Source organism: Apium graveolens, chromosome 11, assembly GCF_009905375.1.
Source record: "Apium graveolens cultivar Ventura chromosome 11, ASM990537v1, whole genome shotgun sequence".
NCBI classification, from domain to species: Eukaryota; Viridiplantae; Streptophyta; class Magnoliopsida; order Apiales; family Apiaceae; genus Apium; species Apium graveolens.
The window spans coordinates 189,013,845-189,085,933 of record NC_133657.1 but is presented as its reverse complement, the minus strand read 5'-3'; the positions used below and the strand labels follow the sequence as shown (position 1 = coordinate 189,085,933).

At 35.5% G+C, this 72,089-nt stretch overlaps 3 protein-coding genes across 4 annotated transcripts; all 3 read right to left on the bottom strand.

Annotated features, from left to right (window-relative positions):
• Nucleotides 1-39,959: 39,959 nt before the first annotated feature.
• On the bottom strand, nucleotides 39,960-45,469 carry LOC141697051 (double-stranded RNA-binding protein 2-like). 2 transcript variants are annotated; one of them, XM_074501240.1, is made up of 4 exons: nucleotides 44,816-45,469; nucleotides 43,021-43,240; nucleotides 40,501-41,579; nucleotides 39,960-40,417 (listed from the first exon to the last, which is right to left on the bottom strand). In XM_074501240.1, exons 1-3 carry the CDS (start codon nucleotides 45,059-45,061, stop codon nucleotides 40,522-40,524), a joined length of 1,524 nt encoding a protein of 507 aa, XP_074357341.1. In that variant the 5' UTR covers nucleotides 45,062-45,469; the 3' UTR covers nucleotides 39,960-40,417; nucleotides 40,501-40,521. The 2 variants fall into 2 exon arrangements, with proteins under 2 accessions (XP_074357341.1, XP_074357340.1); XM_074501239.1 differs by having other exon boundaries at nucleotides 39,960-41,579.
• Nucleotides 45,470-51,778: 6,309 nt separating this feature from the next.
• Nucleotides 51,779-52,372, bottom strand: LOC141696285 (uncharacterized). Its single transcript, XM_074500444.1, has one exon. It carries the CDS (start codon nucleotides 52,370-52,372, stop codon nucleotides 51,779-51,781), a length of 594 nt encoding a protein of 197 aa, XP_074356545.1.
• An 84-nt stretch (nucleotides 52,373-52,456) lies between these two features.
• LOC141696284 (uncharacterized) lies at nucleotides 52,457-54,916 on the bottom strand. Its single transcript, XM_074500443.1, has 5 exons — nucleotides 54,592-54,916; nucleotides 53,946-54,486; nucleotides 53,681-53,806; nucleotides 52,921-53,573; nucleotides 52,457-52,878 (listed from the first exon to the last, which is right to left on the bottom strand). Exons 1-5 carry the CDS (start codon nucleotides 54,914-54,916, stop codon nucleotides 52,457-52,459), a joined length of 2,067 nt encoding a protein of 688 aa, XP_074356544.1.
• Nucleotides 54,917-72,089: the final 17,173 nt, after the last annotated feature.

Genomic DNA, 72,089 nt, shown 5'->3' with positions numbered 1-72,089 from the left:
TGCTTATTTGTATAAGCTATATTCGTATGCTCGAGTTAAAGATATAATCGAGTTATCGTATAGAGAGATCGTTCCGGGAACGAGAGTTGGGAATCTAATTAAGATTTTTGGTTTTTATTGTAGATTCGGAACGTGAGGGCATTCGGGCTAGGAAAGGGAAAAGTATACTAGGTGGCAGTAGTTCAACCCTCAGGAAAGCAATTTCAGGCAAGTAACTCTGATTACTTGTGTAAATGATTATAAAGGAAATATTGTTCATACCATGTAGAGTATGGAACTGTTAAAGTATAAAACCCTTGCTTTATGAAACCATGATATTGATTTGAAGTACCCTTTGTTCTTGATAACATGTTATTGATAATCCTATTGATTTCACCCGTTGATAATCTGCCTTTCTGTTTAAGATTCCTATAATGCCATGGATCATATTGAACCTTTAAATTATCTTGGATAACTCTGTTAATGATACCCTGTTTCTCTTGATCGCCCTAATGATCCCTAAGTTATTTCTGATCCTTCAAATTTAGTGCCTTGTTATCCTTGATACAGAATTCTTGAGAATTGTTCTTTGCGTATCTTTGATTCACTCCCTGAACTTTGTTTCTTTAAAATCTGAATTAAGAATGAGTTTCGACTTGAAAGAGTCTGAATGATTTCAAAGGCTTGGTAATGATAAAATGAATTTTAGAAAACCTATTGTTTTCCAACTCAAGGTTTTCCAAATAAATTCCTGATGGATTGGATTGAGACGTAAGAGGCTAGTGGGACTAGTCCAGTCATGGTAAGAGGCTAGTGGGACTAGTCCAATTTAAGGCTGAAATTATGTCGAATGGTACCTTAAAGACCGGAATGGAGGTCGATACGGGATGATCACCCGTATATAATGAAATGGAAAGATAAGTGATCCAATCAAGGGTTCTAAATGATTATTTAAGAAAGGGAACTGAAACTTTTATTCAGTAAATTAATTTTTTGGAAATGAAAATGGTTTATACTGTTTTGAAAAGAGTTGATTATGTTATTGTGGAGTTTAAAGCTCAGAACCCTATCCCTGAAATTGTTGATCATATGAATGATTCTATATCTTCCATACTGTTGCTTTCCTCTATCGAAAGATCTATTTTGATCCTATAATAAATTATGATGAATGTCGGCTTTTGTCCTGTTTCGAGCTTCGTTTCCTTGAAAGCCCAACTATTCTTCGGATACCCTTTCCTTATCTCAAAGAAAACAAAAAAAATAAATATATGGAAATCTGCCACCTAGATTAGCTAAAATAGAATGCCCTAGTTTGTTCAAAGTATATTGAGAATTGATAATGTAGAACTGCTATATAGTTACTTGCTGAGTTTTCTACTCACTTGTTTTGTCTTAATCTAACCATGGCAGTTAAGCAAGAAGATGACCAGGCTTAGGCGCACTGCTCGTAAGAGCGTACCTGATGGTCCCTACCGTATTGAGGGCTTTCAGTTGCCAGAGCAGGTAGTACAGGTTATGAGTGAGCTCGCGCCTAGAAAGTGGTGTTTAAAGATACAATGGGTTATCTGTCGGTTCCCAGCCGGAATCGATATTGATTATTCAATAATATTTTGGGTTTGTAAGTTATATTCTGTGATTGGTAGTTTTAATCTTGTCTCATACTTTATCCTGTTGATCCTGTTAGTAGTTAATCGGGGTTTATGCATATTTAATTAGTAGATTAGAGGTGTGTGAGTCCTCATTTCCTAACCCCGAGATTGAGGTCGTCACAGTGTCCGGGAAAGACTACGCCTATATGCATATATTGTACATTGACAAATTAAAATGAGTCCTAAATAATGTCACATTATTTAATAAAAAAAAATCCTAAGGAACTTATAGCCGCTACCCTTCGGATACGCACTGGGTAAACCCCGTGTTTGTAATTAGCATTGCTCAAAACAATTATATATTCTAGCCCGCAAGAGTTGACTCAGTTGGTTAAAGAGGGGAAAACTATACTCTTGGTCATGGGTTCGAATCCCACGGGAGTAGAAATTATGATTATGCTTCCCGAGTCAGAGCCTATCGCTTAAATGCGGTTTACCTTGGTTCACGTGGTTTGCAGGCTATTACGTGAGCCCGTAGGGTTTACCCAGTGCGTACTTAAGGGTAGCGGCTGCGGGTTACCTACGATAAAAAAACAAATTATATATTCTAATTCTCTCTCTCTATCTCTCTATATATATGTGTGTGTGCGTGGATGAGCAGAATCAAACCATAAACCGAAACTAAAACCGAAACCGAACAAAACCGCAAACAAAAACTGTACCAATTAATAACCAAACCGAATAAAAATTGAACTGATAATATGGTTTCGGTTTGGTTTTAATATTTTTTAAACTGAATACAAATCGAACTGAACTGAATAAAATTAAATATATATATTTTAATATATATAGGGGGTTACTCTAATAAAAACCAATTTTAAAATGAAAACTAGAAACAAATTTTTATAAAATTACTTCGGAATATATCATATATGGTATGCAAATCGATCAAAGAGAGATGGAGAAAAATGCAGTGAAATCGGATTTAAAAAAAAAACTTACCGTTTAACGGGAAAAATCAAATTAAAAACGGAGGGGAAAAGGTGAAATTGGGTGTGAGAGAGTGCACAGTAGTTGGGTGAGGTGCTTTTACATGACCATTAGATTAGATTGATCCGATGGCTTAGATTAATTTATAGTTTCAATTTTAATTTTAGTTTATATTTGATCATGTGCCTATATATATATATATAAGAATAATAATGTCTTAATTTAGATTTATTGATTTCCTTGCAGAGTCAAGATATTATTGCAAATCTATTGTATTGAGCATGCATACATTAATTGGCTAATAACAAATGTAAGTTTTGACATGGATCGTATAACCATTATGACAGCGTATTTTGATAACCATTCTTGTAAATTGAGTTCCAGCTTCATACAGTGCCTATTTTGGTTTAAATTCATTGACCCCAGTGAGCAGTAGTGAGCTGCTTATAGAAGGGTTCTGGGACCGGCTTTATTGTCACACCTCTCCCATATCTAGCAAGAGCATAAAACTTCATATATCACTAAAAGAAACAACATCTTTGAAAATTTGCTGTTTTATGTTTAAGGGCATGGTATCTGGCAAGAGCATAACAATTTATGTTTAGTTTGGTTTTAAAATTGAAACCACACCACCTCAAACCGAAACCGCAACTAAAAACCGAAACCGCACCAAAAGTGTTTGGTTTGGTTTTGGAATAATATGGTTACGGTTTGGTTTTCGGTCGAAACCGAACCACGCTCATCCCTATATATATAGGGAGTTGCTCAAATGAGAACCTCAATTATTGTGAGAAATGAGATTTAATCTCAGCCACTCATTTTTATCCCTAAATCTAATCACAACCACACATTTTAATTTTTATTTTACATTTCATCTCTTTCATCCACCTCTCTCCCCACCACACCCATCAACCAGTCACCACCATCACCACCAGCTGCCATCACCCCCAACCTCCACTGCCGAAACTGAAAATCAGATCTCTCTCTCTCTCTCTCTCTCTCTCTCTCTCTCTCTCTCTCTCTATCTCTCTCCCCCCCCTCCCTCCCACTCTCCATCTTCTATTCATCATTATCCCCGCCGCAGCTTTTCCGATTGAATCATTTATCTACGTCTAAAGCGATCGCCGACCGGAGCCCCGTTGTTTTTCTGACGATTGAGACGTATTTTATTCCTTCCCCGATGGATAGTTTTGATTTCAAATCATGTAGCAGGTTATTCAGTTCATTTTCAGTAATTTTACTGTGTAATTGGTGATTATTTTCGGATCTGGTGGGTTTGTAAATGGTGTTGGTGGTATGTAGACGGTGGTGATGGTGGTGGTGATGTGGGGGTTGTTAATAATGATTATTGTTATGATTTAGATTTAAATTTGGTGATTTTTATTTTTGATTTTGGCGGACACTGTTAATAAAGGAAATGGTTGAATGTGGTGATTTTCATTTTCCGTTGGTGATTTTTTGTTTTGGTGATATTCTTCGGAGTTGATAAATAGAGCAGGTGGCCGGATTTGGTGGACAAAAATCGGCTGTATGTGGTGATTTCCTTTTCCGCTGGTGATCTTTCATTTTCAGGTGGTGATTTTTTGTATTCTGATGGTAATTTTTGATTTGACGGTGGTAATTTCATGTTTGCCGGTGGTGATTTTCTAGTGATCGCCGGAGGTAGTGGTGGTCATCGGTGGTGGTGGCCGCAAATGGTGGTTGCCGGTGGTTGGAGGTAATGGTGGGTGGTAAGTAGAAAGAAGAAGGAAAAATAGATAATGGTTGGAGAAGATGATGAAATTTAAAATGAATGGTCTAGATTAAAAATATATTTAAATTTTTATGGTTGATATTAGATCTCATATCTCACCAAAAAAAGGTTCTCAATAGAGTAAGACCCTATATATATATATTGTTAGGAATATGTTGTGAACTTGATGATAAGTTAAACAAAATACCTTAGTATATTTAACTTAGTGAATTTGTAGCTCTCGATGGATGATCTATTATAGTCCCGAACGATGATCTTTATAGTCCCGACGGATGATAACTTAACATCCATCGAGAGTGTAGCTTATGTAACAAATAAGTATTGTAGCACATTTATGCAAACAACAAAGTTTTAGTCTAGTAGATTCTGTAAGATTCTCTAAGTCATGTTGACTACTAGATTGATATACTGAATAGGTTGACTAATTATAAATATGAGATGTCTTGTAATTATGTATAAGTGAAATAAAGTCAAGTGACCGATAGACTCCCGACGGATAATCTACAAGGCTCCCGACGGATGATCAACATAATCCCGATGGATGTTCAACATAATCCCGATGGATGATCATATTTTAAAATAGCTGTTGATAGTGACAACACAGTCACATGCATCGGGTGTTTGCAAAAGGAATGTGGTAGTCTGTTATGCAGGATTTTGAGAACAAATAAGCATTCCATTTCCATGCAAATGTGAAGATATTCAAAGATGCTGGATAAAGTATGATATTAGACTAGATTCATTTTATTTTATTGTCTTGTCTTAATATCATTTAACTTGGTGATATATAAACCAAGAGTAGGAAGTAGAAAAAATAACTAAGCAATCACATTTTTCAGAGAGATAAATAAAGCTGTACTTGTTAAGAATTTCTCTGTAGTTTGTTTGTTCACTTGTAAAGCAGCTGTATGCTATTCAAAGCATCACAGAGTTCTCAATATGATATATATATATATATATATATATATATATATATATATATATATATCTGGTGGATACATTCAAATCCACCATAAAGTTTTAAAGCTTTGTGTTTTATTACCTAGTATTTTGATTTCTATTATTCTTCCATTTCGCATTACTGCAAATCAAACACTGTTATATATATTAAGTTAGACCAATTTTAAAATCTAAAAAAAGAAGCCAACATTACATTTAACCCCCTTTTGTAATTCTTGTTATATTGTTTGGGAATAACAATTGGTATCAGAGCAAGCTCTTGAAGCACAAAGAGTGTAAAGATCACAACAAATCAACAAGATGAACAAGAAGGATGTTGGAGTAAAGATTCCATTTCTGGACAAAGACAACTATCACCACTAGAAGGTGAAGATGCACCTACATCTTCTCTCTCAATATGAAGCTTATGTATTCTGCATTGAAAGAGGTCCTCATGTCCCTATGAGAGCTGCTACAGGGAATGAACCATCAGTTCCAAAGCCTAGGCATGAATGGTCTGGTCTAGACATTGAGCAAGTCAGGAAAGATAAAAAGGCCACGAATATATCGTTTAATGGTGTTGACGGTGATATATTTGACAACATAATTAACTGTAAAACAGCCAAAGAGGTTTGGGACACAATACAGATTATCTGTGATGGTACTGAGCAAGTAAGGGAGAACAAGATGTAATTCTTGATTCATCAATATGAGCACTTTCACTGTGAAGAAAGTGAGTCACTCACTAATATTTTCAGTAGGTTTCAAAAACTGTTGAATGCTCTAAAACTGCATGGAAGGGTCTATCAAATAAAAGACTTTAACCTCAAGTTCCTTAGATCTCTTCCAAAGGAGTGGAAGCCAATGACAGTTTCATTGAGAAATTCACAAGATTACAAGGAGTTCACCTTGAAGAGACTTTATGGCATCCTGAAAACCTATGAGCTTGAAATAGAGCAAGATGAAAGGATGGAGAAAGGAAGGAAGAATGGAGGATCTATTGCACTAGTTGCTGAGATAGAGAAGGAGAAAGAGGTGAATGTGGAAGTTGTTGAATCTACATCAAAGGTTTGTGAAAGCAAGGGTAAAGGGCTGGTAGCTGAAAATGAAGAACAGTTGAGCCAAGATGACATGGATGATATTGATGAGCATCTAGCATTCTTATTCAGGAGATTTGCCGAGCTCAAATTCAAGAAAAATTTTGGAGCAGCCAAGCCAAACAGAAACATGGTTGATAGGTCAAAATTCAAGTGTTTCAAATGTGGCTTGGCAGGTCATTTTTCTAGTGAGTGTAGAAAGTTTGATTCTGGCAAAAAGAAGTTTGAGCCTGTTGATTATAAGCAGAAATACTTTGAGTTGCTCAAGCAAAAGGAAAGGGCTTTCATCATACATGAGAATGACTAGGTTGCAGATGGATTGGATAAAGATGAAGAAACAAGCATGTCAACCTAGCCCTAATGGCCAAATCAGATGAAACAGAGACCAGTTCATCAAGCAGTCAGGTAATCACAACTAAACTAGCACATCTATCTAAAGTTGAGTGTAATGATGCAATAAATGACATGTCTACTAAATTTTATCATCTGCGTGTTACCTTAAGTCCCTCACTAAGGAAAATGCTAAAATTAAAGAAAAAAATTGTTTTTAAGTGAGAGAAATAATGTGCTAGAGTCTCAATTTATAGAATTTGAAAAATTGAAATTAGAATACAAGGTTGCTAAGGATGAACTTATAGAATCCTTAAAGAAAGAGGAGATTTTAAGAAAGCAACTTGAACGAGAACATGAAGTGATTAAGGCATGGAAATCATCCAGAGATGTCCATGCTCAAATCACTAAAGTTCAAGGAATAGAGTCCTTTTGTGATGCAACCTGGAAAAAGAATAAAGAGAATCTTGATTCCAACTTGGTTGAAGGACTTTTAACAGATGTGGACTCGACAGATGATGAAAATTATCCGTCGAATAATCAAAAGAATTATTCGTCGAAAGACAATGAGCCACATTCGTCGAATGTCAGTAATCCAGTTAGCAAGGCTAAGCTAGCTAAGTTGAATGATAAGTATGGATCAGTTTCTAAAAACTTTGTTCCAGGAGAATCAAGTCAAGTGAGAAAATAAAAGAGAGTTAATGTTGGCATCTGTCTATCAAGCAATTTAATGACATATTAGAATAGATTGAGGTTAAGACAGAATCACAACTGAGTGAGAGGCTGAGTTGCACTCAGGCAAAAGGAGAGAAAAAGAGTGAACAAATGCAGGCTATTTCTTCCATCCTGGCAAAAGTAAGTGAGGGGAGTTCCACCTTAGTAGGTGAAAGTGAGGGTGTGAGGGTGGTGAGCCAAGGGGAGCCCTTGATGCAAGAACAGAGAGAAAATAAGAGAAAAGCAGGTACAACTGAATGGGAAGAGCCCATTGTAAGTGAGTTAATGGATGTCAATGAGGCTGATAAGAGACAGCTAATTCAACAAGAATATCAAGCTGTTATAGACTCTGTTTCTTTTGAAGCTGAGACATTTACTCACCATGTGTCAGCATATCAAGTTCTAGCTGAACAGGACAATGTGGCTACTGAAAAGATGCTTAACTTGGTGCATACAACTGCTTCAATGCAAAGAGCAAAGGATGCCATCACAGCCATGCCACCTAAAGCTGATGATGATGTTGACTATGGAACTGGTGATGATGTTGATCGAACATTCCACCTTGGGTATTTTCTAAAGAGTGTGATGAGCTGAAAGGAATATGTCCTAAGTCCAATCATGTATGAGGATTTAGGAATAACTTTTATGTAATCTGTTTTGATTTCATTGATATTAATAAAGACTTGTTTTGTTTTTATTACGGGCTTTATCTATTTAAGTGTTGAAATAAGATATACCATAGTTTAGAGTAAAGCTTTTTATGGATTATGATGAGATCATAATAGTGAGACCTAAAAAGATGATAACTCTAAACTTAAATAGTTCCTGGTCGTAGGATTACTAACTGGTAATTAATAATCCGCAAAGATCGGTACATACTATGCTTGCTTCATTATGAAGGATGTCTGTTCTCATAGACATTTGTGTGGTGACACTATAGCTAGTATGTAGGTGCTTATTATAGAATAAGTTCACTGAACATGACTCGCCCAGCTGAACAACTGATGGAGTTCACTCACGTGTCAGCAGTTGTTCGCTTAGTGATAGTTGTACAAGTATCCTTTGACTTGAGGTCATCATAGTCATCTTGTGTACACTGAACTATGCTTTGGTTTAGTTCTTAGTCTCCAGGGACAATTATTAGGGCTCTACTGGGTATAGGAATTTGTACACGAAGATAGTGTATGATCAATAAAGGATCTACCCCTTCCAGTGAAGGAAGCGAATGTTCAAGGCTGATCCAATTATGCTAGTTCAGGAATCTCTGGCCAGAGTGAATGAAATTAGAAAGGAGTTTCTAATTTGTATAGAACTACGCATAGTAAATGGTAAGCAAAGTGATTGAATTAGATAGGCTTGACACGAGATCCATGCCTTGTATTTAATCGGGACATTGTAGGGTAGAAGGAGTTTATTGTACGGTAACTATTCACTGACAGGTTCTTGGTATTCTAAGCAGTGAATTCATATTATCCGGATAGTCACGATATGTTGAGAAGCATCACTCACGATGTAGAATAAATGTGATTAATTAATTAATCATATTTAATAAATTAGAGAATTTATATAAATAATGATAAAATAGTTTTATTATTATTTATTTCTACTACCGGCTTAATATTGAACCTACAGGGTCACACCATAAAAAGAGAATGATTTATTGGTGGAGGAATTAATTAATAATGGCTAATAATTATTTATTTGTGAAATACATAATTAATTGGCAAATTTAATAATTGATTAAATGAGATTTAATTGATTATAAATTAATTAAGAAAAGTTCTTAATATTATTAATTAAGAATTTAATTTTTGGAAATTAAATCAAGAGAGAGAATTATTTCTAAAGTGTTTAGAAAAACGATTAATGATTAAAAGGTGTTTTAATTATTAATGAGAATAATAAATGGGATAATAATAATAATATTTATGGGAAAATTTCAGCTGAAAATTTTGCCTATAAATACACTATTATAGACCCTATTTTTATTCTAACCCCAGAAACCCAAAAGTTTCAGAAAACCAAATTCTCTCCACCTCCTCCTCCTCCTCCTCCTCCTAAAAGTCGTTTTCTTGGTAGATACCGGTGGAGTGCTTCACACTTGAGGAGCAACTGCTAAGGATCTCTGATCGTTGTCTCCGAATTATTTTTAAAGGTTAGATTCGATCCCTCGAATTTTTATTCACGATTTATATGCTTTTATTTGGATTTTGTGTGTGTAAAAGTGTTTTTCCACGCCCCGCTGCGTTTAAAAAATTAACAATGGTATCAGAGCATAGGTTGTATGCATATAGATCTGTGGTAAAAATTTCAGAATTTTATGTGCTTGTATGAATTAATTATGATTTTTACAAGTTATATCATGGATTAATTTTGTCTGATGAGAAATCGTTTCTCAGAATAATTTTGAATGTTGATCTGGGTTCTACAAGTGTTGTAGATCGTCTGGGTATTTTTTTCATAATTTTAGGATGTATAGATTTTTTATTATGAATTTTTGAAGTTCTAGCAATTAAATTCGTAAATAAATAAATTATATATATATATTATTTGTAAGTATATATATATGTACATCTGTAAGTCTCCTGTTCTGCAGTTGTGTTGTCTGTAAATCTGCTGCACGGGGAAGAGACAGAAGTACAGGTACGGCGGCTCGGGAATCGAGGAAGAAAAGAGCGGCTGCAGAAAAAAAAAATAGGGGTGTAACGCATTCCGGGAATGCGTTACACACCTGTGGCGCATTCACGGAATGCGTTACACCCTTTAATGGCTGAAAAGGGGTGTAACGCATCACCGGAATGCGTTACAGCCCTTCTGTTGATTTTAAAATTGATTTTCTGGGAGTTTCGTAATTCCGTTTTAGGCGTGCAATATACCGTTGGATTCGTTTTTCCGAGACGGATCTAATGGAGTGATCAATTTTAGTTTATATAAAAGTTTTGAACTGTTTATATTTCCATGAAGTGTTTTAAAGCTGTTTTTGACTGTTTTTAATTGCTTTTAAATGCTTCATGTGATACATAGAGATGTATAATGCTTAGTTCTAATGTGCTAGATGATGTAACATGCCTACCTTGATGTTTATTCATGTTGATATATGTGATATATGCTTAGTTTATCATGCGATGATAGATTTAGGTGAACTTAAATAAACATAAGGCGTTTGTTAGACAACCTAGTATAGTGAAATTGTTTCATAACCTTAAGAACAATATTATGAATACAATCATGAGATTCTTGTATTTGTGAAACACGTAATTGAATATGAATTTTCGATATGAGAGAAAGGATGATTCTGTCAACAACAGATTTCTATCTGTAAGAAAGGGTTATTAAGTGACGCCTCTTGACAATGCTCCACCCGATCTGGGAATCATCTGATTATTGATTATTGATTTGAAATATTTAATTTAAAAGGAAGAATCTCTTTATAATATGATTATGATTGTAACGTAATATAATCCCTCTAAAATTAAATAATATCAAGTAGTAATTGGCCAATGACACAACGGGCTTGTGTCGGTCATAACCTTCCAACGTGGTAGAAAGTAGTTCTTATTTTTGAATCATTGTCGTTTCGTGCCACAGCCGAGGGCTTTGATTTCGAAATAAGAAATACTTGTCTATTACATAGAGATGTGTACATTGAATAAGAATCTAAAGGTCGTTACGTGCCACAGCCGTGGGCCTTTGGGGACTGATTCAATTGTACGGAATGTTGGGTTTGACTTGACTTAGAATATTGAGTTTGTCGTGCCACAGCCGTGACTCAATTATTCAAGAGGCTAAAGTTTGATTAGGGAATAATATTAGATGTAATTGACAAGAGTTGTCTGCCTATTGAACATTACATGGTGTTTCGTGCCACAGCCGGGGTTGTGTAATGGAATGTAGGATCCCTATTCCCACTAGCATTATGAATGCTTAATTTTTCACGTAGGGGGTTGAATAAATTAGGAAAACTAGTGGGAGACACTTATGTATAAAGACCCGATTCATATAGTGTTTTGAAATGAAATCGAATATTTGCTAAGTGTTGTTATGTGTTTATCATTTACAGATTTACTTTGTGCGTTATGTCTTCTGCACTATCACTCAGGAGCATACTAGATGTTCACAAATTGACTGGTCCTAATTATGCTGACTGGCTTCGAAACTTGAGAATTGTTCTCAGGATTGAGAAGCTGGAATACGTGATTGACTCACATAAGCCTACTGAACCTTCTAGCGATGCGCATAATGATGAACATGTTGTGTATCGTAAGTGGATAGATGATGTAAATATTGCTCAATGCATCATGCTAGCTTCCATGAACATTGAGCTACAGAAGCAACATGAGCATATGGATGCTCACACTATCCTCATGCATCTACAAGATTTGTATGATGTGGCGGGGAGGACAGCTCGATATGAGATATCGAAGGAGCTGTTCGGTTGTAGGATGTCTGAGGGATCATCTGTGAATGACCATGTACTTAAGATGATCAATTTGATTGAACGTCTTGGATAACTTGGTTTTGCCATGGATGGGGAGCTGAGCCAAGACTTGGTCTTGCAATCGCTTCTGAGTTCGTTCTCGCAGTTTGTTGTGAACTTTCACATGAATAAGTTGGATGTCAGCCTGCCTGAACTCCACAACATGTTGAAGACTGCGGAATCGAATTTTCCCCCTAAGAAGAGTTCTGTTCTTCTAATTGGTGAAGGTTCCAATCCTAAGAAAAGGAAGAGGAACTCTTCCAAGAAGAAGAAAGTAGGTGAAAAAACGCCGGTTCCACCAAAAGCTGAAGACCCCAAGAGCAAAGTTGTTTGCTTTCACTGTAACAAGGTGGGGCACTGGAAGAGGAACTGCAAGGTTTACCTTGCAGAATTGAAGAAGAAGGGTAGTGAGACTACCGCTTCTGATTCAGGTATGTTCATGATAGAAGTGAATATGTCATTTCTACTTGGGTATTAGATACCGCCTTTGGTTCTCAAATCTGCAATTTGTTGCAGGGACCAAGGAGAAGTAGGACTCTTGAGGAAGAAAAGGTGATTCTACTGATGGAAATGGAGCAAGAGTTGCTGCTGAAGATGTAGAATCATTTCATTTACATAAGCCTACGGGCAAGACTATTGTTTTAAATAATTGTTATTTTGTTCCCTCGATTGTGAGGAATATTATTCCCAAGTTAGACTTGGCTGGATTTTCATTTATTATTGAGAATAATGAATGTTCTATTCTTAGAGATAATATTCTTTATGGACGTGGTGCTTTAAATAATGGTCTGTATATATGTGACATAATTTACTTCAGATTGAACAAACTAATAAAAGAAAAGGGATGATGAAAATCTCACTTCATAGTGGCATTGCAGTCTCCATTTAGTAGACATGGAGAGAGGACTGCAAATTTGCTAGGAATGGTACACACAGATGTATGTGGACCAATGTCTATGCAAGCCATGGGTGGATTTTTATACTTCATTACTTTCATAGATGATAGATCTGGATTCAGATATGTGTTTGATAAAACACAAGTCTGAGGCCTTTGAAAAGTTCAAAGAATATAAGTATGAAGTGGAGAAACAAACCAAACATGGTATCATAATTCTTCGATTAGATCGAGGTGGTGAATACTTGAATGGAGAGTTTCTGGATTATCTCAAAGTAAATGGTATAGTCTCCCGGTGGACTCCTCCAGATTAGTATCTGAAAGGAGAAATCGAACTTTGTTAGACATAGTTCGGTCCATGATGAGCTATGCAAATCTTCCAGTATTCCTATGGTGTTATGCATTGGAAACCTCAGCATATTTACTGAATAAGGTGCCTTCCAAATCTGTTCCTCAAACTTCATATGAGATATGGAAAGTAAGGAAACCGAGTCTTAAACACGTTAAGATTTGGGGATGTCCAGCTTGTGTCAAGTAAGTTGACCCAGATAAGCTGGAATATCGATCCGTAAAATGTAGTTTTGTGGGATATCCTAAAGAGACTTTAGGGTATTACTTTTGCACCGATCATCGGGTGTTAGTCTCCAGACATGCTACCTTCTTGGAAAAGGAGTTTATCCTTGAAGGAAACAGTGGGAGCAAAATTGAACTTAATGAAGTTCAAGAAGCACAAACTACTACAGATCGAGTGGAAACACCTGTTCTGACTGAACAACCTTTTGTGGAACAGCCCATTCATAGGTCAGGGAGAGTGTCTCGCCAACCTGAGAGGTAATATGGCCTTGTCATTGAGAATGACAATGAGTTGTCGATCATTGTTGATGACGACCCTGTGACCTATAATGAGGCTATGAGTAGTGTTGACTCAGAGAAATGGCATGGTGCCATGAAATCCAGAATGGAATCTATGTATACGGTATACAAAAGATAGATTATAGCAGATGGCCAGGTGGAGACCTCTAAGGCCAGGCTTTTGGGAAAAGGATTCAAACAAAGGCAATGGATTGACTTTGATGAAACCTTTTACCTGTAGCCCTGTTAAAATCAGTTCGGATTTTGCTTGCGATTAATGTGGTTTAAAGCAAGCTTCTCAAAAGATGGAACATTCGTTTTGATGAGACAATCAAAGAGTTTAATTTTATCAAAAACGTAGATAAACCATGTGTCTACAAAAGGGTTAGTGGGAGCGCAGTAACATTTCTTATATTGTATTGAATTAGAGTTGACACACATAACAACATAGCAGACCCACTCACAAAGCTACTTTATGAAAGTCACTTTGATCGTCATAAAGACAAGATGGGTATTAGATACCAGAGTGATTGGCTTTAGTACAAGTGGGAGATTGAAAGGAATATGTCCTAAGTCCAATCATGTATGAGGATTTAGGAATAACTTTTATGTAATCTGTTTTGATTTCATTGATATTAATAAAGACTTGTTTTGTTTTTATTACGGGCTTTATCTATTTAAGTGTTTAAATAAGATATACCATAGTTTAGAGTAAAGCTTTTTATGGATTATGATGAGATCATAATAGTGAGACCTAAAAAGATGATAACTCTAAACTTAAATAGTTCCTGGTCGTAGAATTACTAACTGGTAATTAATAATCCGCAAAGATCGGTACATACTATGCTTGCTTCATTATGAAGGATGTCTGTTCTCATAGACATTTGTGTGGTGATACTATAGCTAGTATGTAGGTGCTTATTATAGAATAAGTTCACTGAACATGACTCGCCCAGCTGAACAACTGATGGAGTTCACTCACGTGTCAGCAGTTGTTCGCTTAGTGATAGTTGTACAAGTATCCTTTGACTTGAGGTCATCATAGTCATCTTGTGTACACTGAACTATGCTTTGGTTTAGTTCTTAGTCTCCAGGGACAATTATTAGGGCTCTACTGGGTATAGGAATTTGTACACGAAGATAGTGTATGATCAATAAAGGATCTACCCCTTCCAGTGAAGGAAGCGAATGTTCAAGGCTGATCCAATTATGCTAGTTCAGGAATCTCTGGCCAGAGTGAATGAAATTAGAAAGGAGTTTCTAATTTGCATAGAACTACGTATAGTAAATGGTAAGCAAAGTGATTGAATTAGATATGCTTGACACGAGATCCATGCCTTGTATTTAATCGGGACATTGTAGGGTAGAAGGAGTTTATTGTACGGTAACTATTCACTGACAGGTTCTTGGTATTCTAAGCAGTGAATTCATATTATCCGGATAGTCGCGATATGTTGAGAAGCATCACTCACGATGTAGAATAAATGTGATTAATTAATTAATCATATTTAATAAATTAGAGAATTTATATAAATAATGATAAAATAGTTTTATTATTATTTATTTCTACTACTGGCTTAATATTGAACCTACAGGGTCACACCATAAAAAGAGAATGATTTATTGGTGGAGGAATTAATTAATAATGGCTAATAATTATTTATTTGTGAAATAAATAATTAATTGGCAAATTTAATAATTGATTAAATGAGATTTAATTGATTATAAATTAATTAAGAAAAGTTCTTAATATTATTAATTAAGGATTTAATTTTTGGAAATTAAATCAAGAGAGAGAATTATTTCTAAAGTGTTTAGAAAAAGGATTAATGATTAAAAGGTGTTTTAATTATTAATGAGAATAATAAATGGGATAATAATAATAATATTTATGGGAAAATTTCAGCTGAAAATTTTGCCTATAAATACACTATTATAGACCCTATTTTTATTCTAACCGCAGAAACCCAAAAGTTTCAGAAAACCAAATTCTCTCCACCTCCTCCTCCTCCTCCTAAAAGTCGTTTTCTTGGTGGATACCAGTGCAGTGCTTCACACTTGAGGAGCAACTGCTAAGGATCTCTAATCGTTGTCTCCGAATTATTTTTAAAGGTTAGATTCGATCCCTCGAATTTTTATTCACGATTTATATGCTTTTATTTGGATTTTGTGTGTGTAAAAGTGTTTTTCCACGCCCCGCTGCGTTTAAAAATCCAACATGAGCAACATTTCAAGACAACTCTTGTTCACATCATTCAATAGACACACACTGCTCTTCAAGCCACCACTAATGCTAGCACCAAGAAGCTTCTACAAGCACACTTCAACTCTCTACAACTATATCAAATACAAGCTCTTCAACACAATTAATATGTTACTTCAATCAAAACAAAGATTGACCAAATCAAGAAGGATGTCTCTGAAAGATTGGATGCTAAATTCCCAGATACAACAGTACTTGACATCAACAGATAGCTGAGGAATAGTTTTACTCTTACAACTAAAGTGGATTCCCTGGACACAAGACTGAAAGCAGTAGAAGCCTCTCTCACAGCTATTCATCTACATCAAGCACAACAAACTCATTTACTTCAAAAGCTGGTGGCTGCACAAACTTCTACATCCACTCTACTTGATGATAACAAAAAGGGGGGGAAAGATTCAACCATCCCAGTTAGTCAAGGAGGGCAAACCAGTGAGGGGGAACATGTGTTAAATGTTCAAATCAGCCAAGTAATAGTTCCAGAAATTACATTACCAAAGCCACCAGTATTGGACATCATTGATCTGATCCAAATAGCAGCTGCTAAGCTAGATTCTAAGTCAAATCTCAAGGAGCTTGATGTTTTAGCTGTTGAAAAGGAATTGGATGACAAGTGGAGGAAAATAGATGAAGAAATTTAGAAGAAATTTGGTCAGATACAGAAACCAGACAAGATCTTTCATCACCACTCATAAGTCAAGCAAAAATCTGTGAATGAAATGAGTCTAGGTAGCTTGAAAAAGGGCCAACCTTCATGCATAAAGTCTCTAAAGGCCAATCTGGTTTTGAAGCTTAAAAAGAATTATCCAAAGTTCTCAGAAAATAATCATGTGGATCTTATGTTTGAGACACCAAGGCCAGATGAAAAGAAGATGTTGGCAAGATCAATTGCATTCTTCAAAGATCCAACTGATTTAGTGCTGAAAAGAAGAATTGCCAAGATCTACAGGAATGGTAAGGAAATATGTGTGGTGGCTGGACACCCTCAGTTTGTAGAAGCCAAGAAGGAAGAAAAGGAAAGAATTAAGCAAGAAAAGAAGCAGGCTGCTTTAGATGCTAAAAAGCTCAAACAAAAGAAGAAGCAAGCTGCTATCTTGGCCAAACTTCAAGCTGTCAAAACAATAACTGAGATTTCTGAGAAACCACCCGTGATTACTGAAGCTCAAGATCAGAAAATGCTAAATTGAACCTCAACAGACAAAGAAACCAAGATACAAGCAAAGAATCAAGAGAAAATTGGACTTCAGTGATGAGGAATTGGAAGATTACATTCTCAATCAGTCTACTTCTACAACTCAAACATCCAAACCCTTAGTGGTGAATGAGGAATTCAAGGTGGATCCAATAAAGAACTTTCATGGTGAGACTATAATTCCCAAGGATGAGCCAATAGACTGAGAAAGTTTGCCGATTCCTGAACTCAGTTTACCTATCTTCAACAAGTCAAAGAGAACAAAGTCTAGAGCAATCAAGAAGGTTAAGCCTATGAGTCTCAGAACCAAAGCCCTAACCAAAGCTCAATCAACTGTCAACAAGGGAGATCTTCTATACATCTGTGATATCAAAGAATTTTCAGAGATTCATCTCTACATGGATGAACTAGAAGAAGTGAGAGCAATTGATGCTCACATAAATCTCCCTGAGAGACTGGTGTTCAAGTACAAGGGAGGGAGAGAAATCACATGGCCTCTTCACAAGATTCTTCAAGAAAGCTGCTCTGTACTGATAAAGGTCTTCTCATCTTTCAAGAAAAACTTTGGATTCAATGTAACTGCAACGAAATTGGTCCTAAAGAAGATAGAAGATCTAAGGAGTAATAAAGCCAATGATGCACTCCCAAAGACTCTATCAATTCCTTTCACAGGAAATAGAGTGCATTTGAGGCCTTATTGGCTGATGGAATTCATGGATGACAAGGGTGTTAGAAGATTCTTCAGACTGGATGACCAACTGAGTATCTCTAGAAATAAAAATCTATTGGAAATGAAAGAAAAGCTGGATCTATCAGATGCTGAAGAACTTGAATTCCACAGACAACTCCAAAATCAAATAGAAGAAAATAACAGGAAGCTTGGGAAGAAATCTAGACAATCAAGGAAATAGGAATCATCTGCTCAGAATAGAGAAGCACCTTGATAATGATTGTGAAAACTCTTGTACACTTTGCTTTGTTCAATTTTCAATAAACTGTAGCCTTATTAGTTTTATCTACTATATTTTAATATGTACATTTAGGGTGTTTTGTAATCATCAAGTTTCTCTTAATTTATGGCTATAATTCCAGTAGACATAAATTGGGGGAGATTGTTAGGAATATGTTGTGAACTTGATGATAAGTTAAACAAAATACCTTAGTATATTTAACTTATTGAATTTGTAGCTATCGACGGATGATTTATTATAGTCCCGACGGATGATCTTTATAGTCCCGACGGATGATAACTTAACATCCATCGAGAGTGTAGTTTGTGTAACAAATAAGTATTGTAGCACATTTCTGCAAACAACAAAGTTTTAGTCTAGTAGATTTTGCAGGATTATCTAAGTCATGTTGACTACTAGATTGATATACATAATAGGTTGGCTAATTGTAAATATGAGATGTCTTGTAATTTTGTATAAGTGAAATGGAGTCAAGTGACAGATAGACTCCCGACGGATAATCTACAAGGCTCCCGACGGATGATCAACATAATCCCGACGGATGTTCAACATAATCCTGAAGGATGATCATATTCAAAATAGCTGTTGATAGTGACAACACAGTCACATGCGTCGGTGTTTGCAAAAGGAATGTGGCAGCCTGTTAAGCAGAATTTTGAGAACAAAGAAGCATTACCATTTTCATGCAAATGTGAAGATATTCAAAGATGCTGGATAGAGTAATGTTGCAGCATGATATTATACTAGATTCATTTTGTTTTATTGTCTTGTCTTATTATCATATAACTTGGTGATATATAAACCAAGAGTATCAAGTAGAAAAAATAACTAAGCAAGCACATTTTTTCAGAGAGAGAGATAAAGTTGTACTTGTTAAGAATTTCTCTGTAGTTTATTTGTTCACTTGTAAAGCAGTTGTGTGCTATTCAAAGCATCACAGAGTTCTCAATCTTTTATATATATATATATGGTGGATATATTTAAATCCACCAGAAAGTTTTAAAGTTTCGTGTTTTATTACTTAGTATTTTGATTTCTATTATTCTTCCATTCCGCATTACTGCAAATCAAACACTGTTATATATATTAGGTTAGAACATTTTTAAAATCTAAAAAAAAAGTAGCCAGAATTATCTTCAATCCCCCTTCTGTAATTCTTGTTGTATTGTTTGGGAATAACATATATCAAATGACACCCTCCCTTAAAATTAAAATTTAGAAACAATCTCAGTCCCATATATTTTAAACTGATACTGCATCCTTTTCACAAATAATTAATCTTATCCATTTCTTTACTTCATCTCTCTCCCCCGACCCCATTTTTATCTCTTTTCCTTGATTTATGAATACTTATTCCTGGACCCTTATTCTTCCTTCCACACACCTCGTCATCGTGAATACGTTGTCTCTATCATCTCTATATCATTTTCGATCTTTATTTTTCATAACTTCAATCGTTCTTGCCATGACAACGATGTTTTGATCTGTCGATGTTGTTTTTTATACAATCATCGTTATTGTCCGATCAAATTGTTTATAAAGCAACATATATCTTTTTTGACTTGTTTTAATTTCATAATTTATCGTATTTGACTATTCGTAAAGGGGTGATAATGGCAATTATGGTGGTGGTGAAGTGTGGAGATGGAGGATGTGGGATATATGATGGCGGGGGAAGGGCGTAGCCAGTAATTCCGGTAACTGGGGTCAAAATTAAATACACTACTACAATTATTATTTTCAAGTGGGGTCAAAAATAAAATTTACACTATATTTTTATAAAAAAATTATAAGTTCAGTGGGGTCAGCCGCCCCGCTGACTATATATTGGCTACGCCCCTAGTGGGGGGTTAGTAGAGACAACTTTGGCTATTTGTATTGAAAATTGATGATTTGTGTTGATTTTGTTGAAGATTTTTACAAAAAATTGGTGATTTGTGTTGATTTTGTTGGTGAATTGCAATGAAATTCAGTGTTCTGTTAGTCTTGTGGGTGATTTAGACTAAAATTTGATGATTTTTTGATGATAGAAGTGGTAATAGTTGATACCGATGATAAATGATGTGGTTGTGATTGAGGTGTTGAGAAGATGTTGGTTGCGGTGGTTTCAAGGTAGAGCGGGTACTGCGGCAATAAAGTCAATAATATGTTCGCATACCATGTGATATCTATTTTTGTTGCGATTGTGTGATGGCGGTGATCTGTGGATGTGGGTTGATGTATAATTATATATAAAGTGTATATAAATACATACACAATAAATTTTGATAATGATCTCAAATCTAATTATAAGAATTATAAGGAAGGCCTCATTAAAGTTTATATATGGGGCTAATCTAATAGAAACTTCATTATAATGAAAACTAGAATAAAGCCCGCAAGAATTGGCTCAACTGGTTAAAGAGGGGATAATTATCCTCTTGGTCACAGGTTCGAATCCCACGGGAGGAGAATTTATGATTATGTCTCCTTGTTATTCCCTAACAATACAACAAGAATTATAGAAGGGGGGTTGAATGTAATTCTGGCTACTTTTTCAAATTTAAAGAATGTTCTAACTTGATAAATATAACAGTGTTTTATTAGCAATGGTACTTTCTGGTGGATTTGAAAGCATCCACCAGATATATATATATATATATATATCAAATGAGAACCCTGTGAAGCTTTGAATAGCTCACAGCTGCTTACAAGTTTAAACAACTAAACTACAGAAAAATGCTTACAGAATACAACTTGATATGTTTCTCTGAAAATAGACTTGCTTAGTTAATTGTTCTACTTGCTACACTTGGTTTATATATCACCAAGTTTACATGATAATGAGACAAGATAATAATACAAAACATATCTAGTCTAACTCTATGCTACTATACTACTCTATTCCAGCATCTTTAAATATCTTTACAATTGCATGGAAATGGTAATACTTCTTTGTTCTCAAATTCCTGCTTAACAGGATGCCACATTCCTTTTGCAAACACCCAACGCATGTGACTGTGTTGTCACTGTCAACAGCTATTTGAATTTGATCATCCGCCGGGACTATGCTTGTCATCCGTTGGGAGTCTTTGTGAACCATCCGTCGGGAGCCTTTTATGTCACTTGACTCCATTTCATTTATATAGAATTACAAGACATCTTATATTTACAATTAGTCACATATTCTGCATATCCACTAGTAGTCAACATGACTCATATACTCATACATAATCTACACAATTTTGCTTGCAGAAATGTGCTACAATTATTATTTATTACATAAACTACTCACTCGATGGATGTTCGTTTCTCATCCATCGAGACTATAAAGTTCATCCGTCGGGACTATATTTGATCATCCGCCGAGTGCTACAAAATTCACTAAGTTGAATCTATTAAGGTGTTTTGTTAACTTATCATCAAGTTCACAACTTATTCCTAACAATCTCCCCTAATTTATGTCTACTGGAATTGTAGCAATAAATTAAGAGAAACTTGATGATAACAAAATACCCTAAAAATACAGATTAAAAAAATAGTAGATAAAAACTGATAAGTGCTACAAAATTTATTAAAAATTGAACAAAGAAAAGTGTACAAAGAGTTCTCACAGTTATTATCAAGGTGCTCCTTTAGTCTGAGCAGATATTTCTATTTCCTTAATTGTCTGAATTTCTTCCCAAGCTTCATGTTATTTTCCTCTATTTGATTATGGAGTTGTCTGTGGAATTCAAGTTCATCAGCTTTAGATAGATCCAAATTTCTTGCATTTCCAATAGAGTCTCATTGCTAGAGATACTCAATTGGTCATCTAGTCTGAAGAATCTTCTAACTCCCTTATCATCCATGAATTCCATCAGCCAATAAGGCCTCAAATGCACTCTTTTCCCAGTGAAAGGAATTGATAGAGTTTTTGAAAGTGCATCTTTGGCTTTATTACTCCTTAGCTCTTCAATTTTCTTCAGAACCAATCTCCTCACAATCACATTGAACCCAAAGTTCTTTTTGAAAGATGAGTAGATCTTTATTAGTACAGATTGGCTTTCTTCTAGAATCATGTGAAGAGGCCATGTGATTTCTTTCCATGCCTTGTACTTAAACACCAATCTTTCAGGTAGATGTCTGTGAGCATCAATTCCTCTTACTTCTACCAGTTCATCCAAGTGGAGGTTTAAATCTAAAAACTCCTTGATGTCACAGTTGTATAAAAGATCTTCCTTGCTGACTGCAAATTTAGATTTGGTTAGGGTCTTGGTTCTGAGAGGTGCAGGCTTGCTTTTCTTGGTAGTTCTTATCTTTGTCTTCTTTGGCTTGTTGAAGATAGGTAAGTTGAACCCAGGAATTGGTAGACTTTTCCAGTCTAATGGCTCGTCCTTTGGAAGTATAGGCTCACCATGAAAATTCTCAGTTGGATCCACTTTGAATTCTTCATGTACCACTGATGATTTGGATGTCTGAGTTGAAGTTGTAGACTTTTTGGGAATGTAGTCTTCCATTTCCTCATCACTAAAGTCCAATTTTCTCTTTGAATGAAGCTTGTATCTGAATCTTCTTTTCTATTGTGGTTTATGTTGCATTTTCTAATCTTGAGGTTCAGCAATCACAGATGGTTGTGCAGAAATCTCAATTGTAGTCTTCACAGCTTGAAGTTTGGCCAAGATAACAGCTTGCTCCTTCTTTTGTTTGAGCTTCTTAGCATCTAAGGCAACTTGCTTCTTTTCTTGCCTGATTCTTTCCTTCTCTTCCTTTTTAGCTTCTACAAACCGAGGGTGTCCAACCACCACACAAATTTCCTTACCATTTCTGTAAATCTTGGCAATCCTTCTTTTAAGTGCTGAATCAGTTGGATCTTTGAAAAATGCAATTGACCTAGCCAACAGCTTTTTCTCATCTGGCCTAGGTGTCTCATACACAATATCCATATGATTTTTTTTTCTGAGAACTTTGAGTAGTTTCTTTTAGGCTTCAGGACCAGATTTGCCTTTGGAGATTTTATGCAAGAAGTTTGGCCTTTTTCTAGATAACTCAAACTCATCTCATCTACAGAAATCTACTTGACTTGAGAGTGATGATTAAAAAAAAATTCTGTTTTCTGAATTGGTCCAAATTTCTGTTGAATTTCTTCATCTATTTTCCTCCATTTATCATCTAATTCCTTCTCCACCGCTGCAACATCAAGCATTTTGGGATTTAACTTTGACTCAAGTTTAGCAGCTGCTATTTGGATCAGATCAATATTGTCCAATACTGGTGGCTTTGACAGAGTAATTTCTGGAACAATTACTTGGTTAATTTGAACATTTACCACATGTTCCCCCTCACTAGTTGGCTCTGCTTGACTGACTTGAATTGTTAATTCTTTCTCCCCCTTTTTGTTATCATCAAGTAGAGTGGAGGTGGAGGTTTGTGCAGCCACCAGCTTTTGCAGCAACTGAGTTTGTTGTGCTTGATGAAGATGAATAGCTGTTAGAGAGGCTTCCATTGCAGTCAGCCTTATATCCAGGGAGGCCACTTTAGTAGCAAGATTAAAATTCTTCCTTAGCTGTCTTTTAATGTCGAGCATTGTTGCATCTGGAAGTTTAGCATCTAATCTTTCAGAGATATCCTTCTTTACTTGATCAATCTCAATTTTGATAGAAGTGACATCCTGGTTGTGTTGGAAAGCTTGAATCTGATGTAAGTGTAGAGAGTTGAGATGTTCCTATAAGAGCTTCCTGGTACTAGCATTTGTAGTAGATTGAAGAGCATTATGTGTCTCTTGTCAACATCATCACCAGCTTTAGGTGGCATGGTTGTGATGACATCTTTAACTCTTTGCATTGATTGAGTGGTATGCACCAAGTTCAGCATCTTCTCTGCATTTTCATTACCCAGTCCAACCAAAAGTTGATATGCTGGATCAGGATGAGTAAATGCCTCAGCATCCAAAGCGATAGAATCTATGTCAGCTTGATCATGCTGAGATAGTCTCTCTTTGTCTGCATAATTGGCATTCATTGACTCACTAACAATGATGCCCACCCTTATTTCTCCTGTACCTGCATTTCTCTCATGATCTCTCTGTTCTTGCGTCAAGGGCTCCCCTTGGCTTCCCACCCTCACACCCTCACCTTAACCATCTAAGGTGGGACTCCTCTCACTCATTTTTTCCAGACTTGAAAAAATGGTCTGCATTGGTTCACTCATTTCCTCTTTTTTTTTCTGGGAACAACTCAGTCTCTCACTCAATTCACTCCCTACCCTCAGTCCTAAGAGTGATTGTACTACTACTAGGTCATCTGCACTTGTGACAATTGTTGGGATTTGAAGTTGTGCAGAGAGAACCGAGGGATGAGGAACATCCATTGGATAGTAGTTTGGCTAGCCGACGGATGACTGTTGTTAGGCACATCCTTCGGGATACAATCACTACTCGACGGATGAATAATATCCACCGGGATAGAAGAAATGAATGAGTTTGGAGTGGAGACTATTGTAGACTCTGTGCAGATTGATGAAAATTTGGGCACAGATGTCTCAATAGACTCAGAAAGAATTGGCAAGTGAGCCAACAAATTATCTAAAAGATGATGCTCACTTGCTTGGTTTTTTGGCTTCTCCAAGAGAGTTAAAGATGGAGAATTTGGAAGTGATGTATGAATCATGTCTACATCCAGTGAGTGTGTGGGTGAATTGGTATTTTAGGTGCTTCAATGATTAATGATTTTGGTTGTGACTCTATATTTATTGGAGCCACATCAAGCTGACTTTGAGATGGTGCAGTGACTGAGTCTTTAGCTGCAGTTTGCACTGTGTGTATTTCCCTGTGCATCCCCAAGGGTTATAGATCTTTTCTTTCTGGCATAAGTTTGTGGTGAACTTGTGTCCCTAACCCTCTTGGCCTGTGCTCCTGGTTGGGAGCTTGTTTCAATAGTAACATCCTTTTGGGAGGATGAAACTACAATTGAGCTGATTTCCTTATTAACAACCACAATTTGTTGGGATACTGTGGTGTAGCTAGGCTTGGGTACATTAATCTCACCAGCCTTATCCTTAGGGTTTCTCTGATTTTCACCCTGTCCCTCACCTATCTCACTCTCCTTCACATTCCCCTCTTTGTGTTTGGTATATTTTGCAACTGGTTTCTTTTGGAAGAAACCAGAGGGGGCTTTCTTAGCTTTGGATTTTGAAATTGTTGATTTGGTAGCTTGGGTAGGCATCTGTTGGGTCATTGACACAGATGTCATAGCTACACTTGAAGGCAAAGAAATTTGTGAGGTTGGAAGAGTGGAGACAGTGGTGCTTACCTCACTTACCTGAGGGCCCTCCATGATTGGAAAGTAGTAGAGGGGAACCTCTTTATGGTGACTTACTCTGTTGAGATCTGCAATGATCCTCCTTTCTTGAACCCAACAATTCAGTTTGTTAGTTGGGTTCTCAACAACAATATTCTCAATAAGATGGTTAGCAAGCATAAAAAAGAATCTAGCATAGTAGACACTTTTACCTCTCTTATTAAGTTCCCCTAACTTATAACATAGCTGAAACATGATCAAGCCACTGAAGTTAAAGTACTTATCAGTAACTATCATATAAAGCATGTTAAGCATGAAAATGTTAACAGAATCAAAATTACTCACTTTACCAGAAAATATCTTAGTTACTACATCACACAAATAGCTCTATTCATTTCTAAGACCTAACCTCCTAATCTCACTTAGCTTAGAGGTAGAAAGTGCATAGCCTATATAATTTAACATGGTAACTAAATTATCATCAGTGTGTGGAATAGTAGTAGCATTATCTGAAATTTTAAAGCATGCTTTGATAATGTCACTATTGATGCAGAACTACTTACCTTTAAGAGAGAAAGTTATAGTCTTGTCAGAAGATTGGTACACAGCAGTTGTCCATATCTCCTCCACAACTTCACAGTAGATTGTGGGTGATTCCAGCATAGCATAACTGAGTTTACAGCTCTTCACAAAGTCCATCATCTTGTGAAAGTCTCCAGATTGTGGAATCTCCTTATTTACAAGAGTTATGAAGTTGTTCTTTTCATAGATGAATCCAGACTGGGATATGATTTTGACTACCGGTGCCATTGTTAGAATATGGAAATTTGCAGAGAGAGTATTTGCTTTTGAGAAGAAAGAAGTTAGAGCAATTGATTTGAGAATGATAAAAGAATAGAATAAAAATAAATTCTGCTTTTATACTATCTCAGAACTAAACTGTCAAAAATAATAAAGTGAAATAAAGTAACCAATCAAAATAGCCCAAAATAGCCGTTTAAAAATAAATAAACTGTCAGTCAATAATCCGTCGTGTTATACTTACAAAATGTAAGTATACCCGATGGATAATGTTCAGAGTTTTAATGGCTAAGATTGGGGCAATTCGACAGATGAGAGTAAAACAATTATCCATCGTGTTATAAAATAATCCAGAACAATAATTGATTTTATTAACAAATAGTATTCCGACGGATGATCAAACTCGATGGATAATGAGCATCCGTCGGGATGCAAATTTTGACTTAGCCAAAATTTCATCCATAGTAGAAAAAACAATTAAGTTTATGGCTGCATTATAATTTGCAAAAATATCTGAAATGATTCAAGAATAATTAAGCATACCTAACTCACTTACCAACCTTGAAAAGGTGGATTCATCAAGTGGCTTGGTAAAGATATCTGTAAGCTGCTTTTCACTTGGAACAAAATGAAGTTCCACAGTACCATTCATCACATGTTCCCTAATGAAGTGGTATTTGACGTCTATGTGCTTTGTTCTTGAATGCTGTAATGGATTTTCAGTGATGGCAATTGCACTTGTGTTATCACAGAAAATGGGAATTATGTCCACTTGTAGACCATAGTCCAACAATTGGTTTTTCATCCACAAAATCTGTGCACAACAAATACCAGCAACAATATATTCAGCTTCAACTGTAGAAGTGGAAACTGAGTTTTGCTTTTTACTGAACCAGGACATAAGCTTGTTCCATAGGAAATGACAGGTTTATGTTGTACTTTTTCTGTCTATTTTACTACCTGCATAATCTGCATCTGAATAACCAGTTAGATCAAAACCAGAATCTCTAGGGTACCAAATACTAAGATTTGGAGTTCCCTTGAGATATTTGAAAATTCTCTTTATAGCTAATAAGTAAGATTCTTTAGAATCGGTCTGAAATCTAGCACAAAGACAAGTAGCAAACATTATATCTGGCCTACTAGCTGTTAAATACAGAAGTGAGCCAACCATGCCCCTACAGCTTGAAATATCCACAGACATTTCAGTAGTGTTTAACTCAAGTTTAGTTGCAGTGGCCATGGGAGTTTTTGCAGATGTGCAATCCATTATATCAAACTTCTTTAAAAGATCATGAGTATATTTAGTATGACTAATGAATATTCCATCACTAACTTGCTTAACTTGTAAACCAATAAAGTAAGTTAGTTCTCTCATCATGCTCATTCCATACTTACTTTGCATCAGTTTGGCAAACTTTTTGCAAAGTTTTTCATCTGTAGAGCCAAATATAATATCATCTACATAAATTTGAACAAGTATACTAGAGCCATTAACATTTCTAAAGAATAAAGTTTTATCAACAGTACCTCCTGTGAAGTGATTTTCCAAAAGAAACTTTGATAAAGTGTCATGCCAGGCTCTAAGTGCTTGCTTCATTCCATAAAGTGCTTTCAAGAGATAGTAGACATATTCAGTAAAATTTGGCTCTTCAAAACCATGAGGTTGATTGACATAGACTTCCTCCTCCAAATCTCCATTCAGAAAGGCACTTTTGACATCCATTTGATAGACCTTGAAATTGGCCTGGGCTGCATAGGCTAAGAAAATTCTGATGGATTTAAGTCTTGCAACAGGAGCAAAAGTTTCATCAAAATATATTCCTTCTTGTTGACAATAACCCTTAGCAACCAATCTAGCTTTGTTCCTGACCACTATGCCATTTTCATCCATCTTGTTTCTGAATACCCACTTGGTGTCAATTGGATTATTTCCTTTAGGTTTGGGTACCAGCTTCCATACCTTGTTCCTTTCAAATTGGTTTAGCTCCTCCTGCATAGCTAAAATACAATCAGGATCCAACCAAACTTCTTCTACCTTCTTTGGTTCTTCCTTAGATAGGAAGCTGCTATATAGACATTCTTCTTGAGTTGCTCTCCTTGTTTGAACTCTAGAAGATGCATCACCAATGATGAGCTCAAAAGGGTGATATTTAGTCCATTTTTTTGTTGAGGTAGATTAGCTCTAGATGAAGAGGCCTCATTGTTGTCTTGATGTGTGATTGAGTTTTGATTATTAGAAACTCCCCATGAGTTTATGAATCTTTGATTTGAGAAATGGGTACTTTCTGTAGGTGATCTGTTTTGACACTCAACTTCTCTCATTGTTCTGACAGATGATGCGCTTTGTATCTCGATGGATGAAGCTGATTGTCTCCCGACGGATAAGGCAGATTGTCTCCCGACGGATAAAGCATTTTATAACTCGATAGATGTTGAATTATGTGCTTCATTAGTTGTAGATTTTTCTGCATTATTCTTAGTTACTGTTTCTTGATAACTTTCATCATCACTGTCATCACTAACCATCTCCACATTATCAAACTTGAGGCTTTCATGGAAATCTCTATCTTGCAGTCCTTCAATCTTTTTATCATCAAACACAACATATACTGATTCCATAACAATGTTGGTTCTTAGATTGTAGACTCTATATGCCTTTCCCATAGCATATCCAACAAAAATTCCTTCATCTGCTTTGGCATCAAACTTTCCATGTTGATCAGTTTGATTCCTTAAGATGTAACATTTGCAGCGAAAGACATGAAGAAAATTTAGAGTTGGCTTCCTATTCTTGAACAATTGGTAGGGTGTCATGCACTTTGCTTGATTTACCAAAGAGATATTTTGAGTGTAGCAGGCAGTATTCACAGCTTCAGCCCAAAAGTATGTTGGTAACTTTGATTCTTCAAGCATTGTCCTTGCAGCTTCAATAAGAGATCTGTTATTTCTTTCCACTACTCCATTTTGTTGTGGAGTTCTTGTTGCAGAAAACTCATGCATAATCCCATTCTCTTCACAAAATGATCTCATCACAGAATTCTTGAACTCAGTTCTATTGCCACTCCTGATTCTTCTTACTTTAAAATTAGGATGATTGTTGACTTGCCTTATGTGATTGATGATGATTTCACTAGCTTCATCCTTGGACTTTAGGAAATATGTCCAAGAGAATTTTGAGAAATCATCCATAATTACTAGGAAAAATCTTTTTCTTGAGATAGACAACACATTGACTGGTCCAAACAAATCCATGTGTAACAATTGCAAAGGTTCTTCAATTGTTGAATCAAGCTTCTTTCTGAATGATGTTTTGATCTGCTTTCCTTTCTGGCAGGCATCACACAATCTATCCTTAGTAAACTCCACTTGAGGAATACCTCTAACCAGTTCTTTCTTGACAAGTTCATTCATGGTCTTGAAGTTTAGATGGGACAACTTCTTCTGCCAAAGCCAACTTTCATCTTGACTTGCTTTACTGAGAAGACAAGTGACTGATTCTGCATTAGATGAGTTCAAATCAGCTAAGTACACATTCCCTTTTCTCACTCCAGTGAGAACCACTTTGTTGCTCTTTTTGTTAGTCACAACACAGGCTTCTAAATTGAAAGTAACTGAGTTGCCCTTATCACAAAGTTGGTTGATACTCAACAAATTATGCTTGAGACCATCCATTAGGGCAACTTCTTCAATGATGACATTGTTTTTTGAAATCGAGCCATATCCCACAGTATAACCTTTGTTGTCATCTCCAAAAGTAATACTTGGGCAAGCTCTTTCCTTGAACTCAGTGAGCAGGGTAGAATCTCCATTCATGTGCCTTGAGCAACCACTATCTGGATACCAAAGATTCTTTCTATTTCCCTGCACACATCAAAATCAAATCAAGTTGATTTTGGTACCCAAGTTTCCTTGGGTCCTGTCTTGTTAGCCTTCTTCTTTGATTTCTTAGGTTTGATCTCATTTGACTTGGGAAATTCTGATTCATCCTTAGTTATCTGAGTTGGACCTTTGAAACTAGTCATTAAAACAGAATTATCATGCACATTTTGATTAACAGGAAAAGGCATGCTATTTGCAAACATGTTATTCCAGCAAGGCATGCTAAATGGCATTTGAGGCATACTAAATGCAGCATAATAAGGATTAGGTACAAATGGCATATTAGCAAATTATGCATTCATATTCTGAGTAGACATAGCATTCATATGCATGGTAGGTATGGCAGTCATGTTGGGAAAAGAAGAGAGTGCAGACATAGGAGTAGGCATGGCAAATTTGTAATTAACAGATAAATGATTGACACTACCATACTTAACACATATTTTTCTTGGTGCATATTTATCAGGTGTGTAGTTGTTATGTTTGTTAATTCCTACTTTCCCATTTCTATTGTTTTTCTTTTTAGCTTTTGTTTTAACTTCAATCTTTTCTAATCTGTCATTCAATTGCTTGATAGACAGATGACCAACATTAACTTTCTTTTCCTTCCTGACTTGACTTGATTCTCCTGAAATGAAGTTCTTAGAAACTGATCCATATTTCTTATTCAACTTAGCTAGCTTAGCTTTGCTGACTGGTTTACTCACAGCCGACGGATGTGGCTCCTTGTCACTCGACAAATAATCTTTTTGATTATCCGTCAGATAATTTTCATCATCCGTCGAGTCCACATCTGTAAGCAATCCTTCAACCAAATTGGACTCAAACTTCTCTTTACTCTTCTTCCAGGATGCATCATAAAAGGACTCAATACCTTTAACTTTAGTGATTTGAGCATGAACATCTCTGGATGATTTCCATGCCTTAATCACTTCCTGTTCTCGTTCAAGCTGCTTCTTTAAAATCTCTTCCTTCTTCAAGGACTCAGTTAATTCATCCTTAGAAATCTTACACTCAATTCTCAATTTCTCAAATTTAATAAACTGTGACTCTAGCACATTATTCTTCTCACTTAAAAACAAATTATTTTCTTTAATTTTAGCATTTTCCTTAATGAGGGACTTAAGTGTAACACGCAGGTGATATAATTTTGTGGACATGTCATTTATTGCATCATTACACTCAGCTTTAGATAAATGTGCTATGTTAGTGGTGATTAACTGATTGCTTGAAGAACTTATTTCTGTTTCATCAGATTTGGCCATTAGGGCTAGATTGACATAGCTTGTTTCTTCATCTTTATCCAATCCATCTACAGCCCAATCATTCTCATGTGTGATGAAAGCCCTTTCCTTTTGTTTGAGAAACTCAAAGTATTTCTGTTTATAATCAACATGATCAAACTTCTTTTTACTGAAATCAGACTTTCTACATTCACTGGCAAAATGACCAGCCAAGCCACACTTGAAATACTTGAATTTTGACTTATCAACCATGTTTCTGTTTGACTTAGCTGCTCCAAAATTCATCTTGAATTTGAGTTTGGAAAATCTTCTGGATAAGAATGCTAGATGTTCATCAATATCATCCATATCATCTTGGATCAAGTGATCTTCATTTTCAGCTACCAGCCCTTTACCCTTGCTTTCACAGACCTTTGATGTAGACTCAATAGCTTCTACATTCATCTCCTTTTCCTTTTTTAACTCAACAACCAGTGATATGGACCCTCCTTTCTTCCTATATTTATCCATCCTCTCATCTTGCTCTATTTCAAGCTCTTAGGTTTTCAAGATGCCATACAGTCTCTCCAAGGTGAATTCCTTGTAATCTTGTGAGTTTCTCAATGAGACGGTCATTGGCTTCCACTCTTTTGGAAGAGATCTAAGGAACTTGAGGTTAGAGTCTTTTGTTTGATAGACTCTTCCATACAACTTTAGAGCATTTAGTAGTTTTTGATATCTACTAAAAATATCAGTGAGAGACTCATTTTCTTCACAGTGGAAATGCTTATATTGCTGAATCAGTAGATGCATCTTATTTTCCCTTACTTGCTCAGTACCATCACAGATAATCTGAATTGTGTCACAAACCTCTTTGGCTGTTTTACAGTTAATGATGTTATCAAACATATCACCATCAACTCCATTAAATAATATATTCATGGCCTATTATCTTTCCTGACTTGCTCAATATCAGGGTCTGACCATTCATGCCTAGGTTTTTGAACATATGGTTCATTTCCAGTTGCAGCTCTCATTGGTACATGAGGACCTCTCTCTATGCAATCCACATAGGCTTCATCTTGGGAGAGAAAATGTAGGTGCATCTTCACCTTCCAGTGGTGATAGTTGTCTTTGTCCAGAAATGAAATCTTTACTCCAACATCCTTTTTGTTCATCTTGTTGTTTGTTGTGATCTTTATACTCTTTGTTCTTCAAGAGCTTGCTCTGATACCAATTATTATTCCCTAACAATACAATAAGAATTACAGAAGGGGGGTTGAATGTAATTTTGGCTATTTTTTCAAATTTAAAGAATGTTCTAACATGATAAATATAACAGTGTTTGATTAGCAATTGTTCGGAATAAAAAGATATAGGAATCAAAACACTAAGTAATAAAACACAAGTTTTTAAAATTTTATAGTGGATTTGAAAGCATCCACCACACACACACACATATATATATATATCAAATGAGAACCCTGTGAAGCTTTGAATAGCTCACAGCTGCTTACAAGTTTGAACAACTAAACTGCAGAGAAAAGCTTACAGAATACAGCTTGATATGTTTCTATGAAAATAGGCTTGCTTAGTTAATTTTTATACTTGCTACACCTGGTTTATATATCACCAAGTTTACATGATAATGAGACAAGATAATAAAACAAAACATATCTAGTCTAACTCCATGCTACTTCACTACTCTATTCCAACATCTTTGAATATATTTACAATTGCATGGAAATGACAATGCTTCTTTGTTCTCAAATTCCTGCTTAACAGGCTGCCACATTCCTTTTGCAAACACCCAACGTATGTGACTGTGTTGTCACTGTCAACAGCTATTTGAATTTGATCATCCGTCGGGACTATGCTTGTCATATGTCGGGAGCTTTGTTGATCATCCGTCGGGAGTCTTTGTGATCCATCCGTCGGGAGCCTTTTATGTCACTTGACTCCATTTCATTTAGACAGAATTACAAGATATCTTATATTTACAATTAGTCACCTTATTCTGTATATCCACTAGTAGTCAACATGACTCATATACTCCTACAGAATCTACACAATGTTGCTTGCAGAAATGTGCTACAATTTTTATTTGTTTCATAAGCTACTCACTCGATGGATGTCAGTTTGTCATCCGTCGGGACTATAAAGTTCATATATTGGGACTATATTTGATCATCCGTCGAGTGCTATAAAATTCACTAAGTTGAATCTCCTAAGGTCTTTTGTTAACTTATCATCAAATTCACAACTTATTCCTAACACTCCTGAGTCAGATCCTGTCGTTTAAATGCGGTTTACCTTGGTTTACGTGGTTTGCAGGCTATTACGTGAGCCCGTAGGGTTTACCCAGTGCGCACCCAAATGATAGCGGCTGCGGGTTACCTACGATAAGAAAAACTTAAATAAACAAATTTCTAAATCACGTTGAAATATATATCACATATGTTATGCAAATTGATCGTTGGGAGATGGAGAAAAATATAGTGAAGTCGGATTTTAGAAAAAAACTTATCGTTTGACAAAAAAAATGGAAGGGAAAAACTGAGATTTTGTGTGGGAGGGTGCAGTTTAAGTGTGTGTGATGCATGTAGCGGGACCATTAGATTAGATTAATTCCGTTGTTTATATTAGTTTCTAGTTTTAATTTTAAAAATCATTTCTATTTGATTATTTCCCTAGCTATCTATACTATTATATTAAATACGAAACAATGAAAGTTTGATTGATAGTCGGTCTGGTTACCGTAATTACAGAAATATTTAAAATAAAACACTATCATGAATGCATTACTATTCACATGATAATTATATAAATACAAATATAATTGTTATATGTCTAATGGTTTTGATTTAAGCAAAATAATATATAATATTCACTTGGCCCGGATGAAACAAAATTATACCATTGATCCAATCTTAAAATTAAAAAATAAAAATAAACTACATACGGCTAGTTGGATTTGTAGCCTCAGACTAAAACAAAACAACGGAGACTAATAAAACTTTGAATGAAAATTCGTTTGATCAATATAATGACATTATGCTAAAATAAAATAAAATTTTAAGGAAATTCGTTTGGCCGATTTTATGTCATCAGCTAAAATAATTATATATATTATCCATTATGTCTAAAATAAAATAATATTCAACCCGGACTAAAATAAATTTAAACAAAAAACTAAGGGGGCGTTTGGTTCATCTCGCGGAAACGGAATGGAATCGAGAAAGGGAAAGGAGGAGAAAGGAAAGTAAAGACCCAGAATTATTTTAAGTGTTTGGTTCAGATCCGGAAACGGAATGAAAATTTACATGATTACATTTATTTTTTATTTTTTAATATTAAACAATCTCAATATAGTCAAATATATTTATATTATAACAGTATAATATATTAACATTATAATAAATAGACATTTTTAATTATTTAATAGCACTATTAACTTTTTTAATAAATTAACATATAAATTTATATCAAAATAATTTTTAATTTATAAAAACTAAATTATAAATATTTTTAATTTTTAAAATTAATTTTGCATACTGATGTATATTTTTGGTTCAAGATTTAAATTATAATTGAAATAAGAAAATAAAAGTGGGAAAGGGTGTTCAAATACCTAGTGAGAGGTGGGGAATGGAGTTTGAGGAATAAAGGGTAAACCTACAACTAAAAAAGGGAAAAGGGAATGATTGTTTTCACTAAACAAACATCAACAAAAGGAATGACCCAAATTCTTTCCCTTTCCCTTTGTTGAATACCTTGTACCAAACGCCCCCTAAATGTAATTAGTTGGATTTGTTTGATAAAACGGGCTTTAGGCTAAAATCAAGATTTGTTATCTCATGTTATGTTAAAAATAATAGTAAATACTACCGACCAGCCTACAAAATTATTTTATTGAACCGGACTAAAAAAATTGAAACATAATACGTTGGTCGACACAATATCATCAGGTTAAAACAACATATATTATCTATTCATTTTAAAACAAAATAATGTTCACCCAAGGCTAAAATAATATTAAAAACAAACTAAATATAATTTGATGGTTGATATAACATACTTGATGCTAAAATAAAATAATGTACTAAAACTAAAATCAAATTCAAACATAAAATAATTCTTAATATTATTGACCCGTGTTAAAATAAAATTAAAGTCTACACAAATCATTGGTAGGAATAATGTAGGCTTAGAAATGTGTGATAGTCGGATCCGACCGTAATAGCTAGCTGAAATATTCAAAGTTTGATAGTAGATATGTGTATACAATAATTGGGTTATATAATTACATGTTTTCTTTAATTTCTACAATATTCATACTATTTAATAAAATGAAAATATAAATGATTTCTTGGTGAGTATAATTAGGTTGGACTAAAATAAATTAAGATATGTAATTGATCCGGGTTAAAAAAATTATACAATTTATTTATGATAAATCTAAATTAAAATAAGAAATTAATTAGACCAACTAAAATAAATAATATGTACTTTTATTCGGGTTAACATAAATTTTTATCATTGATGCATAAATTTGCTACCATTGATCTGAGTTTGAATAAATTAAACTAAAATAAATCTGAATATAATTAAATGGATTTGGTCGGCTTACCAAACTAAAGATTATTCGCATAGTATTGATGTGAGCTAAAATTTACCTTTTAATTATGACATAATTGTCTTTTGTAAATACACTTATAAATATCAATAAAACTATACCTTAATTATTGATATTTTGTTTTAGAATTAAAATATCATTAACTAATAAATGCGTATATTTAAAATTTTAAATTAAATTAAAAAAATATATAATATTTAAAACAATCCGTGTATCACGAGTTTTAGGCTAGTGTGTGTGTATATATACGCACACATACATACCCCGTCCCGTTCAATTGTATACGTTTTGTTTGGCACAGAGTTTAAGAAAAAGTAGAAAGTTGTAAGAAAAAGTAAGGATAATGAGTAAAGTTGTGGGGTCAATCAATATTAAATGTATAAAGTCTGTGTAGTGGAATAAAGTAATGGATGTAGGTGGGTGTAGTTAATTTTTATATTATAAATTTTTACTAGTTTTGGTAAGTTTTGAAATGTATAGAATTAAATGGGACATCCAAAAAGCAAAATGTATAGAAATGAATGGGACAAATGTATAGAAATGAATGGGACAGAGAAAGTATAGCATTGATGGTGTTTATTAGTGTGTGTGTGATTTTGGATTATATATATGATCTAATAAATTTTGTTTATTTTTTATAAGGGGGTTGTCCGGAAACTTGTTAAAGCGAAGATCGAAACTTCAAAAAAAGCCGCGGAAGGTAAAGATCGACACTCGTCTATTTTTCGAAAAGATGGTAAAAGCTGAGATCATTGTGGAGGATCTCGAAGAATAGTTGTAGGTGACACGTGGCACTTACATGTTAGGTGGTGACCCGCAACATGTTGGATCGGCAACACGTCAGATAGGCCTGAACACGTATCATGCTGACGTGACAGTAGTTATAGTCAAAAACGTAAAATTTGACTAAAAAAATAAACACCGACCATGGTTAATCTGACCGTTCTTGAGTTCGTCGTTATTTTCTAAAAACGACCAAATTTGGCATTGTAATGACCGTTTTGGCGGTCAGTAAATTCCCTGTTTTTGTAATATTTATTTTTAAGATTACTACATTTAAAATTATTATCCAAATCCAAATATCAATAAAATATACATAGTTTTAGCTAAAGATATTTCAGGAGTTACTGAAGGGTTTTAGATGGATTCAGGGTGACGGGAAATATATTAAGGCTACCTATGATCCTTGACTAAGGAAGAAAAGTGATTTCAGGGTTAAAACTTAAAAGAAGTCACGTTTATGAGGTCAGGAATGAAAAGGTGTCCTCTTTATTTCTTCGTAACTCGAAACAACGGAATGTCAGTTATATATTCTAACATGTAGATGCTGAAGCAATTTTGGCAGTCCCAATCCCTCAGTGTGATATCCCTGATAGAGTGGCTTGGGCGGGATCTAAAAACGGTGTGTTTCCTGCAAAGGATGGTTATCGATTTTGATATAAAAAAACAGAGGTATATTTGATGTTCTGCAGAATCGAGGATGGGGTAAAGTTTGGAGTTTGGCAATTCATCACAAAATGAAGATATTCACTTGGCATTTTTGTCGTAACAATGTTCCGGTGCGTAACAGGCTTAAGACAAAAGGAGTAGCTCTTCATATAGTATGCCCCATGTCTAATAATGATGTTGATTGTTGAGCATCTGCCACATCTCTTTTTTGAATGTAATTTTGCTGTTCAGTGCTGGAGTTATGTGCATCTTTCTTAAGATTTGAAGGGGTGGAGTATGTTCCTGATTAGTTATTGGGTAAATTTGGAGAATCTCCAACAGAAAAATTAATCAAGATCTGCACTGTTCTATGGGGCATTTGGTTTTGGAGGAACAAGAGAGTATTGGAGGGTAAAATTGTTAGTCATGTTATTGTTATGGTGGTGAGTTTCAAATACGTCGCAGAGTGGAAGAAAGCAAGACAAGGTGAAGACCAATGATAACCACAGTACTAGATAGTGTGACAATAATCAAGAAAGTCTCTCGAGGAAGGTGGTCTTAAGGTAAAGGTTGACGCTTTTTTCAGGGGCGGAACTATAGTCAGACCATGGGTGGTCATGCCCCCCCCAACTTTTTACTACCTCACCATCATTATTATTTATTCTATCTTCAAGTAGCTTGTTAAAGAGTAAAATGGCCCCTCCCATATGTGGTTAACCCAAACATAAAAGAGTAAATTCTAACACTAGCCCATACAAGAGTCCATGGACAAGATGAAAAAGAGATTAAGAAACTTAACCGTACTTGAAATGTACAAAACAAAAAAGAAACTAAAACTTAACAGTTAAGCATAGTTACTTCACGTTTCTATCTTTTTTTTTGAATAGTCTAATGTGATTTTTTTGGTCCCCTCACATTTTAAGTCTGCGTCCGCCCCTGGCTTTTGTATGCCCAGGCAGGGGCGGAGCTACAGTCAGACCATGGGTGGTCATGCCCCCCCCAACTTTTTATTACCTCATCATCATTATTATTTATTCTATTTTCAAGCAGCTTGTTAAAGAGTAAAATGGCCCCTCCCATATATGGTTAGCCCATACATAGAAGAGTAAATTCTAACACTAGCCCATACAAGAGTCTAATGGACAAGATGGAAAAGAGATTAAGAAACTTAACCGTACTTGAAAGGTACAAAACAGAAAAGAAACTAAAATTTAACAGTTAAGCATAACTACTTCACGTTCCTATCTTTTTTTTGAACAGTCTAGTGTGATTTTTTTGACCCCCTCACATTTTAAGTCTGCGTCCGCCCCTGGCTTTTGTATGCCCAGGCAGGGGCGAAACTACAGTCAACCCATGGGTGGTCATGCCCCCCAACTTTTTACTACCTCACCATCATTATTATTTATTCTATCTTCAAGCAGTTTGTTAAATAGTAAAATGGCCCATCCCATATGTGGTTAGCCCATACATAGAAGAGTAAATTCTAACACTAGCCCATACAAGAGTCTAATGGACAAGATGAAAAAGAGATTAAGAAACTTAACCGTACTTGAAAGGTACAAAACAGAAAAAAAACTAAAACTGAACAGTTAAGCATAACTACTTCACGATTCTATCCTTTTTTTTTAACAATCTAATGCGATTTTTTTGGCCCCCTCACATTTTAAGTCTACGTCCGCCCCGGGCTTTTGTATGCCCAGGTAAGGGCGGAACTACAGTCAGACCATGGGTGGTCATGCCCCCCAACTTTTTACTACCTCACCATCATTATTATTTATTCTATCTTCAAGCTCCCATATGTCGTTAGCCCATACATAGAAGAGTAAATTCTAACACTAGCTCATACAAGAGTCTAATGGACAAGATGAAAAAGAGATTAAGAAACTTAACCGTACTTGAAAGGTACAAAACAGAAAAGAAACTAAAACTGAACAGTTAAGCATAGCTACTTCACGTTTCTATCTTTTTTTTGAACAGTCTAATGTGATTTTTTTAGCCCCTCACATTTTAAGTCTGCGTCCGCCCCTGTTCCCAGGAAAGACTACTTTCTCCATTGGTTTGGCTCTTAGGGATCACCATGTACCTTCATTGCAGGCAAAAACCTCTGCCTTCCTGGACTCAGTTTTGGAAGCAGAGACAATTGGTGTTTATCAGGCGCTTTCTTGGATCAAGCATCAACAATTCCATGATGCAATTGGTGTTTATCAGGCGCTTTCTTAGATCAAGCATCAACAATTCCATGATGCAGATGTGGTGGAAAGGGATTCCCTTCTCATAGTTAGTGGCATTATCAAAAGGTCTACAAACTGGTCGGAAGTAGGCGATGTTCTTGAAAGTTGCAGACCGTAGTTAAAGCACATGGAAAGGGTCTCTGTTCAGTTAATTCAGAATCAAGCTAACACGGTAGCTTATGAGATTGATAGACTGTTGTTTAGTTGATTTCCACAACTATTTCATGTCTCCTCTTTGTTTGGTGGAGACTAATTTGCGTGATACTTTGTTTTAATGAAACTCTTCTTTGGTTTCAAAAAAAAAAAGCGGTGCTAGGTTTTTTTTGACAACGAAACTAGACTACTTAGGTAAACATAATTTTAGCAAGTTTCTGTTAATATACAGATACTAATTTAGCAGGTATGCATTATTTCTAGGAAAGTATTACCACAGGGAAACGACTGGATGAAGGCAAGTTAGAAGCGACAATATATTGCCACTTAAATAAACCAAATGCAACCTTTGGAACATACAGTACTCGCACCACATTAACTACCCCAGGACCAAAATGTACAAGTAGATGCAGAGGAAGATATAATTTTACAAACGAAACTAGGCTTTGGACCAAAACTCATTACTTAGTCAAACTATTTAAATTTAGCCAAAGGTCTAACGAGAGTCATTTCAGTGCTGGTGTCTAGGCCACCATAAACAGATCACAGCATCAAGTAAATTTCATTTTTGATCCCCTCCTAGATCTCTTTCTTAAAGTCTTCCACTCTTCTTTTCTGCAACTCTCTTCTGCCTTACAAATTTGATGTTCGCAAGTTGGCAAGCATTTGCCATGATATATGATCTAAAGGTGCTACAACTTGCTCCGAAATTGAAGACAGCTCAAGCCTACTATTATACCAAACCCTCCGGCTCGTCCTAAAGAAACTTTAACAAGAAATGAAAACCTACATTAACCTCATTAAAGAATAAAGTACAAAATCCTAGTAAAGGTTCTTGCAATCCATTACCTTCTTCCTCATCCCCCCATATTAGACCTTCAGCTCATTCAACTCCTCAATCATCAAAGACTCTGGCAACTTGGTCTCAACTGCTACCCCTGTCTCCACTGTCCTAGATGAGACAAGGGGTGCACTGACTGGAGTTTCAGAGGCTTGTTGAATCTCAACATTAACTGTTGATATCTTGTTAGGGAACTTCAAATTTGATGCATTCTCCACTCCAATAGAAACTAGATTGCAAGGGGCCTTTGCAGTTGGTGGATTCTCTAAATGAATATGTAAAGGAACAGCATGAGACTTGATAGTCAGTGAAGCCTCCTCCTGACTTGATGGAGTGACTGGAGTTGGGGAAGAATCCTCCAATCGAGCTGACGATGCGGTAGTTGGGGCCTTAAAAGCTGGTAAATCGTCTACACGAGCTGCCACTTGGGTGATCGGAGCCTTAAAAGCTAGTGAATCCCCTGGTCGAACTGGGGCAGCAAAAGCTGGGACAACCTGTCTTACAGAAACAGGAGGCGCCATACCTAGGTGAGGACTCCTCATGGCATTAACTGGTTGAATAGGAGGGAATGGTGGTGCGGAGTATGCTGGGATTGCATGTCTTATAGTTACTGGTGGCGCCATCCCATGGTGAGGCTTAAAATGCCTCAAGGGAATGTAGGGAGCTGCTCCAGCTGCAGGAAATTTCTGAGGCAGGAACCTAGAGCTATCTGTTGACCACTCATTTACAGAAGAACCTGAAGGTTTAGCATGCAAAGATGAGCCCCCAAGTATGTCATTTCTGGTCGGGTTGATATATCTACTCTGAGAACTTGTCTTGGGGCATGTGGAACTGTTGTTTGTTGATGTTCCACCAGTTCTGTTCCAAGGAGTTGGTTTTGAGCATATTAAAGGAAGGATTTTTGATGTTGCAGCTGGAGATTGCTGTGTACTTGCTGCTCTTGATTTTGGCATGGGATATCTAATAGGGAAGGGTATATTAGACATCTTTGCCCTAATACGATACTTCTGAAGTGCACGTGCTACAGTGACATGCTCCTGCTCATCGTTGTTGACCTTTTGGGATGAATTCTCCGACTGCTGGGCTACTGCACAACCAAAAACAAGATGTCAGATTTGACATATTAAAGATGTCCCAGTCAATCACCACATTTTCGCTTCAAAATAACAACACAGCTGAGGAGTTCATGAACTTACTAAATTATAATAGTCAAAGAGTGTAGAATAATATTCAGGAAGCTGCAATAAAATATCTTCTAAGCAGACCCAATATATTTTTTGTCTACCCTATTCAGCGGTCTTCAAATCTGGGACAAACAAGGTAGTGACTCCTAGACGGGAGAGCAAGTTGGAAATGAGTGACTGTAACATATTGCATGTTCTTGCTAGTGGATCCAGAAAATTTTTAATTTTTAATTTTTCTTTCTTTTTTTGGTAAGATAGGGAAGGGGGGCAAGGCATGTGTATTGTGTACCACCCATGCCCCTTCCTGAATTCACCCCTGTTCTCGCCTACAACAGATCACAGCATGCTAGAATTTGAGATTATTCGGAACACTTGTCTAAATCTATTTCGTAATAAAAATAATAATATTAATACTACTATACTCATTTCCATTAGTGGGGATCCTTATTAGGGGAAAATGAAGTGTGCTTCCTTCTCAGCTAAATGAGGGGAACAAAAATGAGCAATAAGAAAATCATTAAGCAAGATTATTGTGAATGTCTGATTAGAAAGAGAACAAGAGAGATAAGATAAAGCAATAATATGGAAAAAGCGGAATGAATAAAAACTCTTGGAATACTATCATCCGGTGGATGAGTAGGATGACGAAGATTGTTCCCTGGAAGCATTCAAAAGTTGAAACGTATTTAGAAATTGAATCGCCAGGATACCAATTTATTTCCGTTTCAGATAAATTTTTATGACAAGCCCATGTCATCATATGCATCAAAAAGTGGAAAGGTATCTAGAATTTGGTTTACCAGTATAGTATTATATTTCCATTGGTCGGCATCCCTCTCTTCGGAAAATGAGGAACGAATCATAAGTTAGTTAAAATTAGAAGCAAATAATTCAGGATGAGTACTGTGCATGTCCGGTTAGAAAGAGAAATAGATATGAGATGCAGCAATAGAATGAAAAAAGAGCTGAAAAAATTCTTAAAATACTATCATCAGGTGGATGACTAGGATGACGAAGATTGTTTCCTCCTGGAGGCATCCAAAAGTTGACATGTCTAGAATTTGGACACCAGCAAACCATTTTATTTCCGATCAAATCATTTTTCAAGACACTAGCTTTGTCATGCATCCAAAAGTGGAAATGTATCTAGAATTTGGATTACTAGCATACCATTTTATTTCCGTTTAAACAATGTTTCCCAAGAATATCGATCTCATACGTCTTACCAAACCTTTTTTGCACAAGTTCGTGGTTTCCACCTCGGTAAGCATCATTTTCTGATAAAATTTATCAAACAAAAACCTTCCAACAACTGTAGCAAGTTTACATATTCAGATGACTTACATAGTTTTAAAGCTGACCAGGCTGCCATGGCTGCATTCTTTTCGGCCTGTTTCTTGTTCTTTGCTGGTTCACCAGTAAATGTTACACCAGCCAGATCTACTGTGCATGTAAATATAGGCAAATGTCCAAGACCAGACCTAGAGGTTTTGTATGTCGGCAATGATGCTCCTACTCTCTGTGAAACTTCTTGCAAGAGATTTTTATAGACCCCTGTTTCATCCTGAGCATTGCAAAGTAGATTTGAATTTTATGCATAAACTAGAAAATATAGTGACTGCTATGTTACTGCAGAATGTTACTTGCACTAAGAAAGATTTCAAATTACTTTTCACGTTTGATTTGCTGAGAAAACAGAAATAATGAATAACAGATTGGCATCTAGGGAGAAAAATAATGATTGCAGACAAATGCAACTAGGATGCTTCTTCTTTTTTTTTTGCAGATTATGATCATATGATGCACGTCTTTATAAGTTTTTTCTAGATAACATTCACTAACTAATCTTTTTAAGAGGAAAGTAGCATTATATGACCTCTGTTTGACTACTGTTTAATGCCTCTGCAACACACAATTACTAATTAGATAGTAATCTCAGAGTAACTTTTGCAGGTTAGAAAATAAAATTATCTACAACAAAGAGATCACACAATGCATACAATCAATTTATTAACAACTTTGCTGTGTAATATTATTACACGTATCAAGAAATCTAATTACGAAAGGAGTTTCTACAAGCCTCTTAATATCAACTTGAGAAGGAGTTCGGTTAAAAAAAGACTGTTAGAACATCTATATATCACTAAAGCAGCAGAGATCAGCTTAACTACCCCTGCAACAACAAATATGCAAAATAGCAACCGCATAACCTGCAATGCTTTTATCTACCTGCCATTGTACCTCTTATTCTCTCAGTCCAGTCAACTATCTTGAAACAAACTTTGCAACAGTAGCTCAAAATAACAAACTATTTTACAGGGGTGAGGAAAACTTTCAATACAAGTGACGTGATTTAGTTCAAATTTGGTTACTGAACAGTGGTAAAACCATAAAAGTTTTATAGATAAACAAATAATACACCCCAATCACGTTAATACCTCTAAAAACAACAAATAGACAAATAATTTAGTAAAACGGTATGCACAATAACCAAGGAAGGTTAACAGCGCAAACAGGTCATTTACTTCTTTAGATATCATGTCATGCTAGGGTATGCTTATAGTTACTGGTCTAATTTCTATTTTCTGAAAAAGAAAAATGAAAATACAATCTACTAGGTAACTATACAGAAAACATAAGGCAAGTAACAAGTCAACTAAAATTCCTGAATAAGTCACTAAACACCCCGACCCTTGTCGGTATCCACATCACATCCTTGCAAGTTGGAAGGATCACACATTCCTACAACCGCAAAACAACAAGCCTATCAGTCCTATGTATGCCCAAATGAAATTGTCTACTCCTCATAGTTCCTTCATAAAATACTAACTAATAACATCCAACATCACATATTCACATAAACACACAAAATCTTTCTTCTACAAATCACGAGCTAGATTCTACACAACAATACTATCCTCATACTCTACTCCCGTCTTTGACTTCCCCTAACAAAACACATCCAAAAACAACAACAAACTCATCATATCGCAAAACAAATCCACTAAACTTCGAAACAAACAAACACATTCCAACTAACAAAAATCCAAACAAATCACAAAATCCACACAAAAACATTCCAAAACAAAAACGAAAACCTTCCGAAAAAACAAAACCCTAGAATCCAAATCAAGCTCACCAAAATCCTAGCCGCAAGCGAGTTCGACGGACCGCGATTCGCCAGCGCATTAAGCGCAACTTCAGCAGCAGAATGTTCAGCTTGTCTCAACGTAGTACAATAATTGGGACACTCATACGTCTCTCCATTAAAATTAACCGTCGCTTTAAACCTCGGCGCGTGATCCGGACCTTCTCGAATACACGTGTACGCCGGCAAGTTAAAACAACTCCGTTGCGCCAGCTCTTGTAGCTGGTTCTTATACATCTTAATTCACTTGAGTCACGAGTTGAGATCCGAGTCACGAGTTGAGTCGTAGTAACGAGTTGAATCCCCAAATTAGCCTCTAAAACCCTAGAAATACTCACAATCACAGTCTCATTCAATTGAGTCACGACTTGAGATCCGAGTCGCGAGCTGGGTCGTAGAAACGAGTTGAATCCCCAAATTAGCCTCTGAAACCCTAGAAACAATCACAATCACAATCTCATTCAACTGAGTCACGAGCTGAGTCGTGGAAACGAGTTGAATCGGAGAGAATGTCGATCATTGAGGTAGATCGAGAAGGCTAGGGTTTGAGTTCTGTGTGTATAGTGTAAGTATTCTAGAGAGAGAAAGTGAGAGGTTAGATGAGCTTGGAAAACAACGAAGTGAGAGTGAGAGAGAGAAAATAACAGTAAGTAGTGTTTGTAATATTTATTAGTGTTTGTTGGGGAGATGGTAGGGTGTGGGCGAGTGTATGGTGGGTATAGTGGGGGTGAGGGGTTAATGACCGTTGGATTGTTGGTCATGTTTGATTTGATACAACGAGAGAATAATATATTATATCGAACAAGTGATGTGATTAGTGATAGTGTACTTTCTTTGTATGAGATACTAGTAAGATTTGTGTAAGAGATTAAGATACTACGATAAATCTAGTGTGTATAAAATAGATTTTTTATGTACGTTAATGTAGTGTTGAAATTCGAATAGAAGATTATGAGAATCTGTGGTTTTTTATTTTTATATTTGTACTTTTAGAATCTGTGATATGTTTTGGAGTAAGTTTTAACTATAAAGAATATGTTTCCCGGCTCAAAGAAAAGTAGATTTTTTCGGATTTTTTCATATAATTTGGACCTTACTTGTAAATGAAATCGAAATAGTAATATAAAATATGGGAACAAAATACTCCCCGTCCCAATAGATTATTAAATCCCCGTCTCAATAGATTAATATTTAAAATTGATAGTCTGGTACATATTTTAATGCTATTTTTTAGGATAGTTTCATAATTTATTTTATTTTTTTAATAAAAGTTTAAACATACATATTTGTTTTTTAATTTGAAGTTCCTTCTGAATTTCATAGTGTAATTCAAAATTCATGTACATGAAGTTTTAGAATAGTCTATCTTTACATTACCTAATGATATTTCAATGGGCTTTCATCGCCCAACTGTTGTCCAACTCCAGGATGGGCTTGTCGAGGGTGAGGAAGTGTTCAACTTCAAATTCTATTTGAGGCCCAAAACTATACCAACTTGATAAAGAGCGTCCCAGAATCTTGCATGTGTGTTTAATTGTTGGTTTGTAGTTATTATCAAAAAATAAAATTAGTTCAAATTCATGTCCTTAACAAATATTTTGATAATTGCCTTATTAAAAACTATTGTATTGCTGGTGTTTAACTTCCAATAGTTATACTGTTTTAAAAAATTATGAAGTGTTTATTGGAGGCTAGACATATTATTTAAATCCAATTTTATAAACTTTGTCACTATTAATTTGAAGTGAAGGATTTAATATAGTTATTTTTAATTTATAAATAAATAAACACTAATTTCCCTCCTAGCTTAGCACTCAATAGTAACTATAAAAAATAAAATTCAGATGAATTATTTGCGGTGTGTAGTCTATTTCATTTCATGTATAATTGCTTTCGGCCTTTCACTGGGTTGATGTGAGTTAAGATGGGCTACAAAATGTTATGCAGACTGGCACAGGCCCATCTAACTTTGTGCATGTTTGGCAAACTCCTGTTTTTCCATAAATGGGCCAAAAGCCCATTGTCAGTTTACTCAGACTGTTTCGCAACTTCAATGAAATGATCATATATGACATATATGATGAAATTTAGAAAGTTGGGACAACAGTACATTCTCATTTTCATCCCAGGTTTCTGTTATGCTTTTAACACTAGTTAAAAGTGTTAAAAAAAATAGGCTCAAAAGGTTCACTAATATGATTTAACTATATACATAGTCTAATTTTAGTCGTCGGCTCTAACTTCACCTAACTCTAACCGCCTCCGCCCTACATTCTCCACTCTTTCTACCCATCTCTATCTCCGTATTCATCTTCATCTTCTCCTTTTATTCATTTTTTCTTTAATAAAATCGAGATTTGTTTTACAAAACTCGAAAAATTCATTACAATTCTTCACTTTAGTTTTCAGATCTACTAAGGTAACAGTTTGGATTTTATAATAAAATTCAGTTTTTGGATTCAAAATCTCTGCTGTAACAACATATTACAATTTGGTGTTATTCCGAGATTTTTGAATTTTGGGTTTTTTCGTATTGTTCTGTTTAAGTTATTATCTGTGTGTTTGATTGTCTCGCTTTATGCGATTTGTCTCGTTTTGTGCGATGTAGTGGTTGTGTTGAAAATGAATTGGATGGTGTATTGGAAGATTTGGATATCTCACATCAACAACACTTTCGGCAGGTCTATAGCTGGTGACCGGCAGGTAGATAGTTGGGGTGCGTTTGGAACGGTGGTGAAAATCACATGTGCTCACCTCTCACAAAATATATTTGTTCATAACATGAGGTCTCTAAACTCAGTTGTTGCAACTGAGTCCTCTGAACATTGCAATATCAATCGAATTAATGTGAGGGTCAATTGTGAAGCTATTGTTTTCGGGGGAGATGCGTGTTGGGTTGTCCGGAAAACCATTACCTTCATTTTTAATTTTCAGAATATTTGTATTCAGTTTGTTAAGCAATCCGGAAACAAAACGGCTAATTATTTAGTTTTATTTGTTTTTTAACCTGGTTGCATGATCAGTTGGGGGTTTATCCCGATTGAATCTCTTTAAAGTCATTAATAAAATCTGCTTTAAATTTGGCAAAAAAAGGTTCATTAATATACAGATACATATAGCTAGACTTGTAACTAATTATTAATTTTTTATTTATGTCATGCATTAATGATATATTCATTTACACTAATTTATATCTTCATTTTCCTCATTATTTTATGATTATTATTTATTTATACGTGTGTGTTAAATCTCTTGTCTGTATATATTTTTCATCCTCTATTATATACCTTAGTATGTGAAATTTAAATTTAATAATTTTAATTTCTTCCACAAATTCTTAATTAAAATTTTAACCTTTTTATTAATAATTCTTTCTTTTTAGTTACAATACATGCACGTCCCAATTTCGAACTCGTGACCTCTCCTAAGGAACCCAAGAACTCAAACCAATATATCAACACAATCACCCGTTATTTTATTATTGATAAAAGGTAATTTACTAATAATTATTTGATTTTTTGTTGTATTTTTTAACTTTGCCTTTTTATTTTTAGTAATTTGTATTTCAATATTTATTTTAAATTTTGTCTTTTCGAATTTTTTATTCACGTATTCAATTATTATATAAAACTTTTAATTTTTTTTAAAAATAATTATAACTTTTAGGTTATGATTTACCAAGCATTTGAACTAACTTATAATTAACTTATACGTTAAATTATCTAAACACCTGAATAATTTATAAGTTATCATGTTCATATTATTTATATTTCACTTTTCAACTTTAAATCATAAGTTCTATTTTAAAAAAAACCCCAAACAGGTACTTTATTTGTTTGAAAATATTACAAATTGCTAAAAAAGAGTTAATTGGAAAAGGGAAGTTTGTTTGTTTGGTTGGAATAAAATTTAGAGTTTGTCTTAGTTGAAATTGTTTTTTTCCTTTATTAATGAACTAGTTGAAAATACCGCGCTTCGCGCGGTTGAAGAATCTTTTAAGAAAATAACAAAAATTTAAAATATTATCACGCTATTTTCCAGCCAAAAATAAAAAAATAGTATAAAAAATCACAAATTTTATTTATTCATTATAAAAATAAATCAAACCAAGCTTATTAAATATAGTTTGACTGTACTTGTTTGTTATTAAATTTCTTATATTATTTAAACCTTTATATCAATTTTTTTATATTTTAGCAAGCTTTGAGAATAAAGATAAGAGATATTACATTTTTTTAATGAAGCAGCTAAAAGTCTTGCATGTATAAAAACCACACAACTTTTAAGCGGAGCGATTTTATTAATTTAAAGGGGAAACAACAACATTCATATATGCTAAGCATTTTGACAGACCCAATAGAATAACAGAATATGTAGCAGCTTTGTTATTGCAGCAGAAACAAAGTATTCAAACTTACAAATTTAAAATTTTAGTGAGGTCCACATAACTCAGCATTCACATAGAACAATATCTAGGTTCTCAATAAATTCACTCAAGAACCCAAATCCTACTAATACATGTTTCTTATTGCTGCAGTATGAGATTCACTTCTGTAATGATTGATACACCAGTAAAATATAATCAATTATGCAGCAGGCTACTATTAAACAGTTCTAGTGTAGATTGGGATTTCAAATGAAATTCCCTTGTAATTTAAAGAACTGCTAATCTATTATACCTCATTGGATAAGTATATTTCACATTGTGAAACATTGATTTCACTTCTATAATAAACAATGAAGATAATAAAGTATGACTGGGGCCAAATGGAATGCAAACTGATGATAGTCTGGTAGACCAGGCTCAAGATTAATGAATAAAAGACTTAAAAATAAAAATTTAGACAATTAACATAATGAATCACATTCAATTGAAGCGAAACCCTGGGTTTTTTCAAATTAATACGCTTGTTGACAGTCATATAATTTACAGTTGTGGCGCAGTGTGAGGAGGTGTTCAGCAAGGTGGGCTTCACCAAGAATTTGAGATAACCAACCCAGGAAGCTTGTGTTTTTGAGAAATTTAAGGTACCTCCTCATGACACATATACCTAACACTTTTTACATTTCTTGCATTCACAATAGTAGTTGAAAGAAGCATCTGAAAGTTTTTTTTGCTTTTTCATTTTTGCCGAAGCCAGCTTCCACTAAAAGCCTGGCTTACAAGCATACCTTGCTATACGGAAACTGAGAGGGGGTTCATAAGCAATCACTTGCTTAAGAATTTTCAAGGCCTCTGGGTACAACCCCCCTTTCGTATAAATAAAAAGGAATGTAGCGCCCTAATATTTAGTTGGTTAATTACATAGCACAAACATGCCAATTTAGTAAGAGTGCAGAACTCAAGAATCCACAAACTTAATTTTTACAGATGCAGGAGTAAAGGTCATTGCAAAGGCCTAAAAGAAGATAAAGTTAAACTCCGCCTACTAGGCTAATAGATCTGCTAATCATCACTCTTAGCAAAAAATATATTTCATTGTATTTTTTATAAAATACAGATTATTTAGAAACAATATGAACCTGAAAGGTTTGAAATTAAATAGACATAAAAGAATTTTGGTACAAATATAGGAGAGGTCTAATATCCCATGCCAGCTTCTCGTAACTCCCTTTTATCTAAATTTCATATGCGGATTCAAACTTTGAGTAACCCAAAGTTTTGATCTAAACAAAATTTTCCCAGAATTTACATATCTCCTTTTAAAAAGAGACAGTAGAGCTAATATATGAAACATGCCTATAATGAGGAAAAGTATTGATCAACAATGGGAAAAAAAATTCTGAAGCAAAAAAATTTACACTGATAAAAATAACAGAATGAATGCATGTTAGTTGTGTGGTTAACAACATGAATGAGAGCATGTTTGGCACTTTGAAGAAAATATAAACATGATAATTCCTACAGGGGGAGTGCAGTATGATGCAAGTGGAAGATTGTTATCTCAGTACAAATTTAAATTATTTAACATCCTAGAATTTATAACCTTTTTTGTAGGGGCTGAGCAAGTTGCTGGATGGAACATCTATTCTGCTGTGCTTTCCACCTGCAGCCCAGATATGCCAATGTGTTGGGCTGAGAATAAAATAGAGAATGAATTAAAGAGACATTTATGGATCATCTTAAGAATCTTAGGCTTAATTCTATAAATTAACAACATTTGTAGTTAGGTTTAAAATTCTACGTGGATTTAATTTTTTGGATAAACACATATTTATTGTTTCCAGTGTCTAGATACACCAAATAAATTGGGAAACATTACAAAATATTTAAATCCATACATCCCACTAAGATATTCCACCAGTAGTGCCATGGTATAGAGATTTTTTTTAAAATTCTGATGTGCCTTAACATAACGGAGCGAACAGTGTCGGGAATGGAAGTACTTGTTCAACAATAAGAACACAATGGAGCAATACCCCAATTTGTTAAACATTCATCTAGAGTGAAGATTGCTTAGAGTTCTTAAAAATATTCTATTTTCATGTTCCTTGGTTATTAGCCAATGTGTGATATTAAATGCTACCTATGACTATGCGATATTATTTTTTTGCATTATAGTTGAACTATGGATAGCAGAAAAATGCACAGATGCAATAAGTTATATATTTTATGCTTAACAAAAGAGGTAGCATGGTCTGATGTCTTACAGTTGTCACGTGTGGGCGCCTGAATGTTCTCGAAGACTCTTTGTAAATAATGTTTTTGATTAGAGCCTAGTCCTTCACCTCAGTATCAGCATTGACAATGATCAAGCCTTCTATTCCAGTGACCCTTAACAGAGCCACATACACCTGTCCATGGGTGAATACCTGACTAGGAAGGTACAGACCTACACGGTTTAAAGACTGGCCCTGACTTTTATTAATTGTCATTGCGAAACATGGTGCCACTGGTAGTTGACGCCTGTTAAGTTTAAACGGCCATTTTGATTCTTTCGGAGACATGATGATTCACGGGATGGTAATATTTTGACCAACTTTTGCTCCAGAAATTATGTCTCCTCGAATAGACCACTTGCCTAGACGGGTGACTATTAGTCGTGTGCCATTATAAAGACCCGCAGATTGATTTAAGTTTCTGAGAAGCATGATGGGGGTTCCTTCCTTAAGTCGTATATCGTGGTTTGGGACTCCACTGAACCTTAAACTATTCAAAAATTCTGGGGGGTATAACAAATTATCATCAGCCTTAATGCTCACCTTGCACACACTATCGGAGCTTAGATATGTTCTCCCTTCTCCCGGTATCATGTTCATTAGAAAGTCATTCAATTCATGGACTGTTTCATTTTTTGGTGTCAATATAGCACGTTCTTTTATGTATGCAATATCCTTATAATTTTCCAGCAAAGAAGAGTAGACTTCGCCGACAATGCCTTCCAGTGGATTCTCGGTTGTTGGGCTGCACAACTCTGGTGGAATTTTTATCAGTTCATGTGCTGGATTTTCATATAGGGAACCATCTCCGATCTGCAAGAGCCATCTATCAAATGATGATATTTTCTCGGCTTCTATTTCATCAATCCCTTCCCTGTGGAGCCTCATATTTTATTTCAGCTCAAAAATTTCAAAATGAGGCCAAAGGTAAGATGAGTTAAGTGAGGCATCAATAATATCCGCGCGTTCACCTTACGGGATAACAGGTAGAATCTGGCGGAAATCCCCACCACACACAACTATAAGGCCTCCGAAGGGCTTAGATCGATTATTATCATACCGTGTGCTTAGCAAGTCTCTTAAGATCTTGTCTAGAGCTTCAAAACAATATTTGTGGGTCATTGGTGCCTCATCCCAAATAATAAGAGAAGTTTTTTGAAGAAGTTTGGCTAATTGCGTACCATGTTTAATCTCACATGTAGATTCAGCTGTTATGTCCAATGGGATGTGAAATCGGGAGTGTTCTGTCCGACCATTCGGTAGTAACAACGATGCTAACCCTGCAGTAGCAACAGGAAGGACTATCAGCGACTCTGATCTTAATTTAGAAGTGATTGTATTCCATAAGAATGTTTTTCCTGTGCCACCATGACCACTGATAAAGAACAATCTGCCTTCATCATTCTAAACTGAGTGTAAAATTGCGTCATAAGCACCTTTTTGGAATTGATTTAAATTATTTAATGATTTCTCATGCAAGATCTTTAAAGCAGCATGATCATAATCCAGCTCCTCATTCAGCAATCTATTTGATAAATCTCGCGTGAGTGAAGAATCTGGTTGTGGCATTTCATCTATGTCCTTTAGGCTCTTGCCTAATTTTTGCATAAGACCTTCAATTTCAACCAGTGCATATGACTCAATTTGTTCTTGTGTTAGTTGTAGGTCAGGGACCTGAAACCTTTTTCTTTGCAAGTAAAGCATATCTTCCGAGAGTATTGTTGAATGAGTTTTCCAAAGTTCCGGTACATTGGAAACTTGGCAAAAGACGAGCATTGTGACAAAGAGATTGCGTAACTCATTTCCTGTTGCCCAAACTGCGGCCTCAGATAAGCAATCTATCCATTCTCTGTCATCATCCAATAATCCTAAAGCATAACATGCAGCTTTGAAAGTGATATATGTCACACCATTTATCGTTCTAATGCACTCAAATGATGTGCTCCCTTTTACAAAATTTAGGAGCATGCGCATATAGAAACGTTCTCCACTTGACGGATGTGCAAAGTAAATTCTACCAACGATATTCCCCTTTTTCCGCTTGGTCCATAATTTACCCTTGGAATTCCAAACCCAGTGTTGGGGAATTCTGCATAAGTAAGACTGCGGGCATCTTCATGCTTCCTGTTTGTCTCCAACCATACCGTGAATTTTGTTTTTTCTATTCCGGGCATATTGAGCACGTTTTCAATGCACCTGCTTTCCTCAAATATAACAGTATGCTCATTGGGCAGGTGAAAAGGTAATCGCTCAACTGCTGGGTACCTGTAGTTGATGCCGAATTGAAAAATTCTCCAGCAAGCCTCACATGCTGATATGTACCTGATAAAGGTAAACATGAAAGGTATGTAAATAATATAAATAGTTAAATCGAAAAGCTTCCCTGATCATAAAACTTACATATTCTAACATAAATTTTAAAAGGTTAGTTTTTTTTTCTTTTACAACACATAGCACGTACCTACAGCCAAGGTATGCTTTAATTTCATCCCGCTCGTCGACGATCTCAATCACTGCAGTTGCTCTATCTGGGCCTTTGTTAATATATTTGAATAAATATTTGATTGATCTTGCGCTGTTACATAGTTCAATATTAATATGAGCATCAAATTTGACTGATAAATTTATGTTGTAAGGGATGACATAACGATTGTCCAGGAGGGTGCCATTTTTTTCCACAGTAATTCCTGTATTCCTGCGCCTATATATTGGGAACCCATCTTCTCCAATTGTGGTGGTGTCATTAAATTTCTTTGGAAAAAATTTGGTGCATTTTCCCTGTTGCATACAAGGAGAGGTTACATTGGCTTGACCACACGACCCGTGAAGCATAGATTTCTTGACCGCGTTATAGGCATCAGGGTCGACATTGATGTCCGGTATCTCTGCGCTTATTATGGTGTCAATATATTCTGGAGAAGGATTTTTCATTGATGGGTGTAAGAAAAGCAGGATGTGCGCATGAGGTAAACCCCTTTCCTGGAATTCTATGATGTATAAACCTGCACCAACATTTTGATACTATCAGAATAGAATAAACAAATAAAGCATATTTGGGACTTAAATACTGGCTGATAAAAAATACGCTATAAACAAAGCAAACTTACATGCCATGACTTTACCAAATGGTTGTTCTTTTTTGATGTAGTGTATGAGTTGCTGCAACTTTATCTCAAATACTCGACATATAAAATCAACTCTGTTAGAGTCATTTTTTTGACCGATCAGGCCAAGCATGTCATTAATCTCTTTCCATTTTGGATTACATGTGAATGTAATTAACAAATCCGGATAGCCTACCCACCGACAAATTGCCATTGCATCTTGGTAATTCTGAGCCCTGTAGCGCGGACCTCCAGTGTGTGATGATGGCAAGATGACTGATTTTCCTACCGTGGAGCTGGTTGAGTCCCTATGATGCACCGCATCCATTAATCCTGAGTATAATTCTGTCCTGAGTTCACTTTGATGGGTTCGAACCCACCTAAACCTTTCTTGCTCAACTTCCATATAAGCGTCGACTATATATTGCTGCAATAGGCGTCCTGCTAAAAGTAAGGTATGCCCCTCAGTGGACCTTTGTTGGAATCGAAAACAATAATACTGACACATTGTTAGTGTCTGTCGTTTAGAAGTTTGAGAGCCCCTTTCTGCTAAGGGTATACCCGGCCTGTAGCCATCTTCTCCATAAGGATGAATTAAGGGATATATCATGGACATATAGCTTGGGTGTAACTCATCAATATGTGTAATCCCTTTAGTACGGTGGCGCACAATAACGTCACACTCAAATTTTTTCTCGGTGAGCTCACCCACTATCAAGCCCCCCACTTCAGATTCCGTTGGGATGTTGTATTGTCTACCATCCCTAGTACGGGCCTCAGGCAGCCACAAATGAAAAGTGGTTTGTGGTTACTCTTCAAACATGTCTCTTGCTTTTCTTTAAGATCTCACCAAATTGCTATGCTCGTCTAGCATTTGTGTCAGACCCTGGACAATATTTTCGTCAATAGCGGGACCTCTCTCTGGATTTCGCAGTGTGCTAATTCTATTACTAACCTCATGATCAGTATCATATATGTAGAGCTGGGCAAATAGGGGCTTTTTACCTGCTGATGGGAGTAATGAGCTTGTGTTGTGGTAAATCTGTCCACCAGCACGAAACACATAAGGTCCCCTCAATTTGTTTATTAATCTATCAACCTGGACTCCTAATGATGCGACAACAAACATGGAGTTGTAAGGCCTTATATTCTGCTTGAAATTGGTACCTTGCTGTCCAGAATTTGGTCCAAGAAGATGTTTGAGTAAAGCAGGTGGTTCTTTCAAGAATGGTAGCTTCACGCGTCCTTCTTCACAACAAAAGGTGAAGTGTGGGTCGGAGGTGTGCCTGTTCCTTTTAACCCGCTCTTCATACCATAGCGCAGCACCACAATGCATGCAGTTGTGCCCGGGTGGTCCGAAATACGACGAAAGTGCTTGTTCAGCTGCAATTGTAAGCGGAGAACACATGAATAATAAGTTTTTTGTTAAGATGCTTGTAGAATATGTCGGAGGTGGCAAGCCTGGTTCAATTAACAAATTTGAATAAGCTAGTACATGTAGCCCAATTCGTAGAGGTATTGCTTGGCCCTGCATCAGTGGTTAACAGTGGGCCCCTCATGGTATTGTTGGTGGTGCCTGTGAGCGATGGAACTCTTGGTAGTTTGGCTCTTTGCTCTAGAAGTAAAAGTATCAGCTGGATATGAGAGATTTAAAATGTATAGAAAGAGCTTCAAGCTGTAAAACATGCATTAGATTACCTGACTCGGCTTGGAAAGTTCCCGGTGCTGCTCGCTTGGCTGGTGTGTGGTGCATTGGCAAAGAAGATTCAGCCCTGAAATCTGAAATAGGTTCAAGAGTGATGAATTTGCATGTTCTATGCACAAGGAGCCCAAGTTAATTTGCAGGTAGGCGAGGTATATCAAACAAAAGGGTAGATAGCCTATATAAGTACCCTTATTCAGACAAAAAATAAATCTACAGACATCACAGATAGATCTTATATTTGCTGCAGTAGTATATTGCATAACATGCAGGGAAATTAGCTTTTGCTATTCACAATAGTTGTATATGAAGCATTGCACACACATTCACTAATGATTCATGTATGATATTTTCGAGGCAATTTTTGATACATAACATATCATTCAGTGGCTCCTAAGGGTAGCAGAGGAACCACCAAAGGAGAGCTTATGTGGTAAGCCAAAACTATCGCAATTCGTTGAACCATTTTTCATGGCCTAATGGGACATGATCAAACTGTAGAAATTTTCAAAAAGTTTAATTTTGGTTTTTTTAAATTTCAGCAAAAACACAGAAAGTGTTGCTGCAAAATCAGGTGGGGGCTTTGCATCCTAGCTATTTTTCCTTTCATAAACTTGGGAAGCACAGTTTTTTTTAAAAATAAATAAATTATATTGTTTTAATTTCTGACATTGGTGTAATATTATTTTTATATTTGATAATTTGTTGTGATGTTATTGCAATAAATATACAAATATTGAGAAATATATGAATGAGTAACCGTAATACGGCTGTATATTGTACAATATTGTTTCATATTTTGGTTTTTGAATAATAGAAGTAAAATGTAATATTGTTTTATAGTTTCAAGCCGTAAAACGTGCATTAGATTACCTGACTGAGCTTGGAAAGCTCTTGGTGCTGCTCGCTTGGCTGGTGTCTGGTGCATTGGCAAAGAAGACTCAGCCCTGAAATCTGAAACAGGTCCAAGAGTGATGAATTCGCATGTTCTATGCAAAATGAGCCCAAGTTAATTTGCAGTTAGGCAAGGTATATCACACAAAAGGGCAGATAGCTTATATAAGTACCCTTATTCAGACAAATAATAAATCTACAGACATCACAGATAGATCTTGTATTTTCTGCAGTAGTATACTGCATAACATATATGCAGGCAAATTAGCTTTCACTATTCACAATAGTTGTATATGAAGCATTGCACACACATTCACTAATGATTCATGTATGATATTTATGAGGCGATTTTTGATAAATAACAGATCATTCAGTGGCTCCTAAGAGTAGCAGAGGAACCACCAAAGGAGACTTGTGTGGTAAGCCAAAACTATCGCAATTCGTTGAACTATTTTGAATGGCCTAATGGGACATGATCAGATTGCAGAAATTTTTAAAAAGTTTAATTTTTGGTTTTTTGAAATTTCAGCAAAAACACAGGAAGTGTTGATGCAAAATCAGGCGGGGGCTTTGCATCCTAGATAATTTTCCTTTCTTAAACTTGGGATGCACAGGTTTTTTTAAAATAAATAAATTATATTGTTTTAATTTCTGACATTGTTGCAATATTAATTTTATTTTTGATAATTTGTTATGATATTATTGCAATAAATATGCAAATACTGAAAAATTTATGAATGACTAATCGTAATAGGGCTATATGTAACACCCCCAAATCCGGGGTCGGGGATCCGGGTTGTCACGAGTTCCATTTCCCTTGATAACACCCAATCTTAATACACAATCAACTACTCTGTACTGTGACCCCACAATAAACACACACACCACAAGTTATAGTCTCAGAGATGAATATCCAAAATAATCACAAGTCGTTTTATTCCACGATTATATGTCAATACACCTTAAAAAGGTTTCTGAATAAATTTACATTTCTTTGCCATTATTACAATTTATAATTATACATAAGTCTGGTACATCATAAGTTAAAAGCCTAGCCTATTGGTAGTTCCTACCTCAGCTACAGCGACATCAACGCCTATAGGAAACTGCAGAACGTTTCCTAATCGCTTGCGAATCGGGAGCTTGGTCCTGTTCATCTTTTCTATATGTTGTTGTGTGATGAAAGAAGAAAGCAAGGGTGAGCAGCAAGCCCACCAAAATAATATGTATAATGATTAACAATATATGAGCCTTCTCATAGTACTCATGAAAGTCTTGGTCAAAAGAAATGAACCAAGTTGATAACTTAATGCGATGAAGTCGCAAAATATTCAGTATATATATATACATATATACTTTTCAAAATATTGGAAGTCCTCTTCCATGCATAATACACACAGAGTTCCAGTGTATAACTGTATAAAAAATATCGTTGCAAGGTGATCTCATATATCTAACCTTGTCTCAACGTTTTTCTGAAAATCTTTGTCATGCATAAGATATTCATTTACTAGATATAAGTTTAAAAGATGAAGTTACAAGATACTCCAATATACTTATATCTTTTCCAAATACTACTTGAACTACCACCGTTCAAGTTATAATTAGTTCAAAAGTTCATCACATAGATGAGACTACAAGATAATACTTGAATAGATTCAATCTTTGAATATCATTATAAATAATGAAGTTACGAGATACTTCACTAAGTCCCGATATATATATACATACGTTTCCTGAAAACCTCTGTCATGTAAAGTATGAACAGAATTGCAATATCCAATAAATTTGGAAAGGAAAGAATTTTGGCATAAACCTGATATCTTGCTGATCGGGCAAAGATACCAATAAGTAACCTTTTCTACTAGTAGATGGACGAATTCCCCACTGGTCATCACCCTGGTCGCAATAGGACCTTATGCTGGACTGCCACTCAGCCACTTATGCATTTGATGGACTCCCACTAAGCCACTTACACTATCATGGACGCCCACTGAGCCCATGTTGCTTATGCCGACTCGATAGATGGACTTACTTCCCGAACGTTGGGTAAGTAATCAATTCATTTACCAAAACTGCAACCTTGTTGCGAATATAAAATACACCATAGAGCCGGATCCCTTAGGTTTTGAGCGAGTATTTAAATCCCCTTTTCAAAAGGAAGATCTTAAATATAAAAATGAGTTTTGGGATCCGCTCTAACTTTTAAAAATCATTTTGAAGACTCGAAAACACTTTAAAGAGTGTTTGGAGTAATGCTGATTTAATGTAGTAAATCAGTCCCAATATATTTAGAAAATGTCTGAATATTATTATTTAAATAATATTCCCATAAAGAATAATCTCTATACAAATAATTGAAGTAGAAGTTGTAAGACTTATACTTGAAATGAGTATTAAATAACCAAGATATACTTATTCGAAAGTACTATCTTTATTTGAATAATAAAAAAAATAAGTTTGATTATCGAACATTATTCTTTAATAAAATAAAGAATATTAAATAATATGCGGAGTCATAATACCTCGAATGAATATTATAAATAATATTCATTAAACAAATAAAGGAGTCATACATTCTCAAATAAATATTCGAAATAATATTCAATAAATAAATAAGCTGAGTCATAAGCCCTCGAATGAATATTCGAAATAATATTCAATAAATAAAATAAGCCGAGTCATAAGCCCTCGAATAATATTCGAAATAATATTCGAAATAATATTAAATAAATAATATAAAGTTATCGAATAACCCTTATTCGATTAATAGTTTTGAAAACTATAACCATATATATATATAATTATATATATATATACATATATACAAAATCTACTCGGGATCCTCGACTCCCGGTTTTAGAAAATGTTTTCACCTTTTGGGTCCTTATAATAAGGGTATATGCAAAATACTGCTATCCTCTAGCATAGGTATTATCAACTGAACCAACAGATATATATGGCAAGAATACGAAACAGGCATGCATATGTACCATATAACATGCTGCAATATATCGCAACATTTGCTAATTAACCAACATGCATCTACCGCAAGATAATGCATATACATATATACATCACAACAACAGTATAACGGGTAGAAAACTTGCCTGAGCGACTTGGGGTGATAAAAGGCTCGGGACGAGTCTGGTAACCTATAAACAACAAGTTGGAATTAAACCAAAGTCACTTGTAAATCTATACTTTAACTAACTTAGACTCTAACGCTTGTTTTGCGCTTATTGATTCTCTTAAGTCACTCGAGTACCCTCGGCTCCACCATTTTTAATAATTTAACCTTTACGAGTTTTAAGGCGATTCCTTCGCGAGTGTCTTACCAACTGCCTAACACACTTACCATAAATGTTTCTTACCCCAATTAGTCATTTAAGGTCCTTAACCAAGGTTTCAAAGTAAGGCGAGGGGAAATGTTTCATTCGCGAAACGCCGTTACTTGAAACGGTCGTTTCTCCTAAACCGTGCATCGGAATCAAACGAACTACATATCAAAATGAAGCTCGTAACACGAGCTATCTAGACATGGCAATGGTCATAATCTAGCAGGGGGTTCTAGGGTCCTAATGTTATGCACAAAAACAGTATAAAGAAAATCAGACGTTACGACGGCTATGTTTACGCGATTTCCCAAATTTAAACCAATTCAAACAACCACAATTTCAACTCCAATTCACAACCCAATCAACCTCCATCTAAACTACATTAAAACGGCCCCAAATCAACTCAATTTTAACATTCATACTTATGCCTAAGCTTTAATTTAACTATACTACATTCTTTTAACCAAAACAACAAGATTTACCATTCCATTTCAATACCACTTCAACCCAAACTCTAAACCACAAACATTAAGCTACAATATCACCATAATAATCAAAATCATCTTATTAAACATAGGAATCTAGGGTTTGGAGATGATATACCTTCCTTGAAGTGGTGGGAGTAGCTAGGAAGCCTTAAGAAGCTTTGAGAAGTCTTAGGAATGCTTGGATCTTAAAGGAAAACAAGAAAAATTCAAGTCAAAAACCTTGAAAACACTATTCATTGTCTTCTTCATTGATTTAATGAAGAAGATTGAGAAAGAATTGATGGCTTAAACTCCTGATATAGCCCTAACTATGCATAAGGATGATTAGGGAATTAACTCACCAATTTAGGAAGCTTGGATCTTTGATTTTGAAAATTTTTCCCTTTGGAATAGTAAAAAGCCGAGAGAAATGAAGAATAATGCCTTGGTTTCTTTTTGTTTTGATGAAGAATGAATTATTTGGCTTGGTTGATTTGATTTTGTTTTGTTTTTGGTTAATTACCAATTTAACCTTGATTTTGTGTGGTTAATAATCCACCACATCTCCTTCCTTCCCATGTCATGCCTATGTCATGTTGTGATGTCATATTTCCCTCCTTGTCCTCTTCTCATTGGTTGGATGACATCACTCTCTCTAATCCCTTTGATTAACTTCCTAATTGTTTGCCTAATGACCGCTGATCTGTTATACGGTTCACTTAACTTTCGTTTTCGTTTATCGTTTGAAGGATCATACCCGGGATCTTATTACTTAGGTTTCTTTAACCTTTCTCAATACATTATATTCCTTTCATGATCCTCTCTTATAATCCTTGAATTTAAATCCTTTTTATCCTATTACCTTATACTCAATTCTCTCCGTATCTAGTGTATTTCCGGGAAAAATCAAAGTGTTCGAATTTGGATTCTAACGATCTTTACATACACTTATTTATCATATAGAGTACTAATAATATCCCAGAAGATCAATAAAAGAGCCCCTACATAGTGTGGTATGAAAGGTTTTCTTATTCAGCATAATCTGCAAAATCACTATTCATAAGGGTTTCAAAAATTTCCAAAAATTAGGGTTATTACAGTCTCCCCTCCTTAAAAGGATTCCGTCCCGGAATCAGATAGAAAATGTATAGGGATACTTTCTTACTCTCGAGTAAATTTTCCCACATTGTGGTTCTTCCATCAAACTCTGAATAGTTTGATAACCCTTCTCCTAAGCACTTGTTCCTTTTTACTCTATAACCCTTCCTGGTTGCTCCATATAGGTTACGTCGGGTTGCATGTCTATGCGCTCATATGCCCCTATTTATCTGGCATCCGAATTATACTTCCTTAACATTGATACGTGGAACACGTTATGACTTGCTACATGTTCGGGGGTAGGGCTAGCTCATATGCTAACTTCCCAAAACGTCTTAATATATCCAAGGGTCCAACAAATTGTAGACTTAAGCTTTCCTTTCTTTCCGAACCTCATCAATCCTTTCCAAGGGATACCTATAACATTACTAGGTCCCCTATTTCATACTCTTTGTCCTTTTGAGTCAAATCAGCATACCTCTTATGTCCATCTTGGGTTACTACCGGCCGTCCTCTGATTAGATCTATTATATCCCTGGTCCTTTGGACTACTGCGGGTCCGAGCATCTTGCGCTCTACAACTTCATCCTAATATAAGGGAGATCGACATTGTCTTCCCTCAAGGATCTCATAAGGCGATACCTCAATACTGACATATGATCTATTGTCGTAAGAAAACTCAATCCGTGTTAAGTGATCATTCCAATTTCTTTCAAGTCTATTGCACAGACTCTCATTATAGCTTTTAGCATTAGAGCTTTTGCTTCTCAATACCCATTCTTTTCCAGTTCTTAATCTCTACTACCTTTCGTTCCTAATATTATACTGGTTATACTTTTGCTCGTTAGCGTTCTATAACCTTTTAATACCCATGTCAACCATAGTATCACGAATGTGTTTCCATTCCAAATACCACCACAACTTTATTACTCCTTTTTCAGCTGTTTCTATTTCCCAAAGTTTGATCAATCATATAGAAGTAAAGGAATTTGTTGAGAGATCACTATGATCATGAACACTTGTTCTATTGCATAGTTAGTACAGAAGGTGGCCAGCCTTTAGTACTTGACAAGCAATTAAACAATAGATGGTATCCTACTAGGCTTCTATCACACAGATAGATAGTCATTCGGCAATACCTCCCCTTCTGGAAGGGTTGTTCTTCTCAGCTTACATGAAATGAAAAGAAGAGAAAAGAACGAACTGAAGAGAATTGTATATATATAAAAAAAATATACTGCCACAAAATATCTGGCTTGGAACCTACCTCTGAACTATAGAGGTTTGTCATAGGAGAACAAAACATATATGTATTTATATCAACATCAAGTATTATAGCATCGTATTTCACATGCCTAAATATTTTTGCTATTCCGTCCATCATTCTATGGACCCATGCTCTTCCTCGAGCTTATACACAATCACCTTTGAAACTCCTTCGATATCGAAAATCGAACCTGGGATCTCATTCTAGACATCATCGCTACTAGAATTCTATGCTTGCACCGCAACCTTCCTCATATAGTAATATGACTCTCTTTTCATAAGAAGGAATAAATATTCAATAGGTAGATACTCTACTTAATTAGTCTATCAATGATAACTTATACATTACCACGACCCGATTAGTGGTACTCAATCTCAACATCCATTCCAATACAACTCTCACGGTTGTAATCAGCTCATTACTCGCAGAATCATTGCTGCATTACTATGGTCCACCACTGACCTACTGTCGTTATTCACTTTCCATGAAATCTTAATATCTAACCATACGGAGTCCATACATGTCATATAGAATACTTCTAAGGAGTTAACATAATCACCAATCATAATTCATGAAGAACACTCCAAACTCTGACGTACTTTCATGACATGAAGCAGATAAAATTACAGAAGAGTTTCAGTCAAAGCAACGATAGCAGGTGAATACCATTCTTAATCGTATGCCTTAAATAGAAGACTTAACTCAAAGGTTCGTTTAGTCCTTCTTGAAACATGGTCCTGGCTTATCTCAAGATAGTACCTTCTAAGATAGATAGCCCGCTCATGGCGATTACACGAATTAAACCTTTACCAAACTACTATTACGGTTGGGTATTGCACAGTCATCAAAAGGAATGTCAATCTTCCAAACCATAATACAACCTTCATAGCTTTAACCATCATCACTGTATTCCTCTGGCACGAGCGCCTATAATTGTCCTCTTACACTTAAAGTATCGGCCACCTCTTTGTCCTTTCCTAATAGTAAAATTTCCTTACAGTCAATGTCATTTTAACCACCTCCAAATAAATTTTCTACCTCATTTCAATCACTGCTTATGTGAAGATGTTTTCCTTAAAATCTGATGAGTAAAAAAAATATCACCATTTTTCCATAAGTTATTGCCTCAGTCTTTAGAGGTTAATCACTGTCACGACTGACTCTCAATCATACTTAGAACATCTTTTATCTTAGGTCATAATTGCCCTGAACAATTTCAACCTTTACTGGTTCGATCCATACTTTCTCGTGGTTTAACACGTGCCCCACTTGGCATCATTATAATTACGTCATATTTCCTTTATCAACATTTCTATTCTTAAGAATTTTGAATATTACCTTTCTCCTTGTAAAACCTCTAAGGTTATCCTTGAATCGTTCCTCCTGTATTCCCTAGATATAGGGCATATCAAGATACCATTTACTAATACTAGAATCATTGTCTATATACTTCTGAAAAATTTCCCCACTGATCCTTGAAGGTTGTTATTACCTTAATCCTTTCCAATTCATATTGTCAAAACTCATACTATCCCTATTAAGGGTGAAATGCCAACCTTTATGCATTCCCCTAGGATTCATTTTAAGTTACCGATGTTCTATCCTTAATTCCACCTTTAAAAAGGTACATGCATCCTTCCATGGATAAATCAAGTCATATATCCCTGATAAGGGTGTCTTATTCAATCATTCCCACCTCGATAGTATATGTCGAATTTCACAATAACATCTATATTCAAAATGAGGTCAATCAATATGGCCTCCAAAAGATAACAACGGTTATCCGCTTTTCTTGCCTAATTTGGTAACGATAATAAGGATGTTCTGGAAGATATTGGTCGTGTTCAACGTGAACTTCTTCTTAATAATTCCTTATTTACTTTTATTGTTTATCTCAACAGTCACCTCAATGCTGGGATATCTTTCATATTTGGCATCTCCCTTTCTGGGTATCAAGCCACCGGTCTTACACTTCACATTCTTGAAGGTCACTTCCTTCATCCAATTTTCCTAATTTCTTACTTCCTTGTCTCCTCAGTCTATCCGCGTCTCATTATTTATCCTTCGAACTATCTCAAGGTTTCCTTGAATCCTCCCAACTTACAGGGGATAAAATATATGTATCTCGTATTCCTTCAATCATCAACTTTAACTTATGGTGAATCACCCTCATCCTGACGATTACATACTTTTCTATTTCTATTGCTACGAGTCTTTAGGGTTTCCTCATACCCAACTCCCTTATCATTCCTCAAACTCTATTGCCTTTATATTCCTTTCCACTTTAGTTTCTTTTTTATTTTCCTTTCTCTTATCAATTTTTTTTTCATGAACCCACTAATCATTGACTTCAAATATCATATCTTTCTGGGATTCTTGTCATCAGAACGAATCTTGACAACTTTTACAACTTAGCTTCATATTTCATCATACTCGTCCGCCTTTGTTCTGGCTCTAAAGCTTTTACACTCTCTCCATAACCTTGGGAATTACTTTCCCGAAAACAATTGACTGAACTTTAATCAGTTTATTATAATCTCTTGCTCCGTGCCTTCCTTGGCCTTTCACCAGCGGGTGGCCTCTCTCTTAGAAGGGTAAGTGACTAAAACAGTCTTTTGTGATTCGTCAATCATTTAGAATCTCAAATGATTCCTATATTTCCTTTAGCCAGGCTCTTGCCTCGACTGGGTCAACCTGTTCCTTGGAACTCTGAGAGCTTAGCGACTTAAAGGTCATGAAAGAATTTCCTACCGCATTGTTTTCTAAAGGTGGTGGTTGGGGATAATAGTCTAAGTTCTTTTTAGACAGGTCTATGAATTGTCGTATAAGAGTACCATCTCGGGTCTCCTTTCCTTACTCAACTTCTATTTTCTCAGTATGAAATGTTTCGTCCTTCTCCCATAATTGGGGTTATCTTATACATTAAAATCCTTGTTTTCCAGTTCATTATGTTCTGGGTTCCTTACATCTTCATTGCGACCTCCCTGATTATCACATTCAGGGTTTTCCCTTAATCTTATTCCTCGAACTATGACTTCCATCTAAGATCCCGTCCTTAAGCTCTTGAACATTTGGAACCAAAATTCTGTAGGAATAACTCATTATTGCCTTATCATCTTTCTCGGTATTAATCTCTTCTCCAGTCATTGGCTCTCTGCCTTCATTCATCACTTTTTCTTGGCACAATATGATTTTCTTTTCCCATAATTCGGGCTGCATTACAATCTCAAACAGCCTTTCAGTACCGGCCCCGGTTACCTTCACTTCTATTTCCATTTTCTCAAAATCTCTTATCAACTCTTCCGAAGACATTATCATCTTGAGTCTCTCCTTTTTACTAAGGGCATCAGCCACCACATTTGCTTTCCCCGAATGATAAAGAATCTCCCAATCAAAATTCTTGATTAGTTCTAACCGCCTCCTCTGGCGTATGCTGAGCTCTTTCTACGTAAAAATGTACTAGAGCTCCTATGGTTTGTGTAAATATCGCACTTCTCTCCATACAAGTAGTGCCTCCAATCTTTAGGGTAAAACTATTATCACGAGCCTAAGCTAATGGGCGGGGATATCGAACTTTATATTCCCTTAATTGTCTTGATGCGTACGCGATTACCTTATTGTGCTGTATAAGAAGCACCCTAATTCCTTATGCGAAGCGTCACTACACATCACAAAATCTCCTTTCCCATCTGGCAACGCCATCATAGGGGCCGTCACCAATCTTTGCTTCAGTTCTTGAAAGTTGTTCTCGTATTTCTCCGTCCATTCGAACTTCTCAGTCTTACGAGTAAGCCGCGTTAAAGGGGCTACTATCTTTACGAACTTGAACGAACCTCTGGTAGTAAACGGCCAATCCTACCTCTGGTAGTTTCCCTAACCATAGTCATCAATTCCTCAGTGGTCCTTTATTCATTCTTGTCAGGATCCTTCACGGGATTCTTCTCAGCAACAATCCCTTCTAGGACAACATCCTCAATCGTTACATCCTCAATATGAACATCATCCGGTCCCTCGTTAGAATGCTCTATCGGATCCACAATCTGATCTCCAATAAGTAATAAAACATCATCGCGTTGTTGCTCCTCAACCTCAGGGTTTGGAGTCCCACTACCATATACGATAACGAACTATACTTCCATCACGATATTTATAAGGGTTCCCATAAGGGTTTTAACTGTCAGTACTACGTTAGGTAGTCCGACTATGAACTTGGCAAGAGTTCTTATTATCTTAGTGAACTTAGTATCTTAACGTCACATCATCTCTGAGGTTTATAACGCTTCGCTCTGATACCACTTCTGTAACACCCCCAAATCCGGGGTCGGGGATCCGGGTTGTCACGAGTTCCATTTCCCTTGATAACACCCAATCTTAATACACAATCAACTACTCTGTACTGTGACCCAACAATAAACACACACACCACAAGTTATAGTCTCAGAGATGAATATCCAAAATAATCACAAGTTGTTTTATTCCACGATTATATGTCAATACACCTTAAAAAGGTTTCTGAAGAAATTTACATTTCTTTGCCATTATTACAATTCATAATTATACATAAGTCTGGTACATCATAAGTTGAAAGCCTAGCCTATTGGTAGTTCCTACCTCAGCTACATCGACATCAACGCCTATAGGAAACTGCAGAACGTTTCCCAATCGCTTGCGAATCGGGAGCTTGGTCCTGTTCATCTTTTCTATCTGTTGTTGTGTGATGAAAGAAGAAAGCAAGGGTGAGCAGCAAGCCCACCAAAATAATATGTATAATCATTAACAATATATGAGCCTTCTCATAGTACTCATGAAAGTCTTGGTCAAAAGAAATGAACCAAGTTGATATCTTAATGCGATGAAGTCACAAAATATTCAGTATATATATACATATATACTTTTCAAAATATTGGAAGTCCTCTTCCATGCATAATACACACAGAGTTCCAGTGTATAACTGTATAAAAAATATCGTTGCAAGGTGATCTCATATATCTAACCTTGTCTCAACGTTTTTCCTGAAAATCTTTGCATGCATAAGATATTCATTTACTAGATATAAGTTTAAAAGATGAAGTTACAAGATACTCCAATATACTTATATCTTTTCTAAATACTACTTGAACTACCACCGTTCAAGTTATAATTAGTTCAAAAGTTCATCACATAGATGAGACTACAAGATAATATTTGAATAGATTCAATCTTTGAATATCATTATAAATAATGAAGTTACGAGATACTTCACTAAGTCCCGATATATATATACACCTATATATATACATACGTTTCCTGAAAACCTCTGTCATGTAAAGTATGAACAGAATTGCAATATCCAATAAATTTGGAAAGGAAAGAATTTTGGCATAAACCTGATATCTTGCTGATCGGGCAAAGATACCAATAAGTAACCTTTTCTACTAGTATATGGACGAATTCCCCACTGGTCATCACCCTGGTCGCAATAGGACCTTATGCTGGACTGCCACTCAGCCACTTATGCATTTGATGGACTCCCACTGAGCCACTTACACTATCATGGACGCCCACTGAGCCCATGTTGCTTATGCCGACTCGATAGATGGACTTACTTCCCGAACGTTGGGTAAGTAATCCATTCATTTACCAAAACTGCAACCTTGTTGCGAATATAAAATACACCATAGAGCCGGATCCCTCAGGTTTTGAGCGAGTATTTAAATCCCCTTTTCAAAAGGAAGATCTTAAATATAAAAATGAGTTTTGGGATCCGCTCTAACTTTTAAAAATCATTTTGAAGACTCGAAAACACTTTAAAGAGTGTTTGGAGTAATGTTGATTTAATGAAGTAAATCAGTCCCAATATATTTAGAAAATGTCTGAATATTATTATTTAAATAATATTCCCATAAAGAATAATCTTTATACAAATAATTGAAGTAGAAGTTGTAAGACTTATACTTGAAATGAGTATTAAATAACCAAGATATACTTATTCGAAAGTACTATCTCTATTTGAATAATAAAAAAAATAAGTTTGATTATCGAACATTATTCTTTAATAAAATAAAGAATATTAAATAATATGCGGAGTCATAATACCTCGAATGAATATTATAAATAATATTCATTAAATAAATAAAGGAGTCATACATCCTCAAATGAATATTCGAAATAATATTCAATAAATAAATAAGCTGAGTCATAAGCCCTCAAATGAATATTCGAAATAATATTCAATAAATAAAATAAGCCGAGTCATAAGCCCTCAAATAATATTCGAAATAATATTCAATAAATAATATAAAGTTATCGAATAACCCTTATTCGATTAATAGTTTTGAAAACTATAACCATATATATATATAATTATATATATACATATATACAAAATCTACTCGGGATCCTCGACTCCCGGTTTTAGAAAATGTTTTCACCTTTTGGGTCCTTATAATAAGGGTATATGCAAAATACTGCTATCCTCTAGCATAGGTATTATCAACTGAACCAACAGATATATATGGCAAGAATACGAAACAGGCATGCATATGTACCATATAACATGCTACAATATATCACAACATTTGCTAATTAACCAACATGCATTTACCGCAAGATAATACATATACATATGTACATCACAACAACAGTATAACGGGTAGAAAACTTGCATGAGCGACTTGGGGTGATAAAAGGCTCGGGACGAGTCTGGTAACCTATAAACAACAAGTAAGTTGGAATTAAACCAAAGTCACTTGTAAATCTATACTTTAACTAACTTAGACTCTAACGCTTGTTTTGCGCTTATTGATTCTCTTAAGTCACTCGAGTACCCTCGGCTCCACCATTTTTAATAATTTAACCTTTACGAGTTTTAAGGCGATTCCTTCGCGAGTGTCTTACCAACTGCCTAACACACTTACCATAAATGTTTCTTACCCCAATTAGTCATTTAAAGTCCTTAACCAAGGTTTCAAAGTAAGGCGAGGGGAAATGTTTCGTTCGCGAAACGCCGTTACTTGAAACGGTCGTTTCTCCTAAACTGTGCATCGGAATCGAACGAACTACATATCAAAACGAAGCTCGTAACACGAGCTATCTAGACATGGCAATGGTCATAATCTAGCAGGGGGGTCTAGGGTCCTAATGTTATGCACAAAAACAGTCTAAAGAAAATCGGACGTTACGACGGCTATGTTTACGCGATTTCCCAAATTTAAACCAATTCAAACAACCACAATTTCAACTCCAATTCACAACCCAATCAACCTCCATCTAAACTACATTACAACGGCCCCAAATCAACTCAATTTTAACATTCATACTTATGCCTAAGCTTGAATTTAACTATACTACATTCTTTTAACCAAAACAACAAGATTTACCATTCCATTTCAATACCACTTCAACCCAAACTCTAAACCACAAACATTAAGCTACAATATCACCATAATAATCAAAATCATCTTATTAAACATAGGAATCTAGGGTTTGGAGATGATATACCTTCCTTGAAGTGGTGGGAGTAGCTAGGAAGCCTTAAGAAGCTTTGAGAAGTCTTTGGAATGCTTGGATCTTAAAGGAAAACAAGAAAAATTCAAGTCAAAAACCTTGAAAACACTATTCATTGTCTTCTTCATTGATTTAATGAAGAAGATTGAGAAAGAATTGATGGCTTAAACTCATGATATAGCCCTAACTATGCATAAGGATGATTAGGGAATTAACTCACCAATTTAGGAAGCTTGGATCTTTGATTTTGAAAAATTTTCCCTTTGGAATAGTAAAAAGCCGAGAGCAATGAAGAATAATGCCTTGGTTTCTTTTTGTTTTGATGAAGAATGAATTATTTGGCTTGGTTGATTTGGTTTTGTTTTGTTTTTGGTTAATTACCAATTTAACCTTGATTTTGTGTGGTTAATAATCCACCACATCTCCTTCCTTCCCATGTCATGCCTATGTCATGTTGTGATGTCATCTTTCCCTCCTTGTCCTCTTCTCATTGGTTGGGTGACATCACTCTCTCTAATCCCTTTGATTAACTTCCTAATTATTTGCCTAATGACCGCTGATCTATTATACGGTTCGCTTAACTTTCGTTTTCGTTTATCGTTTGAAGGATCATACCCGGGATCTTATTACTTAGGTTTCTTTAACCTTTCTCAATACATTATATTCCTTTCATGATCCTCTCTTATAATCCTTGAATTTAAATCCTTTTTATCATGTTACCTTATACTCAATTCTCTCCGTATCTAGTGTATTTCCGGGAAAAATCAAAGTGTTCGAATTTGGATTCTGACGATCTTTACATACACTTATTTATCATATAGAGTACTAATAATATCCCAGAAGATCAATAAAAGAGCCCCTACATAGTGTGGTATGAAAGGTTTTCTTATTCAGCATAATCTGCAAAATCACTATTCATAAGGGTTTCAAAAATTTCCAAAAATTGGGGTTATTACACTATATATTGTACAATATTGTTTCATATTTTGGTTTTTGAATAATAGCAGGAAAATGTAATATTTTTATATAGTTTCAAGCCGTAAAACGTGCATCAAAAAGTACCTGACTGAGCTTGGAAAGCTCGTGGTGCTGCTCGCTTGACTGGTGTGTGGTGCATTGGCAAAGAAGATTCAGCCCTGAAATCTGAAACAGGTCCAAGAGTGATGAATTTGCATGTTCTATGCAGAAGGAGCCCAAGTTAATTTGCAGGTAGGCGAGGTATAGTTGCATGAGCTCAATTTTTTTATTAG

Excerpts from the sequence above, each read along its gene's own strand:
- LOC141697051 (XM_074501239.1), bottom strand. The coding sequence starts at position 45,061 with ATGTATAAGAACCAGCTACAAGAGCTGGCGCAACGGAGTTGTTTTAAC. Across the intron at positions 43,241-44,815 it reads CGCTTGCGGCTAGGATTTTG|GATGAAACAGGGGTCTATAA; the intron begins GTGAGCTTGATT and ends TGCAATGCTCAG. Across the intron at positions 41,580-43,020 it reads CTGGTCAGCTTTAAAACTAT|TAGCCCAGCAGTCGGAGAAT; the intron begins GTAAGTCATCTG and ends TTGGTTGTGCAG.
- LOC141696285 (XM_074500444.1), bottom strand. The coding sequence starts at position 52,372 with ATGAGGCTCCACAGGGAAGGGATTGATGAAATAGAAGCCGAGAAAATA.
- LOC141696284 (XM_074500443.1), bottom strand. The coding sequence starts at position 54,916 with ATGGATGCGGTGCATCATAGGGACTCAACCAGCTCCACGGTAGGAAAA. Across the intron at positions 53,807-53,945 it reads AAAGCATACCTTGGCTGTAG|GTACATATCAGCATGTGAGG; the intron begins GTACGTGCTATG and ends TACCTTTATCAG. Across the intron at positions 53,574-53,680 it reads GTTATATTTGAGGAAAGCAG|AATTCCCCAACACTGGGTTT; the intron begins GTGCATTGAAAA and ends TTACTTATGCAG.